The following is a 72089-nucleotide window of genomic DNA, read 5'->3' on the forward strand; positions in this document are numbered from 1 at the left end:
CCTGCTCAGCGCAGAACCTGCTTCTCCCTCTCCCTTTGCCACTCCCCCTGCTTGTGCTCTTGCTGTCAAATAAATAAAATCTTTATTTTTTTAAAAGATTTTGTTTATTTATTTGACAGAGATCACAAGTAGGCAGAGAGAGGCAGACGGGGCGGGGGGAGTAGGTTCCCTGCTCAGCAGAGAGCCCAATGTGGGACTCGATTCCAGGACCCTGAGAGATCATAACCTGAGCTGAAAGCAGAGGCTCAACCCACTGAGCCACACAGGTGACCCCAAATAAATAAAATCTTTTAAGAAAATCTACAAAATTACTAGGCAAACCAAATTAAGTAACGTATTAAAAGAATTATACACCAGGGAGCCTGGGTGGCTCAGTGGGTTAAAGCCTCTGCCTTCGGCTCAGGTCATGATTCCAGAGTCCCGGGATCAAGCCCATGCTGAGCCCTGTGTCTGGTGCTTAGTAGGGAGTCTGCTTCTCCTTCTTCCTTTGCCCCCCCCCCTGCTCCTCCTCTTTCCCTCACTCTCTCAAATAAAATCTTCCAAAAACTGTATATGCTAGCAATGAACAATCTGAGAAGTAAATTAAGAAAACAATTCCATTTATAACAGAGCCTAAAAGAACAAAATACATAGAATACATTTAGCCAGGATGATTTAAAAGACTTATATGGTGAAAAGTACAAAATACCACTGAAAAAAATTCTTTTAAAAGATTCATTCATTGTAGAGAGAAAGCACGTGGGCGCACATGAGCCAGGGGAGGGGCAAAGGGACTTCAAGCACATCGCCTGTTGTGCACAGAACCCCACCCAGGGCCTGATCCCATGAGATCATGACCTGAGCTGAAACCAAGAGTTGGACGCCCTACCAACTGAGCCACCCAGGAGCCCCTATTGAAAGAAATTTCTTAAAGACCTAAAATAAGTGGTTTAAAAATGTAAAGACATTGGGGCTCCTGGGTGGCTCAGTCACGTAAACATCTGACTCGATTTCGGCTTAGGTCATGATCTCAGGGTTGAGATCTGTTCCCGTGTTGTACTATGTGCTTCGTGTGGAGCCTGCTTAAGATTCTCTCTCCCTGGGGCGCCTGGGTGGCTCAGTTAGTTAAGCGTCTGCCTTCGGCTCAGGTCATGATCCCAGGGTTCTGGGATGGAGTCCCCCATCAGGTTCCTGCTTTTCCCTCTGCCCCTCCTCCAGCTCGTGTTCTCCCTCTCTGACAAAAATTTTTAAAATGGTTAAAATGGAAAATTTTATTGTGTAATTTATAAACTTTTTTAATTAAAGAAAAGGTTTTAAAAAATTGTATTACAATTAGAGGTTATGGGGCACATGAGTGGTTCAGTCAGTTAAGCATTTGACTTTTGCTTTTGGCTCAGATCATGATCTCAGGTTTGTGAGATTGAGCCCCATGTTGTTTCCATGCTGGGTGTGAAGCCTGCCTAAGATTGTCTCACTCCTCCCTCCTCATCTCCCACACCGCCCCCCTCAAAAAAAAAAAAAAGAAAGAATTAGAGGTTATGAGGGAGATGTTTTTATAGCTATAGAACTATTACATTCTAATGTGTCTCCACAGCATATTATATTCTGTATCAAATAAAAAATTTCTACACGGGACATCTGGGTGGCTCAGTCAGTTAAATGTCTGCCTTCAGCTTAGGTCATGATCCAGGGTCCTGGGATGGAGCCCTGTGTGGGGCTTCCCATGCAGTGGGGAGCCTGCTTCGCCCTCTCCCTCTGCCCCTCCCCCTGCTCATCCTCTCTCAAATAAATAAAATCTCAAAAAAAAAAAAAGGTTCTAAAAAAGAAAGGTTAATTTTGGGTTTTTTTTACTATGCTAGATGTAAATTCTAGGGATTGGGGTTTTTTCTGTTGTATATTTAAAAAGAATTTTTTTTAAAGTAGGCTCCACACCCAGTATAGGGCTTGAACTCACGACCCAGAAATCAAGAGTTGCATGCTTTACTGACTGAGCCAGGCAAGGGCCCCTAGGGATTGTTAAATATAAAAGTATACTACATGTCTGTTCAAAAAAAGAAATACCTATTTATAATAGCTAGGAAAATAATTGAACAAAATGTTATATTTGAATCAAGTGTTTCCAGGTGAACAAATTTTTTCATTATTCAATTATAAAGCAAATTTTTGTAGGAAACTTGTACTGATTAATGAAGCATTAGCAAGGATACCATATAAAGCATAATTATGCGTGCCATTAGTACTGTTCTTTTCTTTTTAATGAACAGCAGGTTTTGGCAAATTTATGTAGATGACAGAACATGTTTATAACACTTCCTGCCGTTCACAGCATTAAACAGAATGGTGATTAAAACAAAAAAACAGCTAATGTAAAAAAACATTATGGATACAAAGATTAAAAAAGAAGCTTCTGAAAATCTTGAGACCCAGATGTCTAAGTAGAATAAACTGATTTCCTGAGAACTGTACACACATGTACAAGGTTAAGAATTTTCCAGAGTATGGCTAGACATCATGGTAAGACTTCAAAAGACTCAGGAACTGGGTTAAAAAAGCTTCTTGATTCCTGGCTTGGTAAGGTCCTTGATGTGCCTCTTACAATGAGAATCTATCGCTCAGAAGTCATATTAATAGAAAAGGAAGATCAAGTGCCATTACTGAAATAAAAGTACTTAACCTTTTATTCTTCCCTCAATGTACATCTAGTTTCACATTAACTTTATAGAAACTATTTGACTTTTGAATATTCGAATGAATGAAATTCGAATGAAACAGTGTTTATACTTGCACTTGATTTTTCTAAAATATGACATTTAAGAATGGATACTCACCTTGAGAACTCCTGGGAATTTTACTCACCCTTTACCAATACCCTCCTCCATACTCCTATAGCATTATCACCAAACCACCACAAAAATAAAAAAGAGAAATTTTTAAAATAACAAAACTGACAGATGTGAATTCACTAAAATCATTAGGAAGATTTAAAGTTCTATGGTTTTACAACTTTCTTAAAATGCTTGAATTTTAAAGATCTTCTCTAGAAACTTTTTTTAAATAAAAGTTTTATTGGAGAAAAATAGAACCACCACGTACACAGGGAAAAGAGCACAAAAATTTAACTGATACAGAACAACTGAAAGTCACAATTACCCAATGTTGTTTGCAATTACTTTTCAATGTCTTAAACAGCTCCCCTCAACTTGTTTTTAAAATTCTTGCCAATTTTTCAGTTGAAACAGCATCAAGTTTTCAAAAAATTAAGAGCCTCAGGGAAGGGACCAGCTTTCAAGATAACAAAAGTGACACCAAGAGTCTCCTCCTAATAGGGACCAATTCTACCTAAAAATGCCTTAAGAGTAACTATTGAGTCTTGTGGAATAGCCTATATATCTCAGAGACCATCAGGGATGAGTTAGGACATGGACATAAATGGTCCGGTGTAGAGAGAGGACAAACAGAATAGCTGCATTTCCTTGTCCGATGAGTTCATGCAAGGAAACCAGGGAGAAGCTGAGAAAATAGAGGCAATGGCTGCTCAGAAAGAATTAGGAAGGCATTCTAAATACCACATATTGTTAACAGTGTGCAAGTTGATGCAATGAGAGAGAAACGGGCAACTTTTTTTTTATAACAGCTGGTCACAGATCTTGAGAATTCAAGAAAACAATCAACAGTAGACACAAGAGCCAAGTCTCCTCAGTCGACGGTGAGGACCTAGATATTCTTCCAGACGCTTCCAAACAGTCAAGAACATACTGCTGCCAAAAGCATCAAAGCAATTCTGATTTTTAAAAAATCCAAACAAAATTTTCTGCTTCTCCTCCAAGATCAGTTCCCTTCAAGGAAAAACAAGGAAGCAAAAAACCAAAACAAAGCAACCCAACCACCAAACCCACAAAAACCAACCAACCAACCAACACCCCACGGATGCTAAAGAGAAGCCTTTTTACTCACATTACAAATTTAAGTAACAATACTTTTGCTATTTTCTATGTATGAACACTCCTAGGACATTCCCCTGAAAAGCAGATGTCCAGTGGCTATGAGAACTCTTCAAGAAATTTTGAAAGGAGTAAGATCAGCATAATACAGATTTTGAAATTCCCAACTAGGGGGTATATGGTGAAAATAAAGGAAGACCTTTCCATCTATGTCTTTAGGAAGTTAGAAGGATGAAAGGTTTATTTAGCAAAACGGAGAGTTGGGGTGCTTCCCTAAAAAACTTTGGTAAAGAAAACAGGAATGCTAAATCCTAGGAAGCCTGTAACAATCTAAAAATTGGTCCAAGTTGAAGATAAAACTGTCCAAACAACATTAAAGTCTAAAGGAAACTGAAAACTAGTTGATGAATTTTTGCTCTTATTAAAATTTACAAAACACATGGGTTTTGGTCTCTTTTGCAATATTCATATTGTTTTCATTTTTAGTATCAAGAGTTGGGTTTTTCTCTCCTACCATGTTCTTCTAGTACAGATGATCAGCAATTTTCTATTTCAGCTATTTTTATAAGTACCTGTTAATCAGAACAGTAAACAGGGCTAAGCCATATACACACATCCCATGGTCACAAACAGAACATTTTAGGATGTGCATATACAAGAGATTATGTCCCTCTACTTGAAAACTTGTTTCCAAATAAGTTTTTTTTTAAAACATCCCTTTCAGTGTAACAGAACATTACTTAGTAAAATATCAATAGCTCTGACAACTTATTTTTCTTTTCAAGGGAAATCACAAAACAGGTGAACAACCAAGTCCAGGGTGGTTTTTCTATTTGATAAATACATCCAGAACTCTGTACAGTAAATAAAGTTTGCATGCAGTTTAAGTATCTTTAAATGACATTTTAAGCAAATAAACCCTTTGCTTCTTAATTAATGGTGTATAAGAACCCCCCCTCCTTTTTTAATAGCCATTGGACCTCTTCCCCAGTTCCAAAGAGGAATCATGAAGACCAGGTACTTTCTTAAGAATTTTCTGCACATCATACTAAATAACATGCAAAGAGTTCAACAACATTCTTCTTAAAGGTTAAGTATTAACTCTTTAAATGGGCATGTTAACCACTGAAAAAGTCGACTCAACTATTCCCATTACACTGCTTCATTTGGTCATTGGTAGTATAAAAGAAGTCAAACAATATAGGATCAACAGGTTAGTTTATCCACTGGCTACTGTGTAGGATACCAAATATTTGGAGGCCAAGGTTTTATGCGATATAATTGTACTGGTTTGGATTTTCTTTATCTCTTTCCATGTAATCCCGATCAATTAAGGATTCTATTCTCTTCTTAAGATCAGCAGGCTGTAAGAGAAGGCAAATTTTCAGTTGTAAACCTTATACATAGGCTCAAGCCATGTACCAATACCCCATTAAAAAAAAAAGAAGTTTGGGCTTGCTGACTTAATGTATTTAATCTCCCTATTTTTTTAAAGAGAAAGTACAATGAAAATAAAACCAGATTAAGAAATGTTTTTATACTATACATATACTGTCACATCTTGTCATATCATTACACAATACTTTGTTACTTTCTATCTTAAAGAGGTCTTTTGAGGGGCGCCTGGGTGGCTCAGTGGGTTAAAGCCTCTGCCTTCGGCTCAGGTCATGACCAGGGCTCTGGGATCGAGCCCCGCATCGGGCTCTCTGCTCAGCAGGGAGCCTGCTTCCCCCTTCTCTCTCTGCCTGCCTCTCTGCCTACTTGTGATCTCTGTCAAGTAAATAAACAAAATCTAAAAAAAAAAAATCTTAAAAAAAAAAAGAGGTCTTTTGAGAACCAGCTCTTCTCTGCACAAATACAAAAGACTCACTTAATCATAACTTCACACAAGGAATAAATACATCATAATTCGGAAAAACAGAATTGCTATTTAGTTTTGCCGAGAGAGTTTGAGAAGATAAGTAGGCCCTAAATTTGGGCAAAAGCTAGTTTGCAAAGTCAGGTTGCATTTTTATAAATTAAGATAAAAACTGTACTATAGAAAACACTATTTATAAGAATGCTACAACAAACGGTCTGATAGGTGAATTACCTCATAGTTTAGGTCTCGGTATTTCAGGTTTAATTGTATTTAAGTTTTACCTGTTACCTACTATAACAGTGTGGATTTCTGAATCCTACCTGTGGTTGAAAACTTCTAACTTGTTCTCATGATTGCATTCTTAGCTCTTAGAAGACAAAATTTCACTGTCTTTTACATGTAGCCTATAAAAAGATATAATCTTGCTGACAGAGTTTTTCATAGTGTAAAATGCCACTTGATTCGAGAAGGGTAAAGAGCAAAAGTAGTTTGATGGGGTGGTCAAAAACCAAAATTTGTTTATTTATTTATTTATTTATTAAATTTTTAAAAAGATTTTATTTATTTGACAGAGATCTCAAGTAGGCAGAGAGGCAGGCAGACAGAGAGTGGGGGAGGAAGCAGGCTCCCCTGCTGAGCAGAGAGCCCGATGTGGGGCTCGATCCCAGGACCCTCAGATCATGACCTGAGCCGAAGGCAGAGGCCTTAACCCACTGAGCCACCCAGGTGCCCCTAAAAACCAGTATTTATTATATTGATCCTTTAACTGCCTCAGTGACCTCTTTGGCTGAAAGTGAAAGGGTTTAAGGCAGAACATAATGCTAAGAGTGTGGTAATGAGAAGGCAGTACTAGGTTTGGAGAAGACAGAAAGCCTGCCTTATTAGCATTAACAAGCACTTACTATGCCAGGCCCAGTGCTAAGTTTTGTACATAGATCGTATCTCATTTAAGCCTCACAATGAACCTATGAGGTAAGTACTATTATCATCCCCATTTCACAAAACATGGTGAAGTGATTTACCTAAGCCCAAAGCTCCTGAGAACCTAAAGAGCCAAGAGTCTATCCAAACTCTACAAAGTACTTATCATTACAAAAGTTTGGGAACCTTCTTAAGAAAAACTCGGAAAACGGACCAATAAAACACCACATTGTCTAAACCTCTTTATTATTGGACATTTATACTGGAGCACATCCATTTAAATGACCAATTTCAGGTTGCCAGAACAATTGCTAACCTTTTCAAAAAGATGCCTGATGGCTAATTATCTGTAGAGAGTTTTTAATGAACACTTACATAAGCTAACTAGACAGAAGATTAAAGTAACCAAATCCGTCAAAATATCAAGGTATTTCAAAAAGAAAAAAAGTAACAAAAATCACAAAGCTCAAAGGAAATACTGTGAATGAACCTGAAAATTTCACACTCATTTAGCAGCTAAACTTTCAGATATAAGAGCCCTTACAGTGTTCCCCTTTGTCACAGTTACCCACATATGCTAACAAAGGGGTCTTTTTGGGAGGGGGTGTCACATATATGAGCATGAGAAATGAGTTTTGTCCCTCCAAATGGTCTTGAGGCTTTAATCTATGTTTTTAAAAAGATTTGTGTCTGAAAATGTAATGTGTTCTCTTTCATATATTACAAGCTCAATTCAAAAACAAAGAAGTACCTACCTTTACTGGAAATTTCAGCTGGTTGTACACTTCCGAAACAAGAAGATTGTGGCTAAGTGTCTTTCTCATCTTCATAATTCGAACAATTGCAGCATCAATTTGATACTGTCTGTCTTGAAATACTCTTTCTGTAGTGCTTGCTTGTTCCTCAACCTAACAAAAAAGTTTTTAAACTTAGCAACTGTACCTAAAGTGAAACTTGCTTACACACAACTGTACATTTTAGGGACATGACAGCCTATTAATGATTTAAATATACTCATTTATTTTTAAAAACCTTATAAATACAGATGATGACAGAAAAAAACCTACAACAACTCCTTTCTGTCCTAATTATATTGTCCTGTACCAATGAAATAATGCCAATATTAGTTAACAGAAAAATACCACTTAAAGTTGCCTTTTTAGAAGTAGAGACAGCTGATGGAGCATTTGCCATTTTCTTTTACTTTGTCCTCAAAATCTTCTAAATGTGTCACAAGGGGTTACTGACCAGATTTCTGTAGGACATTAGCTTATCTGCAAAACAGACTGACTCCAATCTCTGACTTAAAGTATGGTACCAGCTAAGCGAACTAGAGTCAAACTTTTTAAAAATTAATTTTTATTTTATAATACATCAACCAGAAATGTGGTGTTAGTGATTACATTTGTTCAATACTAACAGAAATTTAGGTGTTTATGAGATAGTTTATCAATTTTAATGCTAAAACAAAAATGTCCATCTTTAGCACCTAAGTTAAAAGAATAATTTGGGCTTTTTATAGCCAATTTCTTTCTGATACGGCATAAATATTTTAAAAGAATACAGTACGCTTCTAAGGGAGTATCACACCTTTGATGTGAATGTGAATAAGACAGGAAAACTTGTCTGAGATACTGACTTCTATCCCACATTAAAACTTTTCCTCATGTACTACATTAAACCTTGGAATTGAAACCAAATGGTTTTAGGAAATGCTACAGATGTTTGTCTCTGTAATAAAAGTCTCTTATAAATTCAAATGGCAAAAAAACCCAAAAACTTCACTGTTAATCAAAGAAATACTAACTAAATCATTCAGGGATTTTACTCAGCAAGTTGACAAAGATTTAAAAAAGAAAATGTCATCTTTACTTCTGGTGAGGGCACCATTAAGACCGGCATTCTCACTGCTAGATGGAGTATAAATTGGTCCAGAATTTCTGGAACACAATACGACATCATTTTTAAGACTCTTACAATGCTCATACTCTTTAACCCCAAAGTAGTACTTCCATGAATTCATCATAAAGTCTCAGAGAGATTAAGATTTAGGTACAAAGATGTTTCTTGCAGTTTTATTGACAAGACTAAGAAATTATTAATTTAATTGCTCAACAGGCATTGGTTGAATGAATTATAATGGCCATGTAAAAGAACACTGTGTGGCCATCTGCCATTTTATGAAGATATTTAATGGCACGGAAAACTCTGAAGATTTAACGTTAAGCAAAAAAAGCAGAATATAAATCTTGAGTGAACTTCCCCCCAAAAAACCTCAAGATCAAGTATTGAAATATATTGAGCTAGATACAGGCACAGAAAATGTTAGTTGGTGGCTGTAGTACAGGCATAAAATCTTCTATATATTTATTATGAACACATCTAATTCCAGGGCATCAGAACAAGGAGAATGCAAAAGAGATACCGTTTCTTTCATCTGGATTTGATTGATCTTTATCCTGAAAAGTTTGTGTTTGAAATCATCATTACAAATGAACTTGTCACCATCTTCAATATCTTTGCCCTTTGGATTTTTTGCCAGAACTCTAGCTTTGCCACAGGCCAATGACTGCAGTGTTCTCCTTAATTCTCCATCCTCTGAAGAAGAAAACAGTGGATTTGTTATTTGTTACTAGTTCATCAACACAAACCACTACATTCACTCAAATCTACTACCCCATCCCTCTATTAAAATGGTTTCCTTTTTCTCCCCAAGGTCATCAGTGACTTCCTCTTTGTCCTAACCAATGCCTTTTTCCCTGTGGTCCTCTAAAGGCTTTAAATGATTCCGTGTGGATAACTATCAAATCTTCAGAAATAATCTCTCTCTTCTTTCTAATCGCACATTCAAAAGACACCTCCAAGCATGCCTGGGTGGCTCAGTCCATTAAGCGTCTGCCTTTGGCTCAGGTCATGATCCCAGGGTCCTGGGACTGAGTCCTGCATTGGGCTCCTTGCTTAGTGGGGAGCCTGCTTTGACTTCTACCTGCCACTCCTCCTGCTTGTGCTCTGACAAACAAAAATCTTTTAAAAAAATCTTACAAAAGATACCTCTACGTGGCTGTTTTACTATCCACTCCAGTATGTCCAAAGTTTAATTCATAATCCTCCCCATAAAACTGTGTCATCTTTCCACTTGTTAGCCTAAAACTACCAATCCACTCTGGTGTGCAACCCTGGAGTCATCTTTAACTATTCCTTCCCTTTCATCCTTCATGGACCTGGTAGTTACTTCCTTAGAGACAGATGTCTCCTCTCCATTCTCACTGGCCTCATTCTAAACTAAGCCCCTTATCACTTTATGTCTGAACTACCCCCACGAGTTTCTGGACTGGCATCTCTTCCACCCACAAGCTGCCCTATTATCTACTGATTCCAGGTAAATTGTCCAAACAAGCCACTTCTATTATGTCTCATACTTGAGACCCTACAGAGCAGGTTTCCTCTGCTAGATTTGCAAGGCTTTCCACGATTAGGCTCTATTCGTCTTACCTATCTATCTAGCTTTGTAGCTCACTATTTGATGCTGTAGTTAAATACTTCGTGACTCCTGCCCACACAGTGCTCATTCCTAGCGCTGAGCCTTTTCTCCCACTACCTCCCCTGGCAGCTTATGCCATCTCCCTAACTAAAACTTGAAAGCCCACCTCAAATATCACCTCCTTCATGAAGGATTTCCCAATTATACCAGCCCACAGACATCTCCTGCTTCACTGAAATCCTAACACATTCCTAGTCAGCACCACAGATTGGTAACTTACTGGTTGTGAAATTATTACAAATGTCATTTCCCCCTTTCCCCATGATTATGAGTGCTGAGGAGAGGGATTATTCTCTGTATCCCCCAAAGCCCTTAACCTAGTGGAATGCACACAGTAGACACTGAATAATGCTTGCTAATTGACTGATTCAACACAAACCTATTCCAGTAGCCTGCTTGATCTCTTCTAAACTGAACTCCTCTCCCTCATTAAACATTAGCAGCACCAGGGTTTGGAAAAGAGAGACCTGGAGTTCTTTTTTACCCTGTTGAAGAAACAGCAGTATTTAGCCATCATTTTTTTAACATACATGAAAATTAATCAAATATCTAATCTTTAACAGGAAAAACATTTTTCAATTAGTGGACTCAGAAACATGGATTAACATTATCCAGAAAAGCCAGTATGTTCAGTGTAGGGTTTAGGTGTGATCCTACCTTAAACAGGAAGGAGGATTGGGTGACCTTTCTACAGGTCTTTTTTAAGCCTTATAATTAAAACAGAACAACAAAGTAATGAAAATTAATAACTCAGCCTTACATGTCATTACAGATTATTTTTCACAAGGAGCAAGAAATCACTATTTCAAATGCATTTTCAACTTGTTGGATTCAAATTAGTCATGAAAAGCTGTAGGGATTTTTTTGAAATTAGATATGGGAACTGTTCTCCTTTACACCCACTCTATTCTCTAGCTCCCAGCAACAAGAAGTTTCTTGTCAAGAAGCAGCAATGAGAATTCTGCATCCACAGGTAGGGAAAGGATGGTAGGAAAAGGGTAACTGGTTTTAGGTTTTGTAGCAGGGCCAATTCAACCACGAAGAAGATCACATTCTTATGATACACACAGAGCTGTGAAAAGCAATAACTCTATCAGGTATTTAGGATAAACTTTAAAATAGCTTAAACCTTCAAGTGAAGAGGAATGACCTCTTGGTGAGCACAGCACAACGTACACAGAAGTTGAATCACTATGTTGTACATGTGTAACTAATATAACATTGTATGTCAACTTTACTCTAATAAAAAAATTTTTCAAGGAAAAAAAAAGGATGACCTCAACATCAAAGACAAAGATGAAAACTAGCCTTGGGGAACATCTACTTACCTCTTTAAATTCTGCCTTTAGTACACAGTGCCCTAGGGTTGACTGCCATTGAAGTTTCCTGCCACTATGTTTGCCTAGGTAAAATGTCTTGAAAATCTCCTGAAGTTTCACCATCTGCAATAAATAAAATACAGCTTCATTTGAGCTCTGTATCCAGTATCACTTTTCGCCATTCTTTATATTTATCGTATGTGTAATAGTTTCTGCAAGTTTTTAGTATCGGGTTTTATACCCAGTAGCTCCACTGATCACTCTGATGTAAGGTAATGGTCTCCCAACTACCAAATCTAATGGCATTAACCAGTTTTTATACTCTTTGATCTCTGCAACATTTAAACATCCGACTTTTGAAACATTCACCTCCAATGGCTTTTGTGCCTCCAAACCATACTGGTTTCTTTATCTCACTATTGCTTCTTCATTGGTTTCCTTCAAAGGTTCCTCTTCCTACCATATGCAAAATGTGAACCTTTTCCAAAGTTCTGTCTCAGCCCTTTTCTTCCTATTTCTACATTCTTCCTCTTAATGAGGGAGATCTCTACCCCCCTGGCTTCCACAATCATCTCCATGAAAGAGTCTCAATACCTATCTCTAGCCTTAACCCCCTTTCTAAGCTTCAGTCCCGAGTTTAAGACAGTTCCCTAAAAGGACGGATTTACCCACTCACTCAGCAATCCAACCCCCAGGTGACAAATGAGCAAAATTTCTGAGAGCTAGGCAGAATGATGGTTACAACCTGGGAAACTAAAAGAAGAGTCAGAGAAACTGGCCCTGAACCCAGAAACTTAACATCATTAACTATGCTCTAATGATATAAGTATGAGAGTCATATGAAAAGAAAAGCAAAATATTAAAACAGTTGGCATTTGGTACTGGTGTGCTTACTGACACAGACTTTTAGAAAGTATTTATTTTTCAAAGACAAGCAAAACAGAAGCTTTATGTATTTCTATGCTTATAACTCAAGTCCTGAACAGCAACTCTTACCTCTGGTGGTAAATGGACTTCCATAGGCACATATGTTGGCCAATAACCCATTGTCAGGATATTCACAGTTAATTCAATATTCCCAGGTACATTCTGGTTCTGCATATACTACAATAAGATCAACACATACATTGAGATCTTAAAAATAAAAGTGCGTACATTTCATGTCATATTAATGACCCATTCAAGAAGTTCCCCATTACAAAATTACATCCAAGCACTGAGCAGCTTTAAAATAAAATGCAACTGGGGCGCCTGGGTGGCTCAATGGGTTAAGCCTCTGCCTTCGGCTCAAGTCGTGATCTCAGGGTCCTGGGATCGAGCCCAGCATTGGGCTCTCTGCTCAGCAGGGAGCCTGCTTCCCCCTCTCTTTGCCTGCCTCTCTGCCTACTTGTGATCTCGGTCTGTCAAATAAATAAATAAAATCTTAAAAAAATAAATAAAAGGCAACTGTCATAAAAGAACTATAAATGAAACCTTTATCAAATATACTAGCTAATATTTTATTACAATGGCACACAAGGATCACATGACCTTGTTAGAGGCATTATTGACTTAATTTCTCACTTTATGGCTGGGCCGTTATAGGTAGAATCTCATTCTCCTTTTTTTTTTAAGATTTTATTTATTTGAGAGAAAAGTGGGAGAGAGAGAGCAGAAGAGAGAGGAGGGTCAGAGGGAGAAGGAGGCTCCCCGCTAAGCAGGGAGCCTAAAGCGGGACTCAATCCTGGAATTCTGGTACCATGACCTGAGCCCAAGGCAGTTGCTTAACCAACCGAGCCACCCAGGCACCCCTCATTCTCCATTCTTTTCCCCCCACCACCTGTAGTCCCCACCTTTGGAGACCCCTATGTGACTTGGAACACCTTGTAGCAAACCCCCATTCCTCACCCCACCAGCCAACCTAAGTCTCCGGTTTTTCACTTGCTCCACTGCTTGTTTGCAGGGGGTGACCTGAAGTGGGGAAGGAAGAAGAAGGGGAAAGGGCAAAGCAGATAAACCCTACTCTATGACTACTATAGGACCATGATCTTGCTCTTGTGTGGTCCACTCTCAGCTCCCACCACAGCAATATGGTGGTAAAGAAGTCATTACTAAAACCCTGAGAGGAAAATCTAATTTGCGATCACTATTACCTATGCTCTTAAGTATTTCAAAACCACCTTCTACCAACATCCGCAATACTACAGATCTAGCTTTTCATTCTCAATGTCCCCAAAGGCCTTATACAACCATTCTATCACCTCTCCTCCTTCCCTACTGACAGCTTTAAACATATCAATCACAAAAAGTGACTAGATGCTAGCAAAAGCCCTGTTCTCATGATCTAGCTATAGTTTTTCTTGTCCTGACTTCAGTCAACACATTTTATTTGTTTTTTGTTACTCTGGGTAGACATACTGGGAATAAGTTCTGAAGTAGGTCAAATCATTTTGTTGGTGATTTTTTTCGCTGTAATGTGAGTATCATCTAAGCTGCTATAACGTATTTACAAATACAGGTTTCTATTTATCCTCTTTAGTGCAAATCACAAGAAGATAACTAAATATAGTTAAGTTTGAGAAATTAAGAGTTTAACTCACTTTTACCTGTTTGAACTGAATCATGATGTCTTTAGAAAGTTCCATGTCTTTAAACATTCCTTCAAGTTTGCTGGTGAAAGCAGCTCCACATTCTATTAAAAATATTTATACATTTATAATATTTTAAAGTGGTGAAAACAGAATTGAATATTGAAAATGAGAAATATAAAACTTACTTCAGCATGAAATTTTATCACAAAAATGAAAAAATCCTTACCCTAACATGTATGCCCCACTAATTCAAACTCTTTAATCCTGCAGTAACCTTCTCTACTATTTAGGCTTAAGATAAATGGAAAAACAAGAACAATGCTTTATTTTTTAAAAAAAACTGCAACAGCTCTGGATATATACAATAGGTTGGAAACCTCATGAGCTTTTACTCAATTTACATTTTCATCATATGAACAATGATTAATCAAAGAGGCAATTAAAGAGCAAAAATTAAGCCAACATTTTCCCTCAGAAATCAAAGAAGAAAAGGAACAGAAAGAATGACAATCATACCATGTTTAAGTTTGGACAGCATCGATTTTTCAGCATCTACAGATGCACTCTTCCCAACTAGCAGGCGCTTGGCTAAATCTTTCTTATAGAAGGCCTCGAAAACATCCTTACCTATGTTAAATAATAAAATACAACTCATAAGAGTCCAATAAAAAGTTCTGACAAAAATTGCTCCACAGTGCTTAATAAATCACACCATTACTCCAAGTTATTTAAAATTTATACATTTGGCCCAAGTTCATTATGCAACAAACATTAGAGGTAGATACTATACTGGTTATTTCAAAAGTTCTTTGCTGTAAAGAATTAAGACTGCATTAACTTTTCTTAAAAAAAAAAACTTTAGTCAGATGGTGGCTTTAGCATCAATAGAAATTAAAACAAGTAGCAAAAATCAACGCTCTTAATAAATGGAATAAGTCAAAGCACAAGGCAATTAAGTAATATTCCTCAAGTACCCTAATGAATTAAATGCAACAAAAATAATGCAATTTTCAATATCTAACTCCCAAATAAATCGTCCCTCCTGATTGACTATACTTGATAGTTTCTCTGCTGACTGTTCTGTTTCAAAAGAAAAATTTTAAAAAACACTTACCATAGATAAATCTAAATATGATCATAATTTTATCCAACATTTTTTCAAGTTCTTCATCTGTAGCTTCTTTGTTGCCTGCACGAAGCTTTGAATCTACATACTTAGCTAAAATGGGGGGAAAGTTCATTGTTTAGTGATCATATTTAGGGATCATGAGTATCCATAAGGTACCAGACACTATATATACCTGAATAGGAGTGTGATACACTGAGTTTTCAATGTTCCAGAGGTATACATGCATTTTTTAAAGTCTCTAAAGTCAAGGATAGCAAGTGACTTATTCACTGCCACAGAGCTAAGAAATAACAGAGCCTGAACTCAAACCCAAGTCTCCTGGCTCCCATAATGTACTTTCCACTTCCACTATCCTGATGCATATTAAAATGGGGTAGCGGTATCTTGGGAGGGGGGATGGTGTATACAGAACCATGCTGGAGTCATCAAAGCCACTTAAGATGGTCAGGAGGTCCAAGATGGCAGCACAGGAAGAGCCTGAACTCACCTCCTGCCATGAACACACTCCCAGCTACAGCTACATGGAACATTTCCTTTTGAGAAAAACATCTGAAAACTAGATGAACTGTTCTCCACAACAAAGGATAAGAAGATCACGTCAAGACAGACAGGAGAGGCAGAGACCACACAGGTACAGCAACACACAGCAGGGAAAGATTTCACCAGACAGGTGCTTCTCTTGGAGGATAAGGGGTTGGTGCCTTACTTCAGGCACCCTGGCCCCAGTGATCTGCACCACAGAGAGGAGCCCCTGAAACATCTGACTTAAAAAACCAACAGAACTGATTTCCGGGGATCCCAAAGTGCTAAAGGAAATGGAGAGTCCACTCTTAGGGGACCCCCTTATTGCCTGGCTCACCCCAAGACCCAGTGAAAAATCAGCAGTTTGAAAAGGACCTACACTATGTGTGAAAGATACATTTGCTGACCTGAGGGCGTATCAGCTGGAGGGGCAGGATACAGCTAATATGCTCCCTAGAGATCAAGGTGCTGGCAGACACCACCACTGCACTTTCCACATAGCCTGCTAGCTGAATTCAACAATACACTGAAAGGATCATACACCATGATCAAGTGGGATTTATTTAGAGGATGAAAGGATGGTTCAATATCCACAGATCAGTCAACATGATACACCACATTAACCAAATTAAAGATAAAGATCATATGATCATCAACAGATACAGAAAAAGCATTTGATAAAATTCAACATTCATTTAGGATAAAAAATCTCAACAAAGTGGGTATAGTACAAACATACTTCAACAAAATAAAGGCCATATATGACATACCCACAGCTAATATCATACTCAACAGAAAAGCTGAAAGCTTTTCCTCTAAGATCAGGAACGAGACAAGGATACCCACTATCTCCACTCTTATTCAACATCGTATTGAAGTCTCATCACAGCAATTAGGAAAGGAAAAGAAATAAAAAGGCATACAAAGTGGAAAGGAAGAAGTAAAACTGTCACTATTTGCACATGACATGACACTAGAAGAAAACCCTAAAGACCGAGGAGCTATTAGAATAAATGAATTCAGTAAAGTTGCAGAAAAAAAAATACACAAAAGTCTGTTGTGTTTCTATACACTAATAAGGAACTATCAGAAAGAGAACTCAAGAAAACAATCCCATTCACAACTGCATCAAAAAGAATAAAATACCAGAGCAGTGGATTAAGCATCTGACTCTTAGTTTCAGCTTAGCTCGGGATCTCAGGATCGGAAAAAGGAATCCCATGTCAGGCTCTATGCTCGGCGTGGAGTCTGCATTAAGACTCTCTCTCCCTCTCACTCTGCCCCTTTCCACTGCTCTCTCTCTCAAATAAATAAATCTTAAAAAAATAAATAATAAAATACCTAAAAGTAAATTTTTTTCAAAAGATTTCATCTGTTTATTTGAGAGACAGAGCACAAGCTGGGGAGGGGTAGAGGGAGAGAGAGAGAAGCAGACTCCTTGCTGAGCAGGGAGCCTAACACAGGGCTTGATCCTAGGACCCATGAGATCGTGACCTGAGCCAAAGGCAGCCACTTAACTGACTGAGCCACCCAGGTGCCCACCCTAAAAATAAATTTAACCAAGGAGGTGAAAGACCTGTACATGGAAAACTACAAGATACTGATGAAAGATACTGAAGATAGAAAAAGAAATGGAAAAATATATCATTCTCATGGATCAGAGGACTTACTATTGTTAGTATGTCCATACCACCTGAAGTAATCTACAGATTCAATGCAATCCCTATTAAAATTCCAATGGTATTTTCCACAAAACTATAACAAGTAATTTAAAAGTTGGTATGGAACCACAAAAGATCCCAAATAACTAATCTCGAGAAAGAATAAAGCCAGAGGTATCATGCTCCGATTTCAAACTATACTACAAATCTATAGTAATCAGTGCTCATTTTGGCAGCATATATAACAAAAACTGGAAGGATACAGAGATTAGAGTGGCCCCTTGCAATGATGACATGCAAATTCATGAAGCGCTTCATAGTTATTTTTTAAATTTTTTATTTTTAAAAAGAGTTTATTTATTTATTTGACAGAGAGAGACACAGCGAGATAGGGAACACAAGCAGAGAGAGTGGAAGAGGGAGAAGCAGGCTTCCCGCCGAGCAGGGAACCCGATGTCAGGCTCAATCCCAGGGCTCTGGAATCATGACCTGAGCCAAAGACAGATGCTTAACGACTGAGCCACCCAGGTGCCCCACGTTCCGTATTTTAAAAAAACAAACAAATTTTTAAAAACCCTATAGTACTAATCAAAACAGTATGGTATTAACACATAAAGAGACATACATATCAATGAATAGAGAACACAGATATAGACCCATGCTTATATGGTCAATTAATTTATACCAAAGGAGGCAAGAATATACGATGGGAAAAAAGTCAAGTCTCTTCAATAAATGGTATTGGGAAACCTGGACAGCCACACACAAAAGAATTAAACTGGATCATGATCTTACACCATACAAAAAAAAAAATTAACTCAAAATGGATTAGAGACTTGAATGTCTTTTTAATGGATGGATGAAGACCTGAAATCATAAAACTCCTAGAAGAGAAAACAGGCTGTAGACTCCTGGATATAGGTCTAAGCGGTGTTTTTTTTTTTTTTCTGAATCGGACTCCAAATGCAAAAATAAACAACAGAGGACTTCAAACTAAAAAGCTTCTGCACAGAGAAGGAAACCATCAACAAAATGAAAAGGAAACCTTTTTGGGAAAAGATGGAATGAAGGTATCTGCAAATCATATATCCAATAGGGTATAAAGAACCCAAAATAAAGAACCCATACAACTCACTTAACCAAAAAATCCATTAAAAAATTGGCAGAGGATCTGAATGTCTTTTTCCAAAGACATACGGATGGCCAACAAGCACATGAAAAGATGCTCAATATCACTAATCAACAAGGAAATGCAAATCAAAATCACACTGGGATATCAACTCACATCTGTCAGAATAGCTGGTATTGAAAAGACAAAAAATGGTGCTGGTGAAGATGTGGAGAAAAGGGAATCCTCGTGCACTGTTGGTGGGAATGCAAACTGGTGCAGCCACCGTGGAAAACATTATGCAGGTTCCTCAGAAAATTAATAGAGCCACCATATGACCGAGCAATTCCACTACAAAGATAATGCGAACACTAATTCAAAAACATGCACACCTCTATGTTCACTACAGCATTACCTACAATATCCAAGGTAGGGAAACAATCTAAGTGTGCGTCAGTGGATGAATGGATAAAGAAGGGTGTGTGTGGGTGTGTGTGGAACAGAATACTACTAGGCCATAAAAAGAATGAAATCTTGCCTTCTGCCGTAACATGGATCTTAAGGGTTTTATGCTAAGTGAAATGAAGAAAGAGAAATAAGACAAATACCACGTGATTTCACTTACATGTGGAATCTAAAAAACAGAACAAAAACAAAATTCAGACCCAAATACAGACAACAGATTAGGGGTTGCCAGAGCGAAGGGGGGTTGGGGTGCCAAAATGGATGAAGGTGATAAAGTACAAATTCAGCTATAAAATAAGTCAGTCATGGGGATGTAATATACAGCATAGGGAATACAGCCCACAAACATTGTATTAACTCTGTAAGGGGACAGATGGGAACTAAGCTTATTGCAGTGACCATTTCACAATGCACTCAAACACTGAATCACTATGCTGTACATCTAGAAACTCACATAATATTGTATGTCAATTACATCTCAAAAAAAAAAAAGCCACTGAAAGACCTCGCCCATCCTCTGGGGTGTCCATTTCACACTAATGTTAAGCAACCTTAAACACTACTTATTAAAACAAACCAGATGCATCACAGAGTAAAAGGCAAAATTTGCTAAAAAATTAAAGGGTAAGTAGTAAACCAATGAAATTTCATCCTTCTGGCAGAAGACACTAGACCTTCATCACAGGGTACCTCTCTTTCTGAAATTAAAGAGTAGTTTGGTAGGGAAATCTGAGAAACTGCTGTATACCATAGCCTTATACTACATGGGCCCAGATTATTAAGCTTATTTTTTGTCCCGGACGTTCGTCCTTGCAGGCTAGCAACTGTAATTTCTTGCTACCCTCTCTTGTAGCACGAAGTGTGGGGTTCTAGAAGTAGCACCCTGCCCCACCTCTAAAATGCTACAGGCTTAGAAAACAAGTATCCAGCTTAGTATAAATAAGAGCAAATAGGGTTCAATGTATTATCTTATAAAGAACACTATGTTTGGCACGTGAACTTGAGATGTTCTTTACGTTGAAGGACTTATTTCTTATATCTAGGTTCTTAGAAACTAACTAGCTCTTAAGCAACCCCAAATAAATGTGTTAATAAACTACACACCCTTGTCAAAATTTCAAACTGACTGAAATTTTATGAGTAAAAGAACGTTAAATAGCTGGGAAAAAAAGACTGGAAAAGTACCTATAAGTTCAGCAGGCTTGTTTGGTCTTTTGTTAATGAATGTCTCAAATGCTTCCTTCATGGCATTGATAAATTTTTCATTTTTCAGAAAGCAAATATCAATTATATGGTCAACCTTATCTTTAAAATCCAGCAATTCTTGAACCATGGTTTTATCTTTTTCAGGATTAATTACAATAGTGCTGCCAAATGCCTAAAAAACAAAAATGACCACTTTTTAAAATTGGGATTATCTCTGACGAAAACAATTCCCAAATCATATTTTAAGTAGGTATACATATTTTTAAAATTCAAAATGTTAGAATAAAACTGTTCTGGAAGTCTGGAAAAGAAAAATAAAGTCATTAAACATCCAGACTGATAACCATTTGTCTATAATCACAAAGGAAGGAATGACCCCTACTGGGTGTACAGCATCACAATGCAGCATTATTATGAGCCTCCAGGCTTTTGTCCCTACTTTTAAAGAAGTCAGGTTTTAATTTTTTTTAAAATGGCAATCTGGCTTCAGTGTAAGACTGTAGAAGGGAAAGAAATTTTTGACCCAAAAAAAGTTCTCTTTTGTCCCCCCCTCCACATTCACTGTTCTAAATATTAGAGCTAGAAATCCCATCAGACATCAATAAGATAACTTTTCTTGCGGATCTGTTACATAGCTATCGTTCTCACGCTGTCCTCAAAACTCCCATTACTTAAAAAAAAAAAACAACTGGGTCTAACAAGTAAGAAATGTTTGCTGATATGTACTAAGTGTATAGATTATAAGACATAAGAGAAAAAAAACGACAGGTTGTTATTACCTTAATGTATTCAATCCACTGCTGCAGGAGAACCTGAACCCCACCTCGAACTCTACTGAAGAGTTGATACAGAAGAGATAAATCTTGAATTCGGTTTTCATCAAGGAGGTTATTTAAACCTGAATTTTCAAACAATTTGCCATTAAAAATAGTGAACAAAAACGCCAGGCATTTTAATGAAAATTAAGTTAAATTATTATTGTGATACTGGTCTAAACTATTACTAGTCTATGTATGAATTTTAATATAAAGATTTGTTCTCTATTAAATCCAAGCAGATAAATCACCTTTCCAAATGAAAACTAAATATAGGGAGCCTTAGTTTATATAAATACAAAAACAATTCTATAATTATTTGTGCCACTGAGCATGGTAGCTCAGATGTATAAACCAATTTGTAAAAACTGATTTACTCAAATACACATTATAAATAACTCACTCGTATGTGCAGTGGCCATACTACATCTGGCACTGATTAGTATATACATCACTGTATTTCAGAGTACTGGATATGGTCTGTAGTATTTCAAAAACCATGCATTAATAAGCCAAGTTTGAACAAGATTCAATGTATCTGATTTTCAGAATGAACTAGCAGTATTCTGCATTAAGGTTCTAAAATATACCATTTTATATAAAAGAAAAGATGGCTGGACAGAAAGTAAGGCTTCTGCCTATCTCTGGCATTGTCAAAGTAAAATGCAGGGTTTACCCTTATGATCACTTGGAATTAGAAGTGCTTGGTTTTGTAGGGAGAGGGTGGTTGGGTTATGGACATTGGGGAGGGTATGTGCTATGGTGAGTGCTGTGAAGTGTTTAAACCTGGCGATTCACAGACCTGTACCCCTGGGGCTAATAATATATGTTAATAAAAAATAAAAAATTAAAAAAATATAGCAAAGAAAAAAAAAAGAAGTCCTTGGTTTTATACGAGTACACTTTAGTGTAATAAGAAATTCTTTTCTCTACCATGGTCTTACGAATTAAGTCAAGAATTCTCACATTCCCACTTTTGGGTTTTTTTATTGGTGTTAGTGGACCCCTCTCATTTTCAGTTCCTGTATCTTTAAGTTAAGCCAAGAACCATCTCCTCAAAGTTTACCATTGATACATGGGGAGAAAGGGTTATGTCCATTCTCAGAAAAGCAGCCACAAGTATCAAACTTCTTAAAAGGGTAATCCTTAAGAATTTTTTTTTTTTTTACTTATTTGCTGCTACCATTTTAAAAGTGATCTCTTAACCAATTGGTCAGTTACCTTTCTGAAGAATTGCGGTTAAGTGTTCACCTAGAAGCTGTTTTTCTACAGTAGCAATTAATGACTTCCTACAAGGAAAAAAAGTTTAGAATTACTGACATTTGACTTTGCTGAAAACTTAAAGTCTTTCCGGGGGTGGGGGGGGAACAAACAGCTTGCTGCTGCTGCACCTTTTTTTTAAGGAGAGCGCACAATGGGATGCCTGGCTGGCTCAGACAGTTAGGTGCCTGACTCTCGATTTGGGATCAGGTCATTTATCTCGGGCTTGTGGACTTGAGCTCCCACATGGCGCTCCACACTCAGAGGGGAGTATGCTTGGGATTTGCTCTCTCCCTCTCCCCCAGTTCTCTCTCTAAAATGGATAAGTAAATCCTTAAAAAAAATAAAATAGAGAGATGAGGGGAGGAGAGGGAAACAAAGAATCCCAAGCAGGCTCCACGCTCAGCGCCTGAGCCTGACTCAGGGTTCCATCTCATAACTCTGACATCATGCATGACCTGAGCCAAAAGCAAGAGCTGGAATGCTTAACCAACTGAGGCACCCAAGCACCCCTCAAATAGCTTGTGTTATGTCAATTTCAATATCCCTATCCTATGTTTAAATGTATTGGTGCTCAGTTACTTTACTTATACCATAAGAAGGGGGGGCAGCTGGGTGGCTCAGTGGGTTAAGCCTCTGCCTTCGGCTCAGGTCATGGTCTCTCAGGGTCCTGGGATTGAGCCCTGCATTGGGATCTCTGCTCAGCAGAGAGCTGCTTCCCCCTCTTTCTGCCTGCCTCTCTGCCTACTTGTGATCTCTTTCTCTCTCTCTGTCAAATAAATAAATAAAATCTTTTAAAAAAGTAAGTATTTCCACGGTCTTGCTGTGGCTGGCTTTTTCCAAGTTTCTCTGCTTTTATTAGGAAAGTAGTTATCTATGCTGCTTACTCCTTGGTAATATTTAGGAAAGCAGAGAAACAGTTTCTCCTCCAAACATCTACTGAATTTTAAACAGCCTTAAGATTTCAAAGATCACATCAGGTTCTAATACAATTTTTTTTTTCATTTTTTATAGACGTAAGCTCTACCCCCAGCATGGGGCTTGAACTCATGACTCTGAGATCAACAGTCATATGCTCTACCAACTGAACCAGCCAGGCGCTCCTCTAATAATACTATTTTTAAATTTAAATATTTTATATTTAAATTTTCAAACATATACACATACACACATTAGATTTACTTGATTAAATCTAATTAACTGGGGCAAATAAAATTTGCATAGAGAAAATAATTGTTAAAAATTGAAGTACCTTAAGTGATTCAACGACACTGGTTAAAGTCTATTAGGTTAAGCATATAATACTTACTGGGTGGTCTGATCTAAGTAAGTAATAAGTCTGTCTGCTTCTTCTTCTAGACGTTTGTTAACATGATGAAGATATTCAGGAACCTACAAAGACAGTTTTTTTATATTATTGTTTTCCTCCCCATATATCATTCAGAAAATGTCAAGTCCAAAAGAACCCGGGAGTAGCCCTGTCCAATGTGACAGGGTTGAATCATATATAAAATTATATATAGTTTATGATCCAGAATTATAACCTTTAAGAAGAGAGAAAAGAAAGGAGCACCTAAGTGAGAAAAAAGCATCACAATGTTGTGAAGATAAATGCCAAGGGCAGCTTATGTTCTAGAATGTAAGGTCTATCGTGAGACACAGTGGATTTATTAATCATGATTTTTAAATACCTCTCTTTCCTGCATTAATTTTTGGCCTTCAGCTGCATAGAGCCGGTTAGTTTCTTCCAAAAATCGTTGTTCAAAAGAATCCTGATAAATCTGGGAGGAGGGATCAAAATAAAGGAGTTCATTTATTCAATAAATATTTATTAAATTGCCTTTATATGAACAGCACTATGAATCTGTTTTTTAAACACCAAACTAGGAATAGCAATCAGCTCTGTAATTAAAGTTAACTTACTTGCAAATCAGAGAGCATGCTTAAAAGGCTTCGGAGTAAACTTCTATCAATTGCTTCACCATTCCTTTCCCTCTCAATCAAGAGAAGAATGCCATCAATTGTCTTATTCTGGACTTTCTGATCACTTATAATATGAGCCCTAAATAACTCCAGTCCCATGTCCCTAAAATAAAAAATATCTAGGATCAAAATTAATTGACAACAATACCACTTCTAGAGAGGTCTGCTTAACTTCTCACTGCATGTTAATTAGGGCTCGAGATCTGAAGCAGCAATTGTAAAAAGATAAAATCCACACATTAAATTTTACACATTATTAGAGTTAAAGCATACAGGAAACTCATTTAGTCTTTAATGAGAACTGAAGCTAAATTCCTATCTTTCTCCATAACTAAGTTTTGTATTACTTCCTTTGGTGGATTTCTTCCTTGGTCAAATCATGAGACAAAATTAGTTCAAAGACAAAATGGCTTTCACTGTACTGGTAATGAAGGCTTAATTGGTCATTTGTGATCTGGCTTTAGTACTCAAAAATCAGTAAACTCTCCGATAATTGCTGTAGGTAGATGCTAGGCACAAGGTGGGGGAAAGAGCTCATTATACTATTCTATTTTTGTGTTTACATGGAATTTTCCATGGTAATGTTAACAGATAATGAGCAAATTCCTGGTAAGCAACAAAATCCATAGCAATCTTAACAGATAATGGGCAAACTCTTGATAAGCAACAAAATAATGCACACTCCTAGACAGTCCAGAGCAAACTTTAATCTCCTTACCTAACAAAAGAACTTTTTCATTAAGTTGTTATATGCTCAGGGAATGTTAGCTATCACCAGTATTGGACTAGGCAAACATAACTGAGAAGGTAAAAGTGCTATAAATACAAGTGTAGAAGCTAAATTTGAGTTTTTGGGAGAATATTCATAGTACCACTTACTCTCTTTCCATTAGTGTAATTAAGATTTGACTATGATTTGTAACAAATTTTTTTGCATTTTTTTCTGGCATCCTTACCAAATGGAGGGTAGCATTGAATTCTGCAGAACATAAGTTCTATCCAGAAACAGAAAAATGCTCCTGATCATGATCTGCCAACAAAAAAGAAATCGATTTTTATATTTTGTTAAGCTGAAACATTTGCTCTTGATTAAATAATAAAATTGCAGGGTTTACTTTTACATATACTAGACTACTACATACAGATAAAGAAATCTACCTGAGAATATGCCCAAATCATTTTTATTAAACTATTCTATTGTCTTAATCCTTGCTGTAGTTTCTAGAAGAGGGACACTTAAAATGGTCCTAAGACTTCTCTGCAACTTGAGATGTAACTGAAAATAAAAACAGGGAATTAAGGGGACACACATATAATTCTTCCTCAGTAACAGAGCTCATTCAGGGTGAAGCTGCCCTAAATTGTACATGTGTGGTTTTGGGTAGGGGGATTTTAAGATTCTTTTTTTAGTTTGCAGAATATAAGGTATAAAATAAATACCAGATTAGGGAGAAAGGAAAAGGTGGTGATGTGAAGGAACTAGGCAGGACCCACCAGGTACCTTCACAGGCAATGGAGTAGGTGGGTGGGACATCCATCACGACTAACAGACAAATATGTAACTTTTTAAAAATTGAGATACTTTTTGGTTAAGTGTGACAAAAATGATCCTAAGGTGCAAGTCATTTTAAAATGGTGGTTTCCCTATAACCTACAGTTTTAAACTAGAAAACTTAAACCAAATTAGTGTTCAATTCAGAAAAAGAGTGGATATTGAGGCACTCCCCCCCACCACACTGCAAAGCTTTTAAAACTAACATCCACGTATTTGAAAAAATTTATTTAACTACAATATTTAGCTGAAACATAATACTTTTTCCAGCTTACCATTTGTCTGCAATGATTTTGCCAGCATCTATCTATTTTCTTTAGAAAAAGAACACTATCCAATGAATCCATGAGACACGTCAAGGATATTTTTAAGTGCTTAGTACAAATAATATAAGAAATGTAAGAGCAGGGGCGCCTGGGTGGCTTAGTGGGTTAAAGCCTCTGCTTTCGGCTCAGGTCATGATCCCAGCGTCCTGGGATGGAGCCCCACACAGGGCTCTCTGCTCAGCAGGGCGCCTGCTCCGCCCCCCCTGCCTGCCTCTCTGTCTACTTGTGATCTCTCTCTGTCAAATAAATAAATAAAATCTTTTAAAAAAAAAGAAAAAGAAATTTAAGAGTGTATTTGTCTTAAATAGGGAGCATCACACACTAAATAAAAACAGGCACGCCTGGGTGGCTCAGTCAGTTAGGTGCCTGCCTTCAGCCCAGATCATGATCCCAGGGTTCTAGGATCAAGTCACTTATGGGGCTCTTTGCTCAGCGGGGAGCCTGCTTCTCCCTCCGCCTGCTGCTCCCCCTGCTTGTGCTCACTCTCTCCCTCTTGCAAACAGATAAAATCTTAAAAAAAAAAAATCTACATAGCACTTATAGAACAAAATACTATTCCTTAAACTGTAAAAAAGTTTCAGGTTCCACTAAATACCTTTTAGGGTAAGTCTTACACAAAAGAGAGCATTATATTCGTTAGGATTTCCCTTAGAAGATTATTTTTCCTTAAATGGAAATTTGTCAGGACAAAAAGGGTAAAGACATAAGGACACCTTGTTCGCACTAACATCACAATGCAGACTTGGAACTTAAAGTTGAAAAGTCAACAACTCTTATCTTATTTCTCCAGAACTGTAAGGAAGAGTAACAAATCTACAAAACACAGGCAATTGCATTTCAAGTTGGGTTAAATAGTGAGGGATAAGGAAGGAGGAAACAGATAAAAATATAGTATTTTTGGTTTTTAAAAGGATATTCTCTGAACTGATGAATTTGTGCTTTGATGTGATCTTCACAAATCTGTCTCAGCTGTTTGTACAAGTTTGCAGAAATCTTGTAGGAACAGAGATTTTCTACAGCCTGCAAGATTAAACACATATATGTTTAAGGAGAAAATGGGGTTACTGATAATTTACATCAAATTCTTATTATTTTAATATTTTACATTGTTTTATTAAAAAGGGTATTTAACCATTTAAAACACAGTAAAGTAACAAAATATGAATGTGAGTGAACTTTTTCATAACCGAGGTACCAAAAAAACCAACTAATACATTTATTATGGCTGTTCAGGTTAAGGATGGACAGAATCAAGCCAAGTCCTACCCTGTGGAGACATCCAATTTATAACATGACTACACATCAATGCTGTCTTGTTCTTAAAAATGTTAATTGCTTTCATAAGCAGAATTCCATTCTGAGTTTAAAAAACAGTTTCACCAATGTTTATCAGATGGATTGGGCGGTCTGACTGCCACTGAGTTAAAACTTACACTTTCTTTGGTTTTCTTGGAACAATGGATTCTTGCTAGCAGTATTAGGAGTATGATGTAAACACCAAGTATTTTTCTCTAATATTTCAGGTTATGAACGTTTAAATATAAAGGTTTGAGAATTTGTACAATTAAGTAAACATTAATTATACCAGAAATGACTATTTTTACTTCATTCTAATAGTTTAACTTGTCTTCCTTTATACCCAGATCCCAAAAGGGCAAACTTCAGATTTCTTTTAGTTTCTTGTTATGTGTATCAAAGACTTTCAATTTTAAGACAACACGCATGGTAAAACTCTTTGGATGAACTCTGATACAATCTATAATTCCAACTAGTAATGACTTAAGTTTAACACCAGGATTCCTTCCTCACTGCAACAAAAGGCAGAAAATTGATTAAAATTGACTCTAAGGGAGGATCCAAGTTCCGTAGGTTAGTGGGAATTTTATAAATACTTACCTATGTGGAAGTCACATTCCCAGCATGCAGGGCCAGTAAACAAATTAGCAAATGAAAAGAAAGCTTAAAGAAAACTACTTATATCATTGCAGGAAAGTCACTGCACCTCACCAGGAACAGCAGGCCAATTAGATCCAGTAGCGAAGGAGGAATAAGACCACTGATTCTCTCTGGCCACTTTCCAAGGGGTTAGGTTAGGCCACAAATACCTAAAGGGTGTATTTATGCTTATTTCTGAGCCTTTCTGTTCACACTGGTTCTCTATGGACTCTTCCCCCGCCTTCTTTAGTATTCTTCTCATTGTATCCAATGTTCCTTTTGAAGGACTCATTTTCTCAGCATTTCTCATTTCCCTGCTTAGATTCTGTCTTTGTATTTATCTCATCCACATTTCCCACTTCAGTACTTCTCCAACTCCCTCTTCTCCCATTTCCTTCTGCTGTGTTTCTCTCTATCTTCTTACACAAGATACCATATTCCTTTACTACTCAGCTAGGTTCCACCTCTTCTAATAAGCTGTTTAACTGCCTCACCTGGCACTATCACCAATCATAACACATTGACTTGTCACCGAGTCAATACTGTATCTTTTTTTAAAAGATTTTATTTATTTATTTGCCAGAGAGAGAGAGAAAGAGGGAGTGCACAAACAGGCAGAATCGCAGGCAGAGGCGAGAAGCAGGCTCCCTGCGGAGCAAGGAGCCCGATGTAGGACTCCCAGGACCCTGGGATCATGACCTGAGCTGAAGGCAGTGGCTTAACCAACTGAGCCACCCAGGCGTTCCAATACTGTATCTTATTTTAAATACTATATCTATCTGTGTATATCTCATCCCCCAATTCCCCTTAATGAGAAAAAGACCCTATGTGCTCGTTCATGTACCCACATATTCTTTTAATGCTTTTGGAGGCTTAAACCAGGCAATAGGGTTAAATATCCGAAAAACTAATGTACTTACAACCAGCAATGTGTCCTACACATAGAAGAGGCTTACAGTGTAAGGAGAAAACTGATCAGAAAACACAGAATTACAAAACATTGTGTTAGGTGCTATGATGAGGGTAAGCATCGAGGCAAAGTCTCTTTAGGACTGGAGCAAGTCAGGAAATGTTTCCTGAGCAGAGGTAAAAAGGTGGAATCCCAAAGACCAGAGGAAAATGAAGAGCTAGTGGGAATAATGACAGAGAATTAAGCTGGGTTTTATATGCATATAATTTCCTCCATGTTTAGTTAAGAGAGTTACTTAAGATGTTAGAGGCAAGAAAAGCAGGAATGGGAGCATCTAAGGTGAGTCTTGAAGGTCAAATTGGAACTGAACATTCTGCTTCTCTAGTTAGCATTGACTGCTTCTTAACATATATAGACCAGATCTAGTAATTTCCCTTCCTTAACAACCCTTCATTAAGCTCCTCAAGTACTATTATGGAGAAATTCTGTAATAGGTATTAAAAAATACAAAGGACTGGGGCACCTGACTGACTCAGTCAGTGGAGCATGCGATCTTGATCCTGGGGTTGTGGTTCAAGCCATGTGCTGGGTATTGCGGTTACTCAAATGAATTCTTAAAAAAAAATCTTTTAAAAAGTATAAAGGACTGAACCATGTGCTGCATGGTCTAATATCATTTATGTAAAAAAGACAAAATAATAAAAACACATAGTTATTTACACCACTGAAAAAGATACTCCCCAAACTAGTGTTTGTGGATAGAGGAACTAGCTGGGGGGAGGTGGGTAGAAAACAGGGTGGAAGTGAAACTTTTCACTACATGCTCTGTAATACTTTTTGGGTTTTGAACCAGATGAATACATTAAATACTCAAAAAACTTAAATATTCACCTCACCCAATAAACCTTTTCTATCTTCCCCACCACCACAGTTTTCAGCATGGCATTCAAGGCTCAATCTTACCATTTTAGTAGTCTCATGTCTGTTTATAATCTTCCATACACACCATGATCTAAACACTCTGCTTTCCTTACTTTTTAAAGCAAGATTTGTTTGAAGCAGTCATGTGTGCCTAAAATAGGGGCTTCCAAAAATTTTTGACAAGCCACAGCAAGAAGTACATTTTATGTCACAATCTATTGTATGTAAAAAAAAATTTATGTAACTGAAACAAAGTCTTCATGAGACTACACTTATCATTACTATGTGCGAAGTTCTCCGATTATTTTCTATTTTGCCTTTTTAAAAAATGTTAGTAATTAGGGTGCCTGATGGCTCAGTTGGTTTAGCGTTTGCCTTTGGCTTGGGCATGATTCCAGGGTCCTGAGATAGAGCCCCACATCCTGCTCTCTGCTCAGTGGGGAGCCTAATTCTCCCTCCCTCTCTGTAGCTCCCCCTGCTTGTGTGCTCTGTCAAATAAATAAAGTCTCTTTAAAAATAACAAAAAAATGCTGGTCAAAAACTACTAATTGCATGAACCTACTAGAATATAGTAAGAACCTCAGGGTCAGGCCTAAGTGATCTCTATATTCCCATGGCATCTACCCAGCTTTGCACACAGGAAGCAGTAACTGACTCAACAAGGACTGTTTACTAAGTAAGTACTCTGTATCCTGTTAGATGCTAGGACAGAAACAAGAATAGGAAGGTGTTAAATCACTACTTAAAGTTTGGGATAAGCTCTATTTTATTCCAGATCTTTAAAATGCACTATTAGTATCAATTATTTTGTATCTCACTTCACATGCAACTATTTGTATCAAACAGACTCTACATAGTTTCATAAGTCTCTTAAATAAAACTTTCTTTTAACTCAAACTTCCAATCATTACTGGTAAAATCCGTTGCCTTGAACCCTTCAGATATACAATAGAAAGGTAATCAGATATACAATAGAAACATTCTAGCAAGTTTCTAACCTTTATTCCTCTAAATCCCAGCCCCTATCCGCCAAAATCCATAAATGTCACATCAAAAAACATGTCTGAAAAAAGAAAAACATGTTTGTCTGATACAAACAAAACCATACACTCCAAAGAAATGTAAACATGTAGCAAATGAAATGTAAAACTATAGTTCCTGAAATTTGATGCTTTGGGGAATACAGGATTTAAGAAACAGCAAAGGCACAAAAGATTGCATCTGAGACAAGGAAACAGAAATGAGGGTGAGCAGTATGGCTAGAATAAAAAATGAAGAGGATTAAAATAAGAATTTAAAAACACAAAGACTATAAACATAATTAAACATGGTAAGGCAGGAAATCTAGAAACTTTTCTGACTTAACAATAATAGACACCCAGAAAGATATTAAATTCTCATCAGGGTCCTGAACTCTGGTCACTGGCCTAATGGGTTGGGTCTTATTTTTCAAACTATGTATTTAAAGAAAGGAAAGCATACCATAAAGTTTCAAGAAATGATACAGCAATAAACTCTAAATTATCTTTTTACATTTAGTAAAAATGGCTGAAATAAGATACTTGAAATATATCAGAAACTAAGAACTTGCAGCAGGGAAACCAGACATGAAATCTAATTTTTTTCTTTTTTTTTTTTTTTTTTGAAGATTTTGTTTATTTGATAGAAGACACAGTGAGAGGGAACACAAGCAGGAAGAGTGGGAGAGGGAGAAGCAGGCCTCCTGCTGAGCAGGGAGGCCGATGCGGGGCTCAATACCAGGACCCTGGGATCATGGACTGGAGCCGAAGTTAGGTGCTTAACGACTGAGCCACCCCAGGCGCCCCTCTAATTTTTCTTTTTACATCTAGTAACAGGGTTTAAGTTAGCTGAAAATTACCAAGGACTAAGAATTTGTAGTTGCACGCTTTAAATTGCAGGAATAATATTAAGTACTAACTCAACAGAGAGAAGCACTACAAAATGGGATAGACTAATCTTAAAAAAACATCAAGATTGACAACAATTAAGCAACCTTACATAGAACACAATTAGCTACTCATCAATACAGAATACAAAAGAGGCGCCTAGGTGGCTCAGTTGGTTGAGCGTCTGCCTTTGGCTCGTCTGCTTTTGGCTCTGGTCGTGGTCCTGGGGTCCTGGGATCCATCCCCACGTGGAGCCCTGTATTGGACTCTCTGCTCAGCGGGGAGTCCACTTCTCCCTCTGCCTCTCCCCACTGGCTTGTGTTACCACTTACTCTTTATCTCAAGTAAACAAAAAACCTTTAAAAAGTATATAGAATACAAAAGCTACTCATCGCTGCTAAGAATCTAACTGGTCTTCTGTAACCTCTGACTGTTTAAACCACCAGATTCAAAAAAAAAAATAAAAAATAAACTACCAGATTTTACAATGGGTAATAACCTACACTGAGATGGACACACTCCTTGCTTCCAGTCTTACGGTCATCTACTTGATAAATGAGGTATTAGTAGAAAAGTTCATTACTTAAGATTTATTTCACAAAAAGCTAACCAAACAAGAGTTCCCATTTATAATAAATAAAATTATTTCCATTAGAATTGAAATATGGACTAGGCTTGCCTTCAAAGAAAACAGCTAGACATTTATACTAAAAATAAATGTTATACTTTCATATATAAACAACCAGCCAGCTCCAAAAAAAGGTAGCCGATTTAAAAACACTACACAGCTACTTATATAAAGGCTGAGAACAAGAGGAAAATAATCCTATAGCCAAAATTCCAACTATTATAAGATACCACATGTAAAAAACAAGACATATTCTTAAGAAGTAAAGGATACTGTTCCTAGAGAGTTCCTCTCTTTTTCTATTATTTTTTTCAATTTGGCTAATGGTGTCTACTGACACATATTTGGAATGTAATCTATTTATCGGCCAGCTGTTCTGGCCCAGTGTGGATTTAGAATTTTAAAACATGTGTGGCTTTAGAGCTGTATAATAAAGTACAATCTTAAAATAAAGGCATCTTTTAAAAAGGCTCACTGATGATGATAATAAGTAGCAGACACTGTAATAAGTAGTTTTTGCAGCATTTTGTTTACAACTCAACAATCCCGCTACATAGGTAATGTTGGTCTTCCCATTTTACAAATGAGGAAAACAAGGCTTAGAGAAGTAACTTGCCCAAAGTTATCGTGAGTGGCAGATCTCTAAACTAAGGCAGGTCAACTCAAAAGTCAGTGCAGTTAACTATACTACCTGTAGTCAATCAAAAACAAGCAAACAAAAAAAAAAATGCCCGCAAATCAAAACATTAATCACTGCCTCATATTTTAGGATTTCAAGGTTGTCTAGGAAAGGTAATTTTTTAAACTCAAGTACAATTCTCATTTAAAATCACTTTTAACGGGGCACCTGGGTGGCTCAATCATTAAGCGTCTGCCATCAGCTCAGGTCCTGATCCCAGGGTCCTGGATGGAACCCTGTGCTGGGCTCCCTGCTCTGCGGGGATTCTGCTTCTCCCTCTCCTAGTCCCCCTGCTTGCGTTCCCTCTCTCGATGTCTCTCTCTGTGTCAAATAAATAAAATCTTCAAAAAAGACCATTTTTGAAAATAAAAATCACTGAAAAAATGTCTTCCACTTTTCTTGCAAATGCACTGAGAACATGTTCTTTTCTATAAATTAAAAACTTAGGGAGGCAGTACAAGCAATCTGCACTAGGGACTTCTATGCTTAGGATTTAAAACATAACGGTTTTGCATGCACAGAAAAAAGTTCTTCATAGACATATGCCAAATAAGCATTTACTTCAGAGACAAGGGAGGATGGGGGAATGAGGGGTTTGGTGAACTTTTCGTTGGTATACTACATACTTCTATAGTTTCAATTTTAGGAGACTTAGGAGAATACTTTTTTTTTTTTTTGGCCATTTCCCTCCCTCACCTACCCCCTCGTTAGAAGAGTACTTTTCATTTACATCTCAACCAGTCAAAATTAAACAAGCACCTGAAACCCAGATGGTATGAAAAAATTTTACTCCCCTATCTTTTTATCCTTTTTTGAACCTGAACTTCCAAACTAAACTTTCTGAGAATAATACAAAGGAGCATTTATAAAGATTAAGGTCAAAAACAACAAAAGAGCTAGAAACAAACGCTTTTGAATTTATTACAGCAGAAACAGTAAAGTACTGTGAAAAGTGCAGAGAGCAGAAAGTTAGAACACTGATTTTAGGCTAAAGAAATGCAACTGAACAATAGCAGGTAATAATTCTGAAGTAGAAGAAAATGAAAAAAAAATGTAAGCTATGAACTCTTGAAACATAAAAGAATTGAAGAGAATCAATTTAGCAGAAAAATATTTTTGAACCCAAAAGCTCTAGGAAAATATTCAAGGTAAAGTAAATAGGGTTAAATAACAATCACAATCAATATGCTATAAACAGGGGGCGCCTGGGTGGCTCAGTGGGTTAAAGCCTCTACCTTCAGCTCAGGTCATGATCCCACGGTGGGATCGAGCCCCGCATTGGGCTCTCTGCTCAGGAGAGAGCTTTCCTAAGCTCTTCCTGCTTCCTAAAGAAGTGATACTTTAAAACAATATGCTATAAACATAAAACATAAAATAACATTATTGAAACTAAAGTTGCTATATACCACCATACCCAAATAAACACCATATATACACACACGTGAAGGAAAAAATTACCTTCTTTGAGGACAGTTTTTTCCCCAAAGTGAAACGGTCTGCTTCTAACACTGCTCTACAGAGGTACTCAAAGTGCTACAGTGTATCACTGAAGCAGCACAGGAGGGGACGTGCACTGGCTTGAAACCTGGGCATCTCAATGGGAGTCTGGGCACATTATTTAACTTCCCTGACACTCAGTTTCCTGATCAATAGAGGAATAATAACTGCTACCGTGTCTAATTCACAAACAGTTCCTATAATGCTTAAAAGATAATAAAAGATAAACCTGATTTGTAGAGGACCACCTGCACTATACGAAGAAACACCACGGGACTACATGATCTCTTAAGGCCTTTCCAACTCTAATTCTGTAATTCGACTTTTATTACTGTACAGCCCAGGAGCCACATATGCAATATACCAACACAGCCAACTAAGGTGGGCTTCTCCTTAATAGCTTAGTACAGCTAATACCTGACACGCTGTGTTACAGCGGTAATATTGTATGACATTATTAACTACGTGCTGGGCATCGTTCTGAGTGTTTTGCATGCACTGACTCGTTCAGTTCTCACAGCAACAGAAACTGGTGATCTTAATTGACTTATTACAAGTGCAAAAGCCACACTGTGACTTATGAAAGAGCTTCACTAGTGATAACATCATCTTATATTTCTATAACATGGTGCCTCAAGGGGTTTCTCACATCTTAATTTGATTCTTAGAAGCAACCCCGTGAGGTAGGTAGGACAAGTACTCTTTTCCCTGTTTTACAGAGGAGGAAAATGAAGCTGAGGGAGGTCTAGTTTCTTGCTCAAGATTGGAAGGGTAATAGCCACCAAAAGAAGATCCCAAATCGGTCTTCAGGTTGGGTTTGCCCATTACCATACCACCTCTGCAACTGAAATGAATAGATAAAAACTACAAATTCTGATCAATCAAACCAACTTAATTTCTTAGAAGGTACTTATCAATAAGAAAAACAAACATAGTGCCTAGGTGGCACAGCCGGTTAAGCTTCTGACTCTTCGTTTTGGCTCAGGGTCATGATCTTGGGGACAACCCCGAGTCCTCACAACCCCACTCAGCACAGAGTCTGCTTGAGATTCATTCTCCCTCTGCCCTCCCCTGGGCTCAATTGCATATACCCTCACTCTCTAAAATAAATCAATCTTTTTTTTTAAAAAAAGCACAAACTATTGGTACTCTGAATTTTTTTATATATATAAACTGCTTGTGCTACAATGGAAAGTAACTTCTTAAAGTGGTTGTGTCAAAAATACAGTAGGACAGGGCCCTCAGTTAAGTGTCTGCCTTTGACTCAGGTGAAGATCTCAGGGTCCTGGGATCAAGCCCTGCACTGGACTCCCTGTTCAGCAGGGAATCTGTTTCTCCCTCTCCCTCTGGTTCTCCCCCCACCCCTGCTTGTTCATGTGCTCTCTAATAAAATCTTTAAAAAAATACAGTAGGCAAAATATCATGGTAGTAAGCAGTCTAAATCAGTAATTGTTCTTAATAGTATATTTAAACTAAACAGTTCAAGTATAGACCCATTTGTTAAGCAAAAAAACAAACCTGAACCTCACTGGATTACAATCTGATGCCAGTTTTTGGCTAAGGACTGTCTTGTAGCCCAGAAAATAAAACAAACATCAAGAGCAAGAAAAAGAAATGGCAAAGGGCTACTAATAAGAAGGAGGGAGGATAAAGTATACAGAGAATATCCGCGTTTCTTGAGGTCTTTCCTAAGTGAGGTCTAACCCCACTTAGCAAGAAGTAACCTAACGGAATGACATGTCACCAGAAATTATCTTTGGGATCCGGGCTGTAGGACTCCATTATAGGTAAAACCTTGATTATACCAAGGTACTCCTCACTGTAAATCTTAATCTCATAAGGGTCTAAGATAAACCCAATATATACCAATATGACTGTACTCACAGTTTGTCAGAATGTCAGTATGTCAGAATATGTAGTCTGATTATAAAAGAGTGTGTAAATTCATCAAGAAATTTTCATTAGAAGAAAACTGTAAGTCTATATAAAGACTCATTTCAAAGTAAAATCCATATACATACCACCTCAATTTACGCTGGCCAAATCCGGTATCCACGTTAATACATACCTGATAGAGTTCTTCTAAATTGTACTTAATTGAAGTACTATTCTGGATAGCTTCCACTGCTTCTTTCAGCTTCTGCCATGTTTCATCCGTGTAGTTCTCTGGTAATTTGGGCTTATCTAGATAATATGTACAAGGTTGATATCAGAATATGTAGCATACAGTAAGGAAAGGATCCATTAAGGTAAAATAATAGTATTACTGCTTTTTAAGGGTAAACTGTGATTTTTATAATTATTACATCTAAATATTAAAGTAGCTACTGTATTTAGGCTTAGCATAAAGAATAAAATTTGAAATGCCACAATACTGTTTATGTCATTTTGACTCACCTATTAGAATGAAAGGCAAGGGGTTTTTTTTGCAACTGACTGTATTGCTTCAAAAAATAAAAATTCAAGAATCGCAGATAAAAAATAACAATCTTGATCTTATTCCATCACATGTAAAACCTAAGTCAGTCAACATGAATTGTGCACCTGAGATTTAAAACACTGAATGTCTACTATGCACAAGGCACTTTACAAACATCTTAATCTCCCTAACAATGCTCTAAGGAAGGTATTATTTATCCCTATCTTGCAACCAAGAAAACTAAGAAGACTCATTTAGTAAGGCTTGCCCAAGGTCATCAACAGCTAATGGCAAAACTAGGATTCTAATCCAAGTCTGCTTGACCCTCACATTTATGCACCATCCACAAATGGAGAGAAACATCTTCACTCAGGTTTTAATTTAAACTACATCTACGAGGAGAGTGAAATTTAAAAAAATTATAACATCCAAATGACTCCAGAACCTATGTAGCATTTTCAGAATGGAAAGGACTCTCTTAACCCAGGCTTTAAACTTCATTGACCAGCAACGAGTATTTTTTTTTAATTACAACATCCTAATACCTTAACGATATGTTTTTAGTTTAAGAGAGAAAGAAATAACCCAAACAAAATCTCAGAGAACAGTATGCAAATGAAATTAGGATCATAGCTCATCTCTTTAAAAATTCTTGGCTATTAAATCGATACACTTTGAGTGGAATAGTGAACATGCTAGTCAATTACAATACACATTTACTTCAGAAAGGTCTAATTAAATCAGAAAGATTACAACACTTAAGAACCTGGGGATGGGAGAAGAGTGATAGGAAAAAAAGAGAAGGTTAAAAACAAACACTATAATCCTCTGCTTTAAACAAAATAAAGCATGTTCCTGATTTCCACACTAATGCTGAAAACACAAGCATTGAGAATCTTATTTTCTCAAAACTAATATTTAGCCACAAGGCACTTATCTGGTAAATATTACTTAAGTTCATTCATTTACTTCTCCATTTAATAAACATCATCTATTACCTACCAGTTAAGGATGCTGAAAAACTAAGTCAGAAAAATAGAAAGTCAACAGAAAAAAGTAATTCTGCTCACTTACATTTTAAAAACTGTTGATTTTCTATGCATCAATATTCATAATACTCTAAATCACGTACCTCAAACATAAAATGAACGAATTTTCCTAAAAACTGCAGGTCAGTACTTTAAAACCCATTTTAGTGAAAAAAAAAAATAGATGTAGTAATTGTTCCTATCTTTAGACTAGTGTACACAGAGTTACTACTTCTGTGTACACAGTATTTTTCACGTCCAAACCTTACCTTTGAAAAGAAATGCAGAGATCATAAATGTTTTTCTCCAAATACTGCTTATACAATGAGTTTCAAGAATATAGTACCCAACATTATCAATCTAACTATAAATCACCATTGAGCATGAAAATATCACCATTGCTACCTGCATTTCTAGGGACTAGAGAATGTGGCCTACCGAAGCATAAAAATAAAAATCCCAGCAGTGCCTGGGCTCACTATGCACCTGAAATAAATAAACCTCTTTAGAATACAAATTTCTCACCTGTATAATCCAGATCAATCATATTGATTGTCAGTGTTATAATAACAGATCAGATATAAGCTGAGCCAGATATCAAAATATTGCACAGAAACATTTGGTGTATGCTTCAGCACAAGAATACTAACCACCCCCGGAAAATGAACCCTCCACCCAAAAAAGGACCTCCCTCCACCTCATTGATTATGCATAAAACATTAGGCCACCTCTATACTGTTTAATATATTAACAGAAATAGAGCACGTGACCGCTCAAGTGTCAAATCCTTAGTAGGTGATTATGGATTTTGGCCTTGGTTACCTTTAAAGTTCTTGATCACTAACTTCTTAGCAGAGCCAGGCTTGCTGTTAGCAAAGCTAGAAGTGGTGGCAGAAGATTTGGCTAGGCCGTTTGCGTGATGCACCGAAGCCACAGAAGAGATTAATATACTCTTATTTTTAAGTTGCTGCTGCTGAGATGTTGCAGCAGTTGGTGAAGATGAGGAGGAAGAAGAGGAGGATTCCTCAGCCATCTTCGCATCAAACCCTACAAACTCCAGGGTGTCTTCAAAACGCAGCTTCTTCTGTATCGGTACGTGGCTGGAAGCAGCCACTGAAACCCCCAGGCAGAAGGACGAGGTTGAAGGGGATGCCGAATCCCTGGGTTGTAAAGGAGGAGTGGAGGAAGAGGAAGAGGCGGAATCAAAGTCTTCTCTCTCGTTACTACTGTTACTGCCGCTACTGCTGCTGCTGTTTAACTTTCTCTTCTTGGCAGAGGTGGGCGGAGTGGTGCTGGTATTACCATCAGTGGCAGATCTGACCTCCTGAGCAGCAGCAGCAGCTGAGGGATTGGGGGAAGAAAAACCTGTTGGAAACATGAAAATAGCGGGGTCAACAGGCAGAGGAGCATCAAAAACCTACGTTTATATGCCTGCGTGCGTGTAGGAGAGAAGGTGGCAATGCTAGAGGGGGAAGGGAAGAAAGAGAGGAGAAACACAGAGGACGAGAAGGAAAGTGAAGGGGGGGCTACACCGGGGGAATGGGAGGGTTTGGGAAGGCGGATAGGCTGACACCAGGAGTGAGCAGAACGAGGGGGGAGAGCGAATGAGGAGGCAGACAGGTAAACGGCTGTGCCGTCCCCCTCCCCTGCTTTTCGGTCTCTCTCCCCCCTCTCTGCAGGAGCGACTCAGAGAGTCTGTGAGGCTGCAGCTCCTCCTCCTTTTCTCCCTCTCTCTGGGAGGGGAGATGCCGTGGTTGGGGGGAGGGGGAAGGGGGAGGGGGAGAGAACCAGGGCTTGTTATTGTCAATAGCACAAGAGGCTAAAGATGGCGCCACTTCCGGTCACGCGGCGGCGAAGGAGGGGCAGCGCCGGTCCTCCGAAGTGGGGGGTGGAGAGAAACACTGCGGGCGCCCGGGGGGCGGGGGAGCTGACTCCTGGGAAGGCGGCGGGAAAGCGGCGACTAAGGCGCCCAAGACACTCGTGCTCCTTCGCTCGCTCTCGCTGTCCTTCCCCCTCCCTCTTCCGCTCCCCTTCCCGGGCAGCACTGTCCTCCCCTGGCCCGCCGGTAACTCCCACCCCCTCCTTAACGGTCCCGCGGGGAGCTTCGCGCTGCAGCGCCCTTACCGGAAGTGACTGGGCAGACACTTTTCATAGCGCCCAGATCCCGAAGCCCCCAGGTCTGCAGGACTTGAGTGGGGGGGGGGGGGGAGGGAGAAAAGGGGGGGGGGAAGAGAAGTGGAAAGGGAGGAGGGGGCGGGCTTTCGAGACACCTCCCGAGCTCCTGATTGGAGCTTTCTGAAGGCGAGGCGGGTCGGGTCGGGGGGGGGAAGGTGGCGGGAGAAGCAGCGGGAAGGAGCCTGAAGGGGAGGGAAGGTGGTGACGGCGAGGGGCGGGGTGAGCTAGCTGGGAAAAAAGAGGAGGAGGAAGAGAGGAAGGGAGGGAGTAAAAAGTTAGGGAACCGAGAATGGAAACTGAAAGAGATAAAGGAATAAGGAGGGGTTGTAAGGCAAGGGGAGTAACCCGAAATGGAGGAAAACATAATCATGGCATTATGCCTGGTGCTAAGCAGAAATGTCATGTTAAAATAGAAAAGAAAAAGAAAAAGATCTTAAGATACAAAGAAAATGAGTTTTTACTTTGATTGAGCTATAAATTATGTCAAAGACACCCCTGATCCAGTATGAATAGGGCCTGAGTTTTGATACCTTTCTCAGTAATGTAGCTGCAAATCTTTTTACCTTCCTAACAGGAGCATTTTCTAAGATGGCTGGCCAGAGTTACGGGTGCATTCTAAGGCCCAAGAAACAGGAAGGTAACTAACACCTCCCCCTAACACACACACACACACACACACACACACACACACACTTCCCAGTACCAAGCCCAACCCTGATCTCCTCCGTCATCAATCCAGCAATTTACAGGGTAAACATAGCCACTTTTACCAAATCTCAGTTCATACTGGAAGAACACATTTTAGGAGAATGACATTGGCAAAAATCAATGTTTTCTACCAATGTATTACACAAGCTCAAATTTCAAAATGGATAACTCATAAGAACAACCTCTAAATTTGGTTAAGTTAGCAACAAGAAACCTTGTAAATTTCCTGCCTAAATTTAACCCGAGGGCATGGGGGGGCAGCACAATGTCAAATAAAACTAGATCTGCCAACCTGTTGATCATTCTAACTGCAGAAACATTAAACAGGCATATGCTGAAAGAGTTTATGCCACACACTATACCCAGGTCCCTGCCATTGAGAAGCCAGTAAGGGAAGACAGTTTCAAAACTAATTTCTGTAACAGTTCTGTAACAGATGTACAAAGTGCTCTGGAAACAGATGAATCAAAAGATTTGGACGAATTATGGAATAGTCAGTTTCACAGAGGAATTGTTTATGCTGGATCCCAAAGTGGGAATTGCCAAAAAGACAAGAGTGGAGAATGTGAAAGGCATTCTGGGCAGTGGAAATGGGCAAAGCAGGGAGTTGTGAAATGGTCTGGCCTGTTCATGGAAACACCGAAAGTGTAGCGAAGCTAGAAAGTGAGATGTCTAGTTGGAAGTAAGGAAAATGAAGCTCAAGAGTGCCTGGGTAGGGGCCAGAGCAGGTTGCCCAAAATGTAACATAATAGCATACTGGTTATTTTGAATCGAAGCTACTTAGGAAGCAACTGGTGCAAGGACAGGAAGACCCCCTGCTGTCCCACTGAAATAAAGAAACAAATTCCCCATAAGAAAAATATCCTCCCTGTACTGATATTAAAAAAAAATCCTTATCACCAGAGACAGAGAATTTAATGCTGAGAAAGCTGCAGAAATATTTTTCTAATTTACCTCAGTCTAAATTCTGCTTAGAATTCCCTACTAATTAAAGCTCCCAAACACTTGTTTTCTTTATCCCGTCAATTCCTCACAAATTTGTTGTCTCATTGTCTAAAATGTATAGAAATTGCCTGTGTTAGTCATTTCTTGAGGTCTCAATTTTATTATTAGGCCTCTGTGATCACGTAATAAAACTTTGGTTTTTCCCTCCTATTAATCTATCTCATGTAAATTTAATTCTTAATCCAGATGGAAGACCTTGAAGGGTAGAGGAAGAATGTTTCCTTCCCTCCTCTGGCACACAAAACCAAAAATCTGGTCTACCCTGTACCCTAGGGTAGATAGCAAGGAAAGGAGGGAACAGGCTGGGCTAGTAAAAGCAGGGGAGTAACAGGATGGTGGGTGGTGTAAAAGCAGTTTCTATTGTATAGTTTGTGATAGACACATCAGAACTCTAAGAATAAATCCATTTTCTAGCTGTTTATACAAGCCCACTTTTTATTCATTTATTTTTAAAGTTTTAGGTCTTCAAAAGTCCTTGGTTAAAATGCAAATCCTCCTAGAGGCGCCTGGGTGGCTCAGTGGGTTGAGCCTCTGCCTTCAGCTCAAATCCTGATCTCAGGGCCCTGGGATTATGATCTCAGGACCCTGGGATTATTACCTCAGGACCCTGGGATTGAGCCCCAAGTGGGGCTCTCTGCTCAGCGGGGAGCCTGCTCCCCCTCCCCAGTCTGCCCTCTCTGCCTGCTTGTGATCTGTCTGTCAAATAAATAAATAAAATCTTTAAAAAAAATACAAATTCTCCTAGAAAGAGGTACCACCTTGAGCCACTACCAGCTTTGTGCTGTTTGGTGACAATTGGCTGAGAGCAAGGCTCTGATGGACTTAAGCCCTAGGGCCACAGAGAACTGTGTTAGACACTGAAAAAGGGGGAAGATGGACTACTATGTGTTTTGAATATACCATTTTGTTCTTGCTGCCTAAAATGAGACTGTCACTCTTATCCTAAAACATTAAATCCTCCTTTATTGTGTCTCATATTTCACACGATGCTGAATAACTGTAAATGAAGAGTAGATACTTATCGAATTGAGTATCTCTTTGAACGAAACTAAAAATAATGCCATGTCTTTACAGGGGAGGATTAACTGGCTAATTTTCCAGATTTAATGAACAGGGTTGTTCTAATTTGTATAGTTATACTCCTTGGAAGAGTGTATGGCTGGGCCTGCTGATAATGGCTCAAATTGATACTTTTTCTAGAAGGATTGGCAATTTAACCAAAGACTTCTCAAGACTAAAAAAAATGAGGCCTGTTCTAATTCATGTAATGATATTTCTTAAAGGATATATAAAAGTACTAGATATTTTTAAAATTACAAGTATTACTATAGCTGAAAGGGAATGGACAGAAAACTGCTTTTGCTATTCAAAGATAAACTTTCATACTAACATAAAGTATAGTTGAGAGTTAATATTCAACTACATTCTAATAATAATAATATCTCCCAATCCAACATGATTATCTAAGGCCTTCAGTCTTCCAAGTTATATGTTGTCTCTAAAAGCACAGATCCTTGGCTCTTAAGTGCTAGTTCACTTTGAATAACCTGGTAGTCTAACTTACTATTTAAGTTTTCCATGAAATATCCTTAAATGAGTTTTATGGAAAAAATATTTTTCTTTTTTATCTTGGCGACTAATAGTAATTTTCTTTTGATATCCTAACAACCTTATTTTATTTTGTGCCAGGTCACAAAATATTTAGCATGTCTCACATATGTAGCACATCTTAATATGGATATGTAATTTTCATAATGATTTTTTTAATTTAACATTTAGATTTTGTGGCACAAACCAACTTAGATATGACTGTATGATGTGTGAGGGCCAGACCTTTGTGCCTTCTTGGACCCTTGGACCAATTTAAAAAGAAGTAAAACCTTCCATGTATCTTTGTAAAACATCTTGTAAATCAAGAATAAAATAATTGGGCTAATTAAAACAGAAGCATATATATTCTATACACCTAAACATTTGTCAACCAACGTCAAACAAATTCTCAACATTAAAATACATTTCTCAAGGTTGAACTCACTGAAACCACAATAATCAAGACATGCTATGTAGGACACCATACAATTATGGCCATTATCAGACTAAACCAGATTGGGCACTTAACACATATTCCATATATAGAAACTTTCATCTTGTGAGTTCAACTCATACCTTAGAAACATTAATTAAACTTTACAGTGCTGCCAGATGAAGTATAGTTATTATTGGTATTCTTTTAATCAAGCAAATAAAATATGTAGCTATTTATAAAGGTAAATATACACATACAGGAAGAAATACAAAGACAGGACTAATTTTTCTTATGTCCATTCCCCTATTTCAGCAGTCATGTCTCTAAAAAAGAATTTGACCTGTTTCCTTCTTTTGATCACGGGGATTCCCCGAGGTGCTTGATTCGGAGTCTTCAGACATCTCGGAGCAGGGGCTTGTCAATGGACACAGAAGCCTTGCTATCCACAGATGGGATTTTCCTTAGAAATAGGAGACACTGCTTGCTTAGAATACTAAAAATGTTTCTCCAGCAAGCATTGTTTAGGGATGTGTCTAGAAAACACAGCTGGTGGGTGAAAGGTAGTCCATGCTCCCTATCTGTCTTTCTGAAGGACCATCTCTGAAGCAGGGAAAGACAGAAAAGGCAAAGCAAGCTGCGGTGAGGGAGCCAGTGTGATGTCATAATGAGGGCTTTGTGATGCTATCAACAGCAGGGGTGGCTAGGGGTGGCTAGGGGATGACTGAGGTCAGAGCTTAAGCAAAGATGATCCAGCTACACAAGGTGAATTCACCTTTTGCCCATCGTAGAGTTTAAAGCAAGGAACTTGATAACAAATGCTAAACCCATGGTGCTCAGTACAATGTAAATAAATAACACAGATGTCATATTTTTAACAAAATCATTTATCTTCTACATAAAATATCAACTGACGACTTACTGACTTGGGTACATCAAACATTTGAAGACTTAGCCCCTTAGTTCAGAGACTTTACCTACAGTCATAACTGGGAACCATCTGGAAAGCAGATTTAAGGACTAACAGTTAGGGCCAGGCAGTTTTCCTTGGGGGTTTGGGGTGGAAGACTAGATCAGCCACAGATTACTTCCTTTGGTGCTGCCTAGCACTTGCTTATTGTGGAGTAGTTGGGCCTATTTTTAACCTTCCCTTCACTTTATCAATGACTCTCACAGTCCCTCCCACCGTGCTTTAAGATTTGATCTTCCAACGGCATTTTGCTTTTCTTTTTTGCAAGAGCAAGGCCATTTTAGGCTTAAATCAGTGGTTCCCAGCTCCTCTAAGGGCCTCAACTATCACTTTCTTTTTTTAAAAGTTTTAGTTTATTTATTAGACAGAGATACAGTGAGAGAGGGAACACAAGTAAGGGGAGTATGAGAGGGAGAAGCAGGCTTCCCGCCAAGCAGGGAGCCCGATGTGGGGCTCCATCCCAGGACCCTGGGATCACCACGGGACTGAAGGCAGACACTTAACAGCTGAGCCACCCAGGCGCCCCTCGATTATCATTATTTCTAAGAAGTTCCCAGGGTGAACTACATACCTCCAAGACTGAGACCCTAGCCGTAGGTGAACTAAGATCTGTCATGATTTGAATGAGGCTGATAAGCCTATGTACCCTTTAATGCCAGAAATTTCACAATTATTTATTCATTCCTTTTGATAAAAATAGTCTCCTCCTCCCAGACTCCTTTTTTTTGAAATACAAATGAGTCAGGGAGGCTCAGTTCCTGACCCTTTAAGGTGAATGCTCCTTGAACAAAGGATAATACAAAAGTCCTAAGTGCCCGGAGGTAAACAGAACTTGGACTAGGCCTTACGATGCAGGTTGTGAGGGGTAAAGTTACCATCAAGGGAGGTAAGATTTCTGAGAGTACTTTTTGCTGACCTCACAGTATTGCCTGGGGCCAATCCTGCTTTGTGATGACTGCATGTTTAAGATCTAGTCAAGTTTATCTCAGCTGCCAAAAGCTTATTCAAAGAAATTTAAATATTTTTTATAAGCAAAACAAAGACCAGACATTGGGAATGTAGACTTGATGCTATCATAAATGCCCAACTCTTATTTATTCACCATATGGATGTTTCTATTGCCAAGTGCTCTGTTTTTCCTGATTCCATTAAATGTCCTTTATTCCCACCAATAGCATTATTTTTCTTGCCAATTCATTTGGTCATTCAACAAAAATGTATTGAGCAACTACTCTGGGCAAGGCATGGTGCTAGATGTCATAAGGGAATACAGAACTAATACAAAATTCCATTTGTGGTTGATTTTACAGTTTTTCAAAGCACTTTCACACACAATCTTATTTTATCCTCATAACCACAGTGAGATAGGTCAGGTGCCATCCCCATTTTACAGATAAGAAACAGGCTCAGGGAAGGAGGTTCAAATGACTTGCCAAAGACAAGAAGCACGCTGACTTAAACCAAACCCACTTCTTCTCTAAATCCAAATATGGCACTCCCCATAATTTCCAGTTTAGTAAGAAGACATGCCATAAAATTGTCTCAAGTAATAGTCAAGTTAGGAAAAGACATTCAGAGCCCCACTCACCAGGAGAGAAAAAAAAAAAGGAGGAATAAAAAATTACTCCTTTACTGAGATGACCCAAATCATAGTGCCCAATAGGAGACCAAGATTGGATTCAGTTCAGGCAGGACCCAGCATCAAGCAATGCACATTCAAGGAGACAGTAGCAATTTGCTCTAAAGAATCAGAATCCGTCCATTCTTTGGCTGGATGCTCAGCCAATGGCTGATCTTCACCAGAGGTAGGAACCAGCTCCCTCTATTAGCCAAATCCTGACAAACACTGAACAAGCCTTGCCTGAGGACCCGTTATGACCCAGTCATTGAGTATACAAAGACAACCCTTGCCCTCAAACAGTTCTCAATTGGCCTAGTGGGTGAGGCAGAAAATTAGAGGACAGACTGATAAAAGCTGCTACAGGAACACAGGAACACCTGCACAGCCTAGGAAGGTGGGGTGGGGTAGAGAAAAAGTGGGGGCGGGGAGTTATAAAATTGCTTCCAGAGAAAATAATAGCTTCCAGAGAAAGTAATTCAATTTAAATCTGTGAGGGTAAGTGGGAATTAATCAGGCAAGAAGAGTGGGAGGGGGCAGGGGGCACAAAGAAGGAAAACAGGGTGCGGGTTTAAATCCTGAAGGTGAGGGGCGCCTCGGTGGGTCAGTGGGTTAAAGCCTCTGCCTTCGGCTCAGGTCATGATTTCTGGGTCCTGGGATCGAGCCCCACATTGGGCTCTCTGCTCAGCAGGGAGCCTACTTCCTCCTCTCTCTCTGCCTGCCTCTCTGCCTACTTGTGATCTCTGTCAAATAAATAAACAAAATCTTAAAAAAAAAAAGTTAAAAAAAAAAAAATAAATCCTGAAGGTGAGAAAGACCAAGACATATGCAGGATCTGCAAGGAAACTAGTTCTCAGGGAATAGTTTGTCTTAACTGAAACCCATGGAGTGTTAAGGAGGGAAATCAAGGCAGCATCCCAGTCTCAAACTGGTATAATAATGCTTAGGCCTCTTAGTACCAGGCCTTCCTCCTATCCCATACTTGCTGTTGGAGCTGTGGCTACTGATGATAATTCTTGCTTTGAGCCACACTGGTTCAGGAGTTGGGGGTTGGGGGGAGAGCGTGCATGGGGACAGATAAGCATGGGAAATAGGGTAATGAGAAAGAAATGAGATGCACATGTGACCACAATACTGGACAATGCTACCAGAATTCAGATGAACTAGAGCAGAATTTGAGAAAGGACAGTCAGTGGAATGAACCCAGCCAGCTGCCTATTTGATAAAGAAAGTTTTATTGGAGGGCCTTCTGGGTGGCATAGTCTGTTTGGCGTCTGACTCTTGGTTTCAGCTCAGATCTGATCTCAGGGTCGAGAGACTGATCCCCGCATCGGGCTCTATGCTCAGTATGGAGTCTGCTTAAGTTTCTCTCCCTCTCCCTCTGCCCTTCACCACTTCACCCTCTCTCTCTCTCACTCACTGAAGTAATGAAATCTTTTTTTTAATTAAGTTTTATTGGAACACTGCCATACTCATTCATCTACATATTTTTTGTGGCTGCTTTTGTGCTAAAACAACAGAGTGCAGTAGTTGGGACAGACCATAGGGCCAGCAAGAGCCTAAAATATTTCCTGTCCAGTCCTTTACAGAAAAAAGAAATGCTGGCCTTTGCCCTCGAATATACTAAGTGCTAATAATAGATATATGGAGACTGTATAGTGGTGGCACAACACACTAAGGATTTTCTGTTCCTAGTCTGTATCACCTTTGATACAGACCTCAGAAAACAGCAAGAGAGTATTCTTTGATAGAATGACTAAATAAATTGGGGTATAGTCACACAATGAAATACTACACAACATTGAAAAATTAATTACAGGGGCACCTGGGTGGCTCAGTGGGTTGAAGCCTCTGCCTTCAGCTAGGGTCATGATCCCAGGGAACTGGGATTGAGCCCCGCATCGGGCTCTCTGCTAGGCGGGCGCCTGCTTCCCTTCCTCTCTCTCTGCCTCTCTCTCTGCCTACTTGTGATCTGTCAAATAAATAAAATCTTTAAAAAAATTAATTACAGCTATGTGCATAAATCACAAAAATAATTACATGAAAAAAGCAATAATTACAGAATATATGCAGTTGATAACTTTTTGTAAAGCTCCAAAATAAGGGGTAGAAAATATGGTAAAACAGTTTTACCATATTTGGTAATTTGGTACCATATTTGGTAAAATATGGTAAAATTATATTTTACCATATAAAAATATGGTAAAAACCTTAAAATATAGAAGGGAAAAAATAAACACAAAATCCAGGATAGGGGATTGCTCTGGGGTAAGCAAGGGGGATAATTTAGGTAGATTCAAAAGCATTGGTAATATTCTAGTTCTTAGGTTGACGGTGGGTTCATGGGTGTTTGTTTTCTTATTATGCTCCATAAATTACATGTTACATATGTTCTTCTGTATGTATCAAAATTATATAATAACATTTTTTATTTTTATTATTATTTTTTTTAAGTAGGCTCCACATGGGGCTTGAACTCATGACTGTGAGATCGAGATCTGGGCTGAGATCAAGAGTCAGACATCTAACCGACTGAGACCCAGGTGCCCCATAATAAGTTTGTTTAAAGTGTAGGCACCAGAATGCCTGTCTGGCGTAATTGGTAGAGCATGCGACTCTGTGAGTTCAAGCCTCATGTTGGGCATAGAGATTTTTTTTAAGATTTTTAAAATTTATTTGGGAGAGAGAACAGGAGAGGAGTAGAGGGAGAGAATCTTCAAGCAGACTTCCTGCTGAGCATGGAGCCTGACATGGGGCTGGATGTCACTGCCCATGAGATCATGACCTGAGTAGAAAGCAAGAGTCAGACGATTAACTGATTGAGCCACCCAGATGCCCCTGGGCATAGAGAAATCCTTTTAAAGAAAAAGGGGGAAAAGGAAGGGTTTTTTTGTTTGTTTGTTTGCTTGCTTGCTTGTTTTTTAAAGATTTTCTTTATTTATTTGACAGAGATCACAAGTAGGCAGAGAGGCAGGCAGAGAGAGGAGGAAGCAGGCTCCCTGAGGAGCAGAGAGCTTGATGCCGGGCTCGATCCCAGGACCCTGAGATCATGACCTGAGTCGAAGGCAGAGGCTTTAATCCACTGAGCAACCCAGGTGTCCCAAAAAGGCAGTTTAAAAATAATAATAATAATAATAAAGTATAAAGACCAAGCGGTGACTTGTTGAACGCTAGAGCATAGCAGTTTGGAGAAAGAATAGCTGGCAGAGATGGCACATGACAACTGGTATTGATTTTTGGAATATTTAGGCATTTCTCATGGATTCCATTGGGAACCTGGGGAAATCCCCATGCAACCTGGTGAAAGAACAGACTTTCCATGGTCCGCAAGATGGGGACTTAAAGAGTTATTGTAATTGTTTATTAATTATACGAATCTGAACTTAGTTTGTAGTATCGGGATGGCAAGATCTGGAAACCTATAGGTTACTTGGAAAAGGGAACAGTGTGTACAAACGTATGGATCTATGAGAAAAATCATGGCCCATTTAAGCAAATGTAGGTATTACCACACTGTGACACTGATGTGCAGTAGGCTTTGATGGAGGGATGGTGAGAGAAGAAGACAAAGAGGCAGGCAGAGTTCAGATCATACATTACATGCCATGCTCCAGAGTTTGGATTTGATCCAGTAGGTCATGGGTAACCACTGAAGGGCTTCAAGCAGGGAAGGGAATAATATGATCAGCTGTACATTTAGAGATGTCCAGGTCTCAGGGTGCCTGGGTAGCTCAGATGGTTAAGCATCTGCCTTTGGCTGAGGTCATGATCCCCAGGTCCTGGGATCAAGCCCCACCCTGGGCTGCCAGCTCAGTGGTGAGTCTGCTTCTCCCTCTCCCTCTGCCTCTTTCCCTCTTTGTGAGATGTCTGGGTCTCAGGAACCTTTAACCACAAAATAAGGTGATATCTCCCCTTTCTGTTCCCCAACTAAACCCATTCCCTAAAGCTAACTTCAGTTAATAGTTTGCTAATTAAAGTCTTTATCTTAGGGTGCCTGGGTGGCTCAGTCGTTAAGGGTCTGCCTTTGGCTCAGGTCATGATCCCAGCGTCCTGGGATCAAGCCCTATATTTAGCCGGGCGTCGAGCCCCGAGTCAAGCACCAAGTCAGGCTCCCCGCTCATCAGGAAGCCTGCTTCTCCCTCTACCATTCCGCCCTGCTTGTGTTCTCTCTCTCTGTCAAATAAGTAAATAAAAATCTTTTTAAAATAAAATATTTTTCTTTTAAAAAATATTTTATGTATCTATTTAAGAGAGAGAGAGAGCCCAAGCAGGTGTAGGGGCAAAGGGAGAGGAAGAAACAGACTCTCTGCTGAGCAGGGAGCCCAACGTGGGGCTCAATCCCAGGACCCTGGGATCATGACCTGAGTTGAAGGCAGACATTTAACTGAGCCACCTAGGTGCCCCTAAAGTCTTTTTTGATACATTTAGCAACATACTGCTTTAAAAAAATAGATCATACTTATATGAATTGTTCTGTGACTTTATTTTGTTTACTATTATATCATGGACATCTTTCCTTGTCAGTATATATAAATCTGCCTTACCACTCTTAAGGGCAGCATAGTATACTATATATGAATACACATACTCCTATCACTTACAAAAATCTAGCTATCGCTTTATTGTTTCTTTTCTCCCTTACTGGATTGACTTAATTTCCTTTTTACCTTTTTTTCAACTATTAGTAGTTGCAAACTTCTACACACTAAATTCTATTATTGGTTATCTTTCAGTTTTGTTAACTTATACAAATCACTTACAAACACGTTCCTGTAAAAAAGATATATAGAAGGGGCGCCTGGGTGGCTCAGTGGATTAAAGCCTCTGCCTTCAGCTCAGGTCGTGATCCCGGGGTCCTGGGATCGAGCCCCGCATCGGGCTCTCTGCTCAGCGGTGAGCCTGCTTCCCCCCTCTCACTCTGCCTGCCTCTCTGCCTACTTGTGATCTCTCTCTGTCAAATAAATAAATAATTTTTTAAAAAGATATATAGAAGAATATACAATAAAAAGTCCCTTGGGGGGGGCGCCTGGGTGGCTCAGTGGTTGAGGCCTCTGCCTTCAGCTCGGGTCATGGTCCCAGGGTCCTGGGATCGAGCCTCACATCGGGCTCTCTGCTCAGCATGGAGCCTGCCTCCTCCTCCTCTCTCTCTCTGCCTGTCTCTCTGCCTACTTGTGATCTGTCAAATAAATAAAAATCTTAAAAAAAAAAAAAAAGTCCCTTGGGGCGCCTGGGTGGCTCAGTGGGTTAAGCCGCTGCCTTCGGCTCAGGTCATGATCTCAGGGTCCTGGGATCGAGTCCCGCATCGGGCTCTCTGCTCAGCAGGGAGCCTGCTTCTCTCTCTCTCTCTCTCTCTGCCTACTTGTGATCTCTCTCTGTCAAATCAATGAATGAATTCTTTAAAAAAAAAAGTCCCTTCATTGTTAGGTTTGGTGCATAGCATTCCTCAGCATTTATGTACATATATTTGTATACATACAAATAGGGAGCTTTGGTATTTTTTAATGGTATCATTACTGTACATTTGGCTCTACAATTTGCTTTTTAAACTTAATATACTTTGGAGATCTTTCCATGACAGTACATAGAAATCTCACTCTCTTTAAGGGCTGCAAACTATTTCATAGTAAAGACATACCATGCTTATTTAACCACTCTCTTATTTTTGGATATTTGGTTATTTCCAGTTTTTTTCCACTACAAATAACACAGCAATGAACATCCTGTAATATAAATCTTTATGCACGTGGAAAAGTATTTCTGAGGATATATTTGAAGTAGAACCAAGGGAAATTTTGATAGATTGCCATCTTACTTTTCAGAAATGTAGTACATACACTCTCACCTTCAGAATGACTGCTGATTGCCCACACCATCAGCAACACTAAATATTATCAAACTTCCAGGTTTTTTGCCAAAATAAACATGAATTCATTCTCACTGTAAAACAACCATGACAAAGCAGAAATGCTCTCTTTACCACCATCCTCTCTCCAGAAATTTATTTCCACCTTGCTATTAATTTTTCATATGAATGGTTTCATTGTGCTTGATTTTCTTTTTTTTTTTTTTTAAGTTGGGCTCCACGTGGAGCACAAGGCAGGGCAGTAACTCAGGGAGCTTAAGATCAAGACTTGAGCTGAGATCAAGAGTCAGAGGCTTAACTGACTGAGCCACCCAGGTGTCCCAATTCTTTTTTTTTTTTTATTAAGTAAGCTCTATGCCCAAAGTGGGACTGGAACTCACTACCTGAGATCAAGAGCTTAGTGCTCTACAGACTGAACTAGACAGGCACTCCTTCCTAGATGTATTCTTAACAGTTATTTGTATTTAACTCTGTATTTCACTTTTACTAGTTCATTTACTCACCATTATCTTCTGAGATGGCTGCATCTTCATTCGCATTCCCGGATTCTGAGGACTGTGACATAGTCTGTCTGTGAAAGGCTACATTAAAAAACAGAATTCATGTTTACAGCAGTCCACTCCCATATCTGATCAGTTTTCTGGATTCATTGACTCTGGCTTCTCAATCAATTGCATCCTATTTGTTTCATAACTTCAAGAAAATCCTACAATTTTGGCCAGCTAATCACACCCTTACCTATTATCCCTTATGGTTACAGCTCTAATATTTAGTTTTCTTTTTTTAAAAGATTTTTTTTAATTTATTTGACAGATCACAAGTAGGCAGAGAGGCAGGCAGAGAGAGACAGGAGGAGGCAGGCTCCCTGCTGAGCAGAGAGCCCGATGCGGGACTCGATCCCAAGACCCTGAGATCATGACCTGAGCCAAAGGCAGAGGCTTTAACCACTGAGCCACCCAGGCGCCCCTAGTTTTCTAATTTTATTTAGTGCTAACTTAGGGGAAAAAAGCACAATTATTCAGGCTAACATCTTAAATTGGAAATCCGCCTTGCCCTCTTAAATTACTATGGCTGGGGCCCCCCCCCCAATTCACTGCCCACCCCCGTCCCACCCACGAGCGGCTTCAAGGCCAATGGACTCCCATCAGGGTGTCCTCCTGCTATTTCGGAGAGTCTCATTAATCTCACTGCAATCCGAACCAGGTCTCTATCTTCTATATTGGCCTCTTCATCGGGCTACAGAGCCACGGTTGTTGGGGTCCCCGCCCCATCATGGTCACCACCTGGCTGAGAATTTTCTCTCAGCGGGTAACCATGGCTCTAACATACTTTTCCTTAACTTCTCCATATCGCCAGTGAGTAAAGGCTGTAACTTCTGTGGCAACATACCTCCTTTAAATGTTGGGGAATAACGAAAAGAAGTACAGCATAATAACTTAAAATTGCCAAAGGCGAGCCTTGGCTTCGGGTCTCTTGGCTCGAAGACAGGATCGCAAGCCGGTAAGCTCCTAAGGGATACCCTCTCTGCTTTCCACCATCTCTGAGGGGCTGTTTAACTCACCGTCCCAGGACCAAGAGGATTTGCTGTGGTTACCGCCGTTCCATCTATTATGATTGGAACCCGCCAGCTTGGAATATGTAGGACAATTGGCCACCAACAGCCGTTAGTCAAGCTAGCAACTGGTGGGCTTTCTGGCTACGTTCTGCCCACCCAACCTGGAGTTCCGGTGTGTTTAACGGTTTTCAAGGAGGCTCATCTTTGATTGACAGCGGATCTGACCAATCCCTTCAGGGAAAACCCCACTCACGGAACAGGGGCCTAGTTGGCGCCAAAAGCGAAACCAGAAAACTCGCTATGTGTCTGGTAACTGATGCGTTTGTCAACGGATTGAGCCACCCAGGCTGCCCGCTGATATTGATACGTTTCTTAAAGTCCCGAGTTTCTCTGTTTTTAAAAATACCACTCAGGGAACATCAGCATGTTGTTCTGTGCAAAACCTACAGTGACTGAAATCCTGACTCTCCGCTGTGTCGTCTCTGACACCACCTCAGGTGTGGGGTGGGGGGAGGGGGCGTCAAGCTCCTCAGGTGGTCTCCCCTGAGGCGCGAGGGGTGGGGCAAGTGGGTAAGGATGGGAGCCTCATTACAAACCCGCAAGGGTGGACGCCTAGACTCCCCACTCTGCTCATTGCTGACGTGGGTGAGGGTGAAGCCATAGGGTTTTTTCCGTGGCATTTGGCTAGAGGAGATCTATCTAAAATTTTCTGTCTTGCCGGGTCACACCTTTCCTGGTCCTTTGTCTAGAAAAACCAAGGCCAGCCAGCCTCAGCCAGCCTCGGGCTCTTGATCTTGGGGTTGTGGGTTGGAGCCCCAGATTGGGTGTGGAGATTACTTAAAAATGAAGTTTAGGGGCGTCTGGGTGGCTCGGTGGGTTAGGGCCTCTGCCTTCGGCTCTGGTCATGATCCCAGAGTCCTGGGATCGAGCCCCGCGTCGGGCTCTCTCCTCTGCTGGGAGCCTGCTTCCTCCTCTCTCTCTGCCTGCCTCTCTGCCTACTTGCGATCTCTGTCTGTCCAATAAATAAATAAATAAATAAATCTTTAAAAAAAATCTTAAAAAAAATGAAGTTTAAAAAGGAAGAAAAGAGGGTTAAAGCCTCTGCCTTCGGCTCAGGTCATGATCCAGGAGTCCTGGGATCGAGCTCTCTGCTCAGCCGGGAGCCTGCTTCCCTTCCTCTCTCTCTGCCTGCCTCTCTGCCTACTTGTGATCTCTGTCTGTCAAATAAATGAATAAAATCTTTTAAAAAAAAATTAAAAAAAAAAGAAGAAGAAAAGAAAAAAACCAGAATTTTGTGGGGGCTTTATTTGTCTCTGCTGGTTGTTGTTTCACATATATCTTTTTCTACTCTTGTGAATGGAATAGGTCTTTTTCCTATCTCTATTTCTGTTATTGTTAAAATAAAGCTATTGGAATATAATAATAGAATGCTAATTATAAAATCTAGGTGGTGTGTATATTGGTATTCAAATTCTTTATACTTTTCTGTACATTTGAAAATTTTTATAGTAAATGATGGAAAATAAAACAAGAGGGAGTTGTTTTATAATACTTCAAATAAAAAGAAAAAAACAAAAGCTATGGGATTCGGTATATTTATCTTACATACCACTTATATTAGTTAGGATTCTTGTTTGCAAGTGACAGAAACCCAAGTTGAATAAGCTTGAGGAAAATGGAGTTTATTGGCTTCTGTAACTGGGAAGGACAGGACAGATCTCAGTCACACCAGGATCCAGAGACTCAAATGGCCAGATTCTCAGTCATCTCTCCATCTCTCTTCTCTGCCTCTCTCTTCTGTGTATTGCCTCATTCTCTAAGACTCTTTCATGTTGTAGAGACATGGAAACCAAATGCTTTGGGGTCACATCCTTACAATTTAATATCCAAAGAAAAGAGAAAGCTAGTTCTTTACCTCTGATTTGGATTATGACAAGGAAGGTCTTATATCTCTGGCCTAGGACACATGCCTACCCCGTTGGAGCTGCCACTGTGTCTAGCACACTTTGATATTATGATTAACCCATCCTGGGTTAGGTACACAGCCAGGTGTGTGGAGGGTGAGGGGTACACAGCCAAGTGTGTGGAGGGGCAAGGTACTATCATTACCTGTCCCACCAGGACTATTCTGAAAGGACAGTGAAGGAGGAAGAGCTCTCTAAAGGAAGAGGAGTGCTATTACTAGAATCAGGGAAGAAAGAATGTTGGGCAAACCAAAACAGCAGATGTCCACTCTACAGACTTCTTAGTTTTAATAGTTTTTAAATTGCATTTCTTGGATTCTCAATGTATATAACCTTATCATCTGTAAATAATTATTCTTTTTCTCTTTATTCCTTTTAGATTTATACAACTTGTTTCATTTTCTCGGTTTATTACATTTTAGAACCTTCAAAACACCATACAGGACGTCTGTATCTTATTCCTGAATCTGATGGGAGATAACTTGGTCATGATGCTTACACATGGCTATTTGATACTCTTTCCTATGTTTAGAAAGTTCTCTTCTATTCTATTGTATTTAGAATTTTTAACACGATTTTATTTCTGTATTTGACAGAGAGATCATGAGAAGGGAGGAGGGGCAGAAGGAGAGGCAGAAGCAGACTCTCTGCTGACATGGGGCTCAATCCCGGGACCCCAGAATCATGACCTGAGCCAAAGGCAGATGCTTAACTGACTGAGCCACCCAGGCACCCCCTGTATTTAGAATTTTTATAAGGAATAGCTGCTGATTTTTATCTAATACCTTCTGGCCATCCATTGACAGACAAGACTACATAAAATAATTTTTTTTTGTAAGAAGCAAAATACAGAAATCACCTGTAAACAGTAAGGGGGAAAAAAACTGGAATGTAGAATCCACCTTCCATGAAACTAAGAGATAAGTGTTACATGAAAGCATGACTTGTGAAAATGGGAAGTAGGTTGACAGGTTAACTGAATGATGCTAGCTAGCACTAGCAGAAGCACTCGCAGTGTAGTATGGACTGTTCTAAGTGCTGCACATATGTTACTCCAGCAAAGAGGTTTATTATTTGTAGAAACTGAACCAGAGAGAGATCTGGATGCTCATGATAGAGCTGCTTCTGCTTGAAAGTTATGAAAGTTACCCAGGTTGGATAACTGGGTAGGTTGTGGGGGCAGGCGAGGGAGGTGGCCCTCTAGCATGGTCAGTAGAAGCCTTGTCCTTAGTTCCTGGGGATGACTCCTGGAGAGGCCTAGCGGTGGCTGATGGTCTCTGAGGGCTGTTAGTGGCATTTGCGTTAAAGACCTCTCCTCCTGATGCTGGATCTGTCTCCAGAAAGAGGGCCTAGTCTTTAAAACCAGAGTTCCCCCAACTGCTGGAGGCATGATCTCTGGCTACTCCGCAATGTAGGATTTGCAAGGGCTTAGGGAAGTCAAAAACCTGTCTCTTGGAGCAGAGGGTGGTGGGGAGCAGAGGCTGCTGGCTCAGGAGGCCTACTTGAGCTTGAACTTGACCTCTCAGCCCTGTGGGGGTGGGTGGAATTGGGAGAAGCCCCAGAGGGTGGAGGCATTGTCTCTAGGCGATGTAATTGACATTAGCCGAGGCTACCATTTGCTGTACGCGGCTCTGCAGGATATGTCCTGCACAGGGTGCATATTTGAAGGTGTATGTGGGAGGAGGGTGAGAGGAGCCTGTAGTCTGCCAGCCTTGTGCCCTCATGCAGGAATGCCCCTATCAGCAGAGAAAGGCAAGCTTTTTTACAATTGGCCTATCCAAAGGGGTGCCATTTTCTAATTAATTTATCCTGAGGGGGCACTTGTGTGTGTGTGTGTGTGTGTGTGTGTGTGCACGCGCAATTTTTCTTCTCTGAGGGTTCTGACTGCTAGCGGCCAGCTTGGCTCTCTCAGAAGCACTGATATGCAGATACTAGGTTTCTAAATCTTAATGGGCCTTAATTAGTAGTCCTGAGTAGCTTCAAGAGGCGGTTTCCCCTTGTGTCCCAGAGCAAGTTCTAGCCACACTCCTTGCCTCAGGCAAATTGACGTAAGAAAATTACTTTGGTCAGATTAGACTAAGAGGGCAGCCATAGGCACTGGTAACTTCATCCCTATCTTCTCTGCCCCAAATCTTTTAAAAGGACCGAGAGTGGTGTAATTAAAGGAAAGTGTACCATCAACAGTTCAGAAATTGTGAAGAATCCCTTGAGGATAGAAATCAGATGTAGTCATATTGATGAGAGGAGGAGGAGCCCTGTCTAAAACATGCAAGAAAAAACTGCTGGAGCAAATGCAGAGAAAATCAAATCTCAGAATGAATAGAAAAAGCGGTGGGAGGGGGGTGGTCCCTCCAGTCAACTAAGGAATTGCATTCAGAAAAGAAGGATCAGCTCGGCCCCTCTGTGACCAGCCCTGCCCCTGCATTCCTCCACTCATTCCGAAGCAAAAGCCTCAACTTTCACGCTGACGGGATCTATGTGCTTCCCAAACTTGGCTTCTGTGAGTATAGGATTCTAGAAAAAAAAAAAAACAGAGCAGACCTTGGTATGTATAATCTAGACTTTCACAAAATATATAAAGAGAGAGAGAGAAGCTCCTCTGGCCAGGAGAGAAATACCCTCAAGTCCTGCGGGGATTCAGGGGAACAGACAGACTTTCTATCACCTCAATACCCACCCACTTTAAGGTGAACCCTCCGGGGGCGCCTGGGTGGCTCAGTCCGTTAATCGTCTGCCTCTGGCTCAGGTCATGATCCCAGGGTCCTGGGATCGAGCCCCACATTGGGCCCCACATTGGGCCCCACATTGGGCTCCCTGCTTGGGCAGAGAGCCTGCTTCTGCCACTCCCCCTGCTTGTGTGCTCTCTCTCTCTCTCTCTCTCTCTGGGTCAAATAAATAAATAAATAAAATCTTTTTAAAAAAATGACACTGATGAGATAGATATTGGCAGGCTGTGCAGGGCCTCAGAGGCTATGCTAATGATTTGTGTCTTTATCCTAAGCACAGTAGGGATTATTGAAAAGATTAAAAGTGAAAAAGACTATTTTGTCTGTAAAAGGCATTAGATGAGGGGCAAACATCAAAGCAGGGAGCTCAATTAGAAAGCTACAACTACATTTCTGGTGAGAAAAGAAGATACTTTAGTGGTGGGGAGAGCGGTAGACATCGAGAGAGAAGAGAGCTTTAAGGGATGCTTAACAGGTGGGATGTCTGGATGGCTCAGTTGGTTAATCGTCTGCCTTTGGCTCAGGTCATGATCCCAGGAGGGATCGAGTTCCACGTGGGGCTCCTTGTTCAGTGGGGAGCCTGCTGCTCCCCCTGCTCATGCTTTCTCTTTCTCTCTCTGACAAATAAATGAATAAAATATTTTTTAAAAAGAAAGAAAAGAAAAATCCATAATTGGTAGCATTGGTAGCACTCTATGGTCTAAATACATTTAAAAAAAAGATGCTTAGGGGCACCTGGGTGGCTCAGTGGTTTAAAGCCTCTGCCTTCGGCTCAGGTCATGATCCCAGGGTCCTGGGATCGAGCCCCACAACAGGCTCTCTGCTCAGCGGGGAGCCTGCTTCTTCCTCTCTCTGCCTGCCTGCCTCTCTACCTACTTGTGATCTCTGTCTGTCAAATAAATAAATAAAATCTTTAAAAAAAAAGATGCTTAGTGGGCAAAATTGATAGGGCTTCAGGATGGGTTGTGCATGAAAATAAGAGAGAGGGAGAACATGGCAAAGATGACTCCCTGGTGTCTGGATTTTGCAAAGGGATGGATGATGGTGCCATTCACTGAGATAGGGAACACTGCAAGAGGACTAGAATATTGGTTTTGGCTTTTAAGGGGAAGAGGAAGAGAAGAGTTTGGTTTTGAATATGTTGAATTTGAGGTGCTTTTGAGACATCCAAGAGGAGATGTATAGTAAGCACTTGGATAAAAATGTTTGGAGCACAGAGAAAAGCTGGAGATACGAATTTATGAGATATATGAACAGCTGGTAATTGAAGTCCCAGATTTGGATGAGAATTTATTTTTATTTTTTAAATTATTTTATTTATTTATGTATTTATTTATTTATTTATTTAACACAGAGAGAGAGTATAAGCAGAGGGAGTGGTAGACAGAAAGGATCAAGGAGGCTCAATCCCAGGACCCCAAGATTATGACCTGAGCCCAAGGCAGCTCTTTAACCAACTGAACCAGCCAGGTGCCCCTTAATTATTCCTGGTGCGGGTGCAGAGGGAGAAGGAAAGAAGCTGGACTCAGGGCTTGATCCCACAACCCTTGAGATCACGACCTGATCCAAAACCAAGAGTCGGATGCCCAACTGTCCGAGCCACCCAGGTAAGGTTTTAAAGTTTCTAAACTTTAATGTTTTTATTTTTTAAAAAAGATTTTATTTATTTATTTGACAGACAGATCACGAGTAGGCAGAGAAGCAGGCAGAGAGAGACGGGGAAGCAGGCTCCCCGCTGAGCAGAGAGCCCCATGTGGGGCTCGACCCCAGGACCCTGGGATCATGACCTGAGCTGAAGGCAGAGGCTTTAACCCACTGAGCCACTCAAGTGCCCCTAAACTTTAATGTTTTTAAATTTAAAGATTTTTAATCTCACCCTGGATGAGATTTTAAAGTGAGAAAAGGGGCTAAACTAAGATGAATGTTAGCATTTAGTGGTTGAAAAAAGGAGGATAAGGAGGAACCAAAGAGGTAGAAAAGCAGGGAGAGTGATGTGTCAGATAAACCAAGGAAAGGGAATATTTCAAAAAAAGGGAATGGCCGTGTGGAGACGCCTCAAAAAATTAAAAATAGGACTACTGTATGATCCAGTCAATTCCATTTCTGGGTATTTACCCAAAGAAAAAACAAACACACCAATTTGAAGAGATATATGCACTCTATGATCATTGAAGCATTATTTTTTAAAAGATTTTATTAATCTCTACACCTAACATGGTGCTCAAATCCACAACATAGAGATCAAGAGCTGCACGCTCCACTGACTGAGCCAGCCAGGCGCCCCCACTGAGGCATTATTTACAGCAGCCAAGATATGGGAATGACCTAAGTGGTGTCCATTGATAGATGAAAGGATAAGGAAAACGTCACACACACACACACACACACACACACACACACACACGGATAATACTTAGCCATAAAAAAGAATGAGATCTTGCCACTTGGGACAGCATGGAGGGGACCTAGAAGGTATTAAGGTGAATGAAATAAGTCAGACAGAGAAAGGCAAACACCATATGATTTCACTTTGTGGGTCCTAAAACACAAAACAAGACAGAAGCAGACTCATGGATACAGGAAACTGTTGATTACCAGAGAGGGGCAGGGTTGGATGATGGGCAAAATAGGGGAAGGGGATTAAGAGGTATAAACTTCCAGTTATAAAATAAATAAGTCACAGGGATGTAAATTATAGGATAGAGAATATAGTCAATAATATTAAAATAACTTTGTGTGGTGACAGTAACTAGACTTAATGTGGGGATTGTTTCATGATGTATAAAAATATAGACTCACAATGATGGACACCTGAAACCAATAGGCTTTGGTATGTCAACTAGACTTCAATTTAGAAAGAGAGAGAGGGGTGCCTGGGTGGCTCAGTGGGTTAAGCCTCTGCCTTCGGCTCGGGTCATGATCTCGGGGTCCTGGGATCGGGCCCCGCATCGGGCTCTCTGTTCGGCAGAGAGCCTGCTTCTCCCTCTCTCTCTCTCTGCTTGCCTCTCTGCCTACTTGTGATCTCTCTCTCTCCCTCTGTCAAATAAATAAATAAAATCTTAAAAAAAAAAAGTAAAAAGCGAGAAAGAATGGTTACCTGTGACGAGAGCTGCCCTCAGGACAAATAAATGAGGATGTAAACATGTCTCTTACATTTAGCAACACGAAGGTCATTTTTGACTGCTCTGGTCATTCATTTCTGCATAACACACAATCCCAAAATTTAGTGGCTTAAAACGAAAATGTAGTTGTCATTATTATATCTCACGATTATTTGCATCAAGAATTCAGACAAGGGACATCTGGGACAGTTCATTTCTGCTTACTGATGTCTGGGGCCGCAGCTGCGGTGACTTGAGTAGTTAGGAACTAGGATATTTGGGGGCAGGTCGGCATTTTTCTCTCTAGACAGCCTCCACACAGTTAGCTTGAGTTTTCTCACAGAATGGCAGACTCCGAGTAGGCAGACTTGTTACGCGATGCCTCAAGAGTCCAAGGGTGAGTGTTCCAAGAAGCCCAGGTAGAAGCTGCAAAGCTTCTTACGACCTAGCCTTATAACTCCCAGAACGTCACTTCTGCTGCATTCTTTTGGTTGAGCAAGTCACTAAGACCAGTCCAGATTCAGGAAGAGGGGAAATAGACAAGAAAGGGAGGGAGCAATGGAGGAGAGAGTGGGAGGGAGGGAGGCTGAAAAATCAAGAGAGAAAAGGGATAATTGATAGGGTAAGATTTCTGAGAAAGCAGAAAGGTACGTAACTCATTAGATATGTGGAGAGATCCCTCTCAGAAGGAGGAATAGCTCTTGCATTGCTATAAGAATGAGAAAAGTTAAATGGAATGGGATGGGGTAGATGGTTGTAAGATCTGTTCGGAAACGGGAAGATGAGGTCAGCCCCATCTTTTTGTTGCTCGTGTTGATCCAATTTGGCTATTGGGATCTTTGAGTTAACTCCTGTATCCCTTTGACATACCTGTCATGGCAGGGTTGTTGTGGGGTTTTTTGTCTGTATGTTTGTTCAGTTTTTGAAAATTTGAAAAATTTCTGACACCCCAGGCTAATCTTATATTTTCCTGCTCCAGTCCTAGAGGCAAACATTTCTCCTCGGAGAATGGAGGAAATTTGGTAATAGCTATTAAATTAAAAATCCATTTAAACTTCAACCTTGTAATTCTATTAGGTATATAGCTTAAAGGAATAATAGCAATGTTTTGAAAGAGGCATGCGCCAGCAATTTTTTGTGTGTAAGCATTTTAAATGTATTATTGTATGTGTTAATTCATTTAACAAATACTTCTTGCATGCTTATCATGAGTTCAGCACTATTCTAGACCTTGGGAATACAGAAGGGAATTAGACAAAGTCCCTACCCTCTTGGAGCTTACAACTTAGTGGGAGAAACAATCAACAAAAAAAATATATATAAGTAATGTTACTGTAAGGCAGTCCTGTCAGTCAGGCAAAAGAGGAATTGATAAGTTTAGGGGTCCCTGGGTGGCTCAGTCTGTTAATAAGTATCTGACTCTGATCTCCGCTCAGGTCTCGATCCTCAGGGTTGTGAGTTTGGGTCTCATGTTGGGCTCCACAAAAAAAGAATTGATGAGTTTAATGAAAGAGTATTTACAAAATGGTGAACAATGTTAAGGGAGATGACAAGCAATAATTAAGCACCCAGGATAGGAGAGGGATCGAGAGACATTACCGTAGCTTGGTAATAAGATGCAAGGGGAGGGAGAAGTTAACTGAGACCTGAAGAGAAATATAGCAATAGCAGAGACTCACTAGATAGAAATGTGGCAGGTCCTGAAAAAAAATCATGGTAAGGACGGAGCTGGGACATAAATACCACAACATCAGTCTCTCCCACCCTCCTAGCTCCTGAGGGTATCTCTCCTAGGCAAAACCCAAAGGGGAAGCCAGAAGGCAAGGAAGCCTACTGTTGCAGGGCTCAGAGCAAGGTGGGAAGGGATAGAGTGGGTCTGGACAGACCAAGTGATAATATTCAACATAGTGGTGATAAGTGCTATGGGCAAAAGAAAGGTAAAAGAGAAAGAGTAAATGGAGCGCTATTTTAGATAGTACAAGGATGAAGTGATATCTGAGTAATAGCGTGGATAAAGTGACAGAGGGAGTCATGTGAATATCTGAGAGAAGCACACTCTAGAGGGAACAAAGTACAAGGGCCCTGAAGTGTTGTTCATATACACAGTGAAATATTATACAACAATCAAAATGAATGAACTACAGCAACATGCAAATATACCTGGACGAATCTTAGAAAATTAAATATTGAGGAGAAAAATTATGTTCTGAAAGAGTACATGTAGCCGAATAACCTTTTTATAAAGTTAAAGCAAATTATTATAAAAGTATATACTTTTAAGAAAAATATATCTAGGGGCACCTGGGCGGCTCAGTGGGTTAAAGCCTCTGCCTTCGGCTCAGGTCATGATCTCAGGGTCCTGAGGTCGAGCCCCGCATCGGACTCTCTGCTCAGCAGGGAGCCTGCTTCCCCCTCTCTCTGTCTCTGCCTGCCTCTCTGCCTACTTGTGATCTCCGTCTGTCAAATAAATAAGTAAAATCTTTAGAAAAAAAAGAAAAATATATCTATATATGTATGTATAAACACACACAAACACATATATATGTGTAATAGACTTGTATTAAACAGAGTGCCACAGAATGATGAACACCAGATCCAGGATGATGGTTCTTTGCCAGGGTTGGGAGGTGGGGGACAGGCAGGAGAATGAGATTGCGGACCATGTAGTTAGATTTGGTTATTGGGTTCATGGATACTTACTCACTAAAAATGAGCTATGCTTGGATTAATAATGAGGAAGCCTCATTAATCAAGGACTATGATTAATTTAATTCCGTTCATCTGAGGACCAATGAAAAAAGGCTCTGAGAAGCCAGGGACCATGCTTGGCATTCTTGTGGAACAGCAAGATGAAGTAGAGGGATGGATGAGGGTCAGATTGTGTTGGGTCTTTAGGTCATGGTGATAACCTTGGATTTTATTATAACCCAGATGGGAAGCCACTGGGGGGTTTGAGCAGGAGAGTTACATGATCTGATTTATGCTTTATTTATTTATTTTTTAAGCAGGCTCCACACTCAGTGTGGAGCCCAACACAGGGCTCAAACTCATGACCCTGAGGTCAAGACCTGAGCTGAAAACAAGAATCTGATGCTTAACTGACTAAGCCACACAGGTGCCCCTGCCTGACTTATGTTTTAAAAGGTTCACCCCATCTGCTATAAAAAATAGACTGTAGGGTCGGGGCAGGCACATGAATGGAAGCCAGCAGGCACATTAAGAGGCTAGTTTGGTAGTCAAGGTGAAAGATGATGGCAGATTTGACTAGGTCACAGTGGTGAAGGTATGCGAAAAGTGCTGAGATTTAATATATATATATTAAAGCGCTGAGATATAAATATATATAATATATTAAATATATATATTTATATATATAAATATATAAAGTGCTAAGATATAAATATATACATATTTATCCAAAAATATATATATTTCATATATATATGTATATGAAAGTATGCTCTAGGTGCAACATGGGGCTTGAACTCATGACCCCAAGATCAAGAGTTGCATACTCTACTGACTGGAACCAGCCAGGCTCCCCAGAGTTTGGATATATTTTGAAAGTAAAGGTGAAAGTATTTGCTGATGGACTAGATGTAGGATGTGAGAGTGACGATACAGATGATTTTTGACCCAAGAAAATAAGTGGACGGCATTGCCATTTACTAAGATGGGAAGATAGCAGGTTGGGAGATGGAGACAGAATGGGGGCTGTACAGAGCCATAGAGATGAGACTGGGTGAGATGAGGGGTACTAACTAGAGAGTCTGGGGCTTCTTATGGGACTAATATAACTGGAGATGGATTTTTTAAAATTTTAATTAATTAATTAATTTGACAGAGAGACAGCTCACAAGTAGGCAGAGAGGCAGGCAGAGAGAGAGGAGGAAGCAGGCTCCCCACCGAGCAGAGAGCCCGACCTGGGGCTTGATCCCAGTACCCTGGGATCATGACCCGAGCCGAAGGCAGAGGCTTTAACCCACTGAGCCACCCAGGTGCCCCTGGAGATGGATGTTCTAATCAAAGCAGTCCCTGGTGGACTCAAGGTAGGTAGGAATGATGAGGTTGTAGGGAGCACTGCATGTCTGGACTCTTGTAGATAGAGGTGAGGAAGTTTGGGGAGGCTTGAAATTTGTCCCACTCTAGGCCCTCTCTTGACTGCTGTTGACAGTGAATGAAAAAACCTCTAGGAGGGGTTAGTCCCAGTGTATGAGTTTTTTCTTAATTTCTGCCAGGGGCAGGGCTGTGTATGGGGTCCTCAGTGACCTGTTGATATAGTTGAGTTGAGGACTTTTGAGATTAAGACAAGTGTTAGAGCATAGGGCCCTGACCCCTGATGATGGGAAGCCAGTGGAAGGTGGAGGAGGCTTGGAGTTCTATGGCTCCATCCTACCCTTTAGTCCTCTTGTAGGTGACAATCAGAGGATACTAGTTAAATTATGGTACGCACATAAAATGGAATGCTCTATAGCCATCAAAGGCATCGAAGCATATCTGTCTCTCATCTATGATCCGACATAGAAAAATCCCCTAGATGAAGTGGCGGCGCTGGCCTGGCAGTAGGAAGGGGCCGGGGCGGCAGCTGAAGTGGAGCGGATGCCCTCGGGGAGCAGGCTGGGCCACGGTGCCCTATTGCGCGACCTCTGACCTCCCCTTCAAATGCCTGGTGATTGGCAGTGCGGGAACTGGGAAATCATGTCTGCTTCATCAGTTCATTGAGAATTAGTTCGAACAGGGCTCTGAGCACACAGCTGGCCAGGAGTTTGGACCCCGGGTGGTCAACGTGGTTGGGGAGACTGTGACGCTCTGGGTTTGGGCCACAGGCGGCCGGGGGCCGTCTGGGTCAATGACACGGAGTTGCTGCCAATGGGCGGCTGAGCCCTGCATGGGTGCCTGGTACAGCTCGCTGGCCGCTTGGCCAGCGGACGCCCGCACGTTGGCTAGTCCCCGCATCGTGGCCCGTCTCTGTGGCTTCAAAAAAGACCTGGACCCTGAGCGAGCTTACTTTCCTGGAGGCCTCCTGCTTTGCCCAGGAGAATGAGCTTATGTTCCTGGCCATCAGCGTCCTCACGGGGAAGAGGCTTTCCTGAAGTGTGCCCACACCACCTGGAACGAGATGCATTCAGGCCTGCCGGACACCGGGGGGATGGGCTCAGACATTCAGTACCGAGACGCTGCCCTGCCCAGCTGTCACAGCCTCCGAGCTCCCAGGGCCTGCAGCCCTGGAGCTGCCAAGACGGAGGGAGGCAGCTCACCCGTTCTCCAGGACCAGCCCGGCCCTTCTGGCTGGGCCCCAGACCCAGGCGCTGGGAGGGCGAATCTCTCCCGTGTCCTGGCCCCAGAGAAGCCGGGCTACCGCCTGTCCCCCTTCCCAGGGCCTGGCTGAGGGGCCAGGTGGGCTGAGAATGAACCACCAGGGAAGGGGAAATCATAACCTGGTGCTGCTTCCTCTGTCTTGGTTAACCCCTGTTCCCTCTGAACCCCTAACTTTGGGGAACTCAAAGAGTTCCCAAAGCCTGAGACCAGGGCATTTGGCCCCAGCTCCCTGCCATTGCCAGTACTTTAATAACTAGTGATAGTTTTATGTGTATTCTTCCAGAAATTTTTTGGTGTATTTACATATACATTGTACAGATGTGCTTTTAAAGAACATAGGTAGGACCATACAATGCATGCAGTTTTACTTTTGCTTTTTTTTCACTTTATGGGTGAAATATATCTTGGAGGTTTTTTTTTTCTTTTTGTAAACAATGCTTTATGGGGGTGGAGTGGGGACTGGACAGGCTGTGAACCAGATGCCAGGATCTTCAGTGAATGAGTAAAGGTGTTGAGGTGTAACCAAATGGTATGAAACTTAAAGGAAGAATTGGGGTTTTTCACCTGAGGGTGAAGGAAGAATTATCTGGAAGTTGTGATGGGGCTGGAAGAGGATGCCCACCTCACCTCCTGACTGGGTAGTATATGCATGTATTGGTATAAATCACTTTCACTTGAAAGATCTGCAAGGGAAGCTCCATTCTCACAGGAAAGCCATGAATATTCAGGGATGAGTTGGAGGATGGTAGGAGAGTTTGTTAATCATAGAGTGGTGTTCTAGAAGCCATAGCAGAAGCACTTGGAAGTTAAGGTAGAAATGACAGGTCAGGCAGGGGGGAAGAAGAAGCCCAGAGGGATATTGGGAAAACAGTAACAATACGGTAATTTAGTAGTGACAATAATAGGGACACCTGGCTGGCTTAGTTGGTAGAACATGGGACTCTTGATCTCAGGGTCATGAGTTCAAGAAACACACTGGCAGTAGAGCTTACTTAAAAAAAAAAAGTAACAATGCTTTGCATGCATTAACTCATTTAATCCTTGTAGCACCCTCATAAAGTAGAGCCTTTATTGTATAGATGAGAAGACAGGCACAGAATTCAAGTAACTTGCCCAAGGTCACATAGCAAATAAATTGAACTGGGCGCTTACATACCGGGCTGTGAAAGAGAGAAACAAGGATGTGAATGAGCATGGTGAGTGAATTCAACTTGTCCCAAGTTTGGCAGGGTGGTCAGTCCTTACAGTCCTCAGATACGTGGGAAGCTTTGAGCTCTCCCCACATTTAGCTGTATTTGGCACTGGAGGCAGGAGCTGCTGTTTTGTTGGTGTTCTTTATATTGCTCTGTATGGAAGGATTCAGGCAATGGCCGGGCCCAGCGCATTTTCTCACCTATGCTCTGCAGAGGGATTGGTGGTGGGGGTAGTGGTGTGATTCTTAGGCATGCCTTGCCCTTCTGGGGATAGAAAGCAGGGCTGCAGAGGGCTTTAAGGTGTAAGGCTGAGAGGCAATTTGTGGGAGAATTGACCTTAATGTAAGACATCACAGGCTGTAGATTCTGAGAGATGTGAGGCCCAGCAGGGGTCTGGCAGTGGCCCAATTCTTTCTTGCAGTGAAAGCAATTCCTCCAGTGTTCAGAGCTGTGGCCTAGCTCCTAAAGAAACCTCTCTTTACTGGGTGCCCAAGGGTTTTGGTGCCACACTTCTTGCTCAAGGAAGCTTATGGAGAAGAAAAGGCAGTCTTTCTGCAAATTTCCCTGGGCAGTATATTAGAGCCTTGTGTCAAGATGACCCTAAAAAATCCTTTCAAAAGTTTAAGGAAGCAAATACCATTGATGAACATTTAATGTTTATTATAGCTAGGTTATTTATTTTAGTGAAATATATGATAGGTTTTTGGTTTGGGTTTAGGTTTGGGTTTAGGTTTGGGTTTTCTGTGTTCCATGCTGCATGTGCACTGAAGAACCTTTTAGGTTGCAGAGAACATTTATGCACAAATTACAGTACAGAGAGTATGTATGTTTAAAACAGAAAGGTCCTTCATAATTACTTATTGCATGAATAAATGAAGTTCATTATTTCAATTTTTTAAAAAGATTTCATTTATCTATTTAAGAAAGAGAGATAGAGAGAGCACAAGTCGGGGGGAGGGGAAGTAGAGGGGGAAGCATGCTCCCTGCTGAGCAGGGAGCCCCACACTGGGCTGGATCCCAGGACCCTGGGATCACGACCTGAGCCGAAGGCAGATGCTCAACCAACTGAGCCACCCAGGCACTCCATTATTTTAATTTTTAAAAAGATTTGTTTATTTATTTGAGAGAGAGAGATTGAGAGAGGGAGTGCATGAGTGGGAGGGGCAGAGGGAGAGAGAATCCTCAAGAAGACTCCATGCCCAGTGCTGGGTGTGGTGCATAAACAATGAATTCTGGAACACTGAAAAGAAGTTTAAAAAATAAAAAAAATAAAAAATAAATAAAAAAAGGGCATGTATTGCATGAAGCACTGGGTGTGGTGCATAAACAATGAATCTTGGAACACTGAAAAAATAAAATTAAATTAAAAAAAAAAGACTCCATGCCCAACGTGGGGCTTAATCCCATGACCCAGAGATCAGGACCTGGGTGCAAACCAAGAGTCAGTTGCTCAACCAACTGTACCATCCAGGTGCCACCACTATTTTAATTTTTTTTCATTATTTTAAGTTTTGGAGAGGTTTAGTTTGGGGTATTTCTTCTTTTATGATATATAGTTTGTTATAGCAATGATTTACTTGAAGATGAGTCCTTTGTCAGAAGCAAAGCCCCAATTAAGCTTGGGGAAAAAAATCCACTTTATGTTGATACCATTTGCAACATAAAACCAGAAACACATTGCAGTGAAAATCGGGCCCTGCTTATGTATTTGTGTAGGTGGGTTATGAATGAAGGTATTCATGCACATGTACAAAACTAAATACCTCATTAATACTGATGACCTAACTTGGCACTTGTCATCATTCAGATTCAGTTTCTATGATCATCAGAGTGTATGAAAGTAGATTAAAACATGTATGTACATGTTGCTATATATCTAGTCCCATGCATATGAGACTTGTCATAATTTGGATAGAGTATGCATGATTTTGTAGAATTAAAAGTCAGTTATTATTTTTAGCACTGCAAATATTCGACTTTTGAATTATTACTTTTCTTAAACAGTTTCAAGAAAGTAGAAAGTCCATCTAGGTATTCTTAATTCTGGGGTCTATCAAGTTAAATTTTATTTACTAGTGGAATATATAGTTACTACTATGCTATTAACATGTATAGATTCAATGGGTTCTTTTTTCCATTCATCTCAAGCTACTTAATAACTGTTTATTGTTGTTATAATGTATTTATTGTTACATGGCAGGCTCCCAGGGTGATGTGCCAGGAGAGGAAAGCTGTTTGGCAAGAAGCCTGACAGTGTAGCACCACCAACCACAGCTTGGGGTCTGGGCTTCAGTTTTGTATGCTCATAAATTCAATATTCTAAATGTTACAGAGCTGATGTGGACTCATGCTAAGGACATTCACAAGAGACAGGTATAAACCAGAATGACAATTTATTAATTTACAAAGACAAACAATTGTTCATGAGGATTTGAATTAAAAATGGCAAATTCGGGGCACTTGGGTGGCTCAGCAGTTAAGCACCTGCCTTTGGCTCAGGTCATGATCTCAGGGTCCTGGGATGGAGCCTTTCCTCAGGCTCCCTGCTCAGATGGGAGTCTACTTCTCCCTCTGCACCTCCCCTGCTCATTTTCTCTCTCTCTTTCTCTCTCTCTCAGATAAATAAATAGAATTTTTAAAAATGGCAAATTCTTGTCAGGGAGATCTTTATGGGAAACCAAATTATAATCAGAAGAGTGTCCCTACCATAGAATCAAGGCAAGGTGAGTTTGTTGTACAATTCAAATACATAATAGCGTTTATTATGATTGCTCCAAACACCCATCTCCCCAACATAGAGTATTTGCTCTCCAGAGAGACTGGCGTATTTGTTTTACAGATGAGTGCTCATCCACTCAACTGTCTGGATGGTGCCTTTTTAGTTAGGTTTTGTATTTTTCTATGGTTTCTTTGCTGATCAAAACTTTGGATTCGCTCTTTTTAAAATTAACTAATAAAACGTGTTTCTTTGACTGTTACCTCTTCAGTCAGATAAGTCTTGTATAGCTTGCCTAGAGGCCATTCTATCGTCAGGGAAATTAGCTCCCTTGAGTTATAGCCCAACTTGTAGGTATGTTGAGTTAGGGGACAGCAACCTAGTGAATAATTCTATGGGGGCACCTCACTATGGCCGGTGAATGTGTTTGTCAGATTAAAATACCAGACGCCTAATTACATTCAGATAACAAGGAAATTTTAAAAATATAAGTATGTCCCAAATATTGCATGAGGTGTAGACATACTAAAAATATATATATTCATTGTTTATCTGAAATTCAAAGTTAACTGGATATCCTGTATTATTGCTTGCTAAACGTGGTCAAGCCCACGAATACATTAACAAGATGCCATGAGGTTTTCCTGGGTTCACGGTGTTTGGTAAGCACCGATCCTTTCGAGAGTCTCGGGGAACAAAACCGTTCCCACTGAAAAATTGCTTAGGTGGATAAGCAGGCAGGCAGGTAGCAACCAAACACGGAATAATCTTGGCCCTTTGAGGAGCCCGTAACTGACGCAACTGCCATATGCTGCCTTGATTGATTACCCCACCCCTTCATTCTCCCCTTCCTGCAGCTAGAGTGATTGCTCTATCTCTTCTTCCTTCTGTAGTCCCGCCCTTCCAGCTCTCCTCTCTGGAGGGTAATCTGTAGCCCAAAAAGGGCCGGCAAAAGCGCCGACGTGTTCAGAGGAGCGGAAGTAGTCAAATTTCATTGAGAACCGTAAAGTGCGGCTGGCTGTCTCCCTTTCCGGATAACGACAACAGCTCCGATTGTCAGTGCCGGCCTT

General features: G+C 40.1%; 1 protein-coding gene, 1 non-coding gene and 1 pseudogene across 6 annotated transcripts; 2 read left to right on the forward strand and 1 right to left on the reverse strand.

Annotated features, from left to right (window-relative positions):
- Positions 1–4734: 4734 nt before the first annotated feature.
- On the reverse strand, positions 4735–52965 carry CUL4B (cullin 4B). 5 transcript variants are annotated; one of them, XM_032882309.1, is made up of 21 exons: positions 52949–52965; positions 38906–39448; positions 36705–36820; positions 27076–27179; positions 26109–26178; positions 25238–25311; positions 24222–24384; positions 23990–24079; positions 23608–23690; positions 22260–22327; positions 21003–21121; positions 20203–20395; positions 15247–15351; positions 14649–14759; positions 14142–14233; positions 12559–12666; positions 11572–11685; positions 10623–10728; positions 9128–9300; positions 7458–7610; positions 4735–5284 (listed from the first exon to the last, which is right to left on the reverse strand). In XM_032882309.1, exons 2-21 carry the CDS (start codon positions 39114–39116, stop codon positions 5189–5191), a joined length of 2349 nt encoding a protein of 782 aa, XP_032738200.1. In that variant the 5' UTR covers positions 39117–39448; positions 52949–52965; the 3' UTR covers positions 4735–5188. The 5 variants fall into 5 exon arrangements, with proteins under 5 accessions (XP_032738200.1, XP_032738196.1, XP_032738197.1 ...); XM_032882305.1 differs by lacking the exon at positions 52949–52965 and adding an exon at positions 44338–44603; XM_032882306.1 differs by lacking the exon at positions 52949–52965 and adding an exon at positions 44338–44602 and having other exon boundaries at positions 14148–14233.
- On the forward strand, positions 17665–17768 carry LOC116882165. Its single transcript, XR_004385564.1, has one exon. It is a non-coding gene; the product is annotated as a U6 spliceosomal RNA (small nuclear RNA).
- Positions 52966–66328: 13363 nt separating the features above from the next.
- On the forward strand, positions 66329–67180 carry LOC116882133 (annotated as a pseudogene).
- The last annotated feature ends 4909 nt before the right edge of the window (positions 67181–72089 follow it).

This window comes from Lontra canadensis, unplaced genomic scaffold (genome assembly GCF_010015895.1).
Source record: "Lontra canadensis isolate GAN:19392208 unplaced genomic scaffold, GSC_riverotter_1.0 scaffold81, whole genome shotgun sequence".
Lineage (NCBI taxonomy): Eukaryota > Metazoa > Chordata > Mammalia > Carnivora > Mustelidae > Lontra > Lontra canadensis.

Excerpts from the sequence above, each read along its gene's own strand:
- CUL4B (XM_032882305.1), bottom strand. The coding sequence starts at position 44,398 with ATGTCTGAAGACTCCGAATCAAGCACCTCGGGGAATCCCCGTGATCAA. Across the intron at positions 20,396-21,002 it reads AGTGGATTGAATACATTAAG|GCATTTGGCAGCACTATTGT; the intron begins GTAATAACAACC and ends TTTGTTTTTTAG. Across the intron at positions 5,285-7,457 it reads AGCTGAAATTTCCAGTAAAG|CCTGCTGATCTTAAGAAGAG; the intron begins GTAGGTACTTCT and ends CTTCTCTTACAG.